The sequence below is a fragment of the Pinus tabuliformis genome, chromosome 6 (assembly GCF_031772625.1).
Source record: "Pinus tabuliformis cultivar Carrire ecotype Pingquan chromosome 6, CPIR1, whole genome shotgun sequence".
NCBI classification, from domain to species: Eukaryota; Viridiplantae; Streptophyta; class Pinopsida; order Pinales; family Pinaceae; genus Pinus; species Pinus tabuliformis.
Window position 1 is genome coordinate 432,012,160 of NC_142292.1, and position 72,089 is coordinate 432,084,248.

Sequence of the window (72,089 nt, forward strand, 5' to 3'; positions counted from 1 at the left end):
ATGTTTACATATCCATACCTAATCTTTAGTTCATTTGTATTATGAGTATGGTAATGACTACCTCAGAGATGATCATATGATATTATTGTACTTTAATTCGTTGATTGTTGTTGGTAGGCTTTTGACTAGTTGATCCCTTGTTTTTATTCCTTTGCATGATAAATAACTTCAATCATCACTAATTTTCTTTCTTCATACTTTAACGGAATGTTGTTACACATTATCTTGTCAAATTTTTGGAAATTGATGTCATTCCCCTATCCTTCCCCATCCAAATCATAATTTCCATTAATCCCTAAAGAATACGAAAGAATAACCCATATATGGAAGATAATATTCTTGTGAAAATACATTAAAAAACCCTAATTTAAAAGGATTTTGTAGGTTGGACAGTGATAAACTATGACATTGTTAGGTTTTTGTAGGTTACACACCTACTAGGCTATGATACTATGACACAATACCGATTCAAAAGACGTGACACGGTTTTAACAAAGTTCAAATTGAAAAATTTAAGAAACTTATAGAATAGAAGCCTCATGGATGGCATCTCCTCCAAGTGGTGTGGATCTTACATGCATACCTACCTTGTTGGATCTTAGCCTCTATCCCTTATCCTCCTCCTATTCTTTCCCAAGCCTACAAATACAACCATCTCTCATTGAGATGGCTAGTTAACAAATCTCAAAAAGGATTTTGGCTTTGGCGAAACACTGCTAAAATATCAAACTTTTGATCTAAATACTTTTGAGGGCAAGGAAATAATTGGAAAGGTACCTACAACATCAAGATAGCTTCAGGTTGTAACCCTTTCTTCATTATAATATGGTTACATGTTTCTTTCCACAAATATTTATTGTCTATTTGTTTGGCAATCCTTGGTATATAATTCCTTGATCGTATATATGGGTTTTATCAAATCATTTTTGCATTGTATGTGCTTTGATTGTTTGTTTGTTTATGTTATTTGCAGGTCTTTTCTTTGGAGCATTGGGGATGAGACTGGAAGCTACAAAAAAAAACCCAATGAGGATAAGCTTCATTAAAATGGTATTAGTTCATCCCACTCTCATTTCCATTGAAAATTTTATTGTAATTAAACTTACGGAAAGTTTCTTGTTATTATATATTTTGTTCTAGATTTGGGTACCATATTTAGGGAGATCACTCTTTCCACAAGAGGGATTTGTCTGTAAACATAGGTCCACCCTTCAATTGATAGGTGTTAGTGAATAGTAATGTGGTTATGGAGGGGAAATTGCTTCATTTCCAAGCTCCATGGTCAAAGGGACAGATTGATGGGGGTGTCCACATCTGGAGGGTATAGATGTGAGGAGGTAGCATTTATCAATGCATTAGATGTTATGTAACCAGCTCACAAAATATAATAAAACATAGATCAACGACTTCAAAATAAGCCTCTTCAAGGGGGAAACCTCCTTTACATTACACAATTGAATAATTCTTGGATGATACAAATGAGAAAACATTCTTTCTATATATAGGAGTCTAAGGGGTCACAATATAATCAAAGCTGACATAACAATAATAATACAAGGGCACAACAATAAAAATAGTGGGATTCTATGGGGCACAAAAATAACAATATAGGGACAATAGGGGCACAACATTAACAATAAGGGCTACAATGACAATAGTAATGGGGGAATCACTAGTATTATAGGGACCTAACATGCCCCTTTCCTTCAAAAAATTATTGTCCTCAATGCTTGAGTAGTTCTGGATGCTTCTATATAAAATTTTGTTGGGATGGGGTCCCTTGGGTCAGTCTTGGGGTTAAAATAACCCAAGTTTTGATGTAATTTTTGTAAAACATGTAAAGTATCCGCGATTTGTGGATGCGGAGCACATATATGGTTAGGAGTCAAAGGGGTTTTAGCCCTTTGTTTATGTAAAAGTTGAGTCAGTTTTAAGATCCACCCATGGTCCGCAAACCATGGGATTTTATGTAAAATGCTATAAATAGGTGTGTCTTAGAGAGTCTAAGGCATAAGATGTTGATGCATATCATGTTAGTAATGGGTGAATAGAAGATAGCATAGAGAAGTGGGTCAGATAGGAGGGAAATTCTCTGCAGCTGAGTGCATAGAGGCCTAGATAGAGTCTGTAGCTGAGTGTGCAAAGCCCTTCAACTGAGTGCGCAGGGTAGTTTTGAGTATGTAAATCCTAACTGAAGAACAATAAAGAAGATTATCGAAGAATTACTATGTTTATCTCTTTACTTCTATTTATTTATGATTGTGATATATGTTGTGGATGAATAATGTATTTATGAAATGTTGATCTAATGAAGCACGACTCTATGAAATAAGTCTTATTAAATGTACGCACTACATGTTAAGTACTTTCGTGAAGATTGTGATACATTATGTTATGTTTATTAAATACTTAAATAGATCCGTGAGAGCACATATCTAAGGTTATTTTCTGATGTTCGTAAGTGGATGATTCAACTGTTAAGGGTTCACAAAGACTAATCGTAGACCCCTGCGAAGGTCAGGAAGCCATTTAAAGGGAGTTGCATTATCAAGCCCTAAAGGCTTATAGATCTATGCAAAGGTATATCTAGGTCAATAAAAGACATCACACTAACCTCTGGATGTGAAAACTTGGTTCCATCACCCCCCCATGCTACTTCGGGTGAGACTGAAGCCTGCGCTACGCGGGTTGTTGCCGAAAGGGACAATAGTGTACGGTTTGTTTTTGGTGCAATTAACTTTTAACTTGGGTTAGTACCCCCTAAGACAAAAAATTCTCACCCCCTGATGTGGAATCTTTAGCAGGGAAGTTCTTCCACATGATGAGATACTCCGAAATTGATCGATTTAATAGCTGTCGAGTTCTTGTTTTTGTTACTGCTTCAGGTTCCAATATGATTTTTCCTTCCTCATCAAGTTCTAGCAATATTTTTTGAACTGGGAGTTTGTCTCCTATAACCTTCTTTAAGCATGAAACATGGAAAACTGGGTGCATTCGGGAAGCTGCAGGAAGCTCCAATTTGTATGCCATAGTACTAATCTTTTGCAACACCTTGTACAGACCATAATACTTTGGTTGTAATTTATTATCCTTCTTAGCTTTCTTGAGGGACATTTGTTTATATGGTTATAGCCGTAGGAATACCTATTCATCTACATCAAAACTTCTTTCAATGCGATGTTGATATTCCTGTTGTTTCATTCTATTTTGCGCCAAAGTGAGTTTACCCTTTAAGAGTTGGATAACTTGTTATTGATGCTCGATGTGATCTTCAACTGCTTGAACCTTAGAATTTTCTCTTAAATATGATGTGATGGATGGTGGATGATATCTATAAAGTGCCATAAATGGGGTCATTTTTGTTGCAGTATGGAAGGAAGTGTTATACCACCCTTCAGCAAGGGGCAACCATTTGACCCATTGTGTCTGTTTATCATTTACAAAACAACGAAGATATCCTTCCAAACATTTTTTTACTATCTCAGTTTTCCCATCAGATTAAGGATGATAAGATGAGTTATGAGCTAATTGAGTACCAAGAAAAGAAAATAATTATGTCCAAAAATTTCCAGTGAAAATGGGATCTCTGTCACTTACAGTGATCTTTGGGCCATGTAGCTTTTGAATTGTTTCCATAAATGCAGTAGAAACTGTACTAGCTTTAAATAGATGTGATAATGCACAAAAGTGTGCATACTTGGTAAGTTTGTCAACTACCACCATGATGATACTCTTTCCTTCGTACTTGGGTAAGCTTGTGATAAAATCCATTGAAACCTCCTCCCAACATTGGCTTGGAATGGATAAAGGTTGTAATAGACCTGGAGTCTTAATTGTTTCAACTTTATTTTGTTGGAAAACCAAGCATTCCGCCACAAATTTTTGAATATCCGATTTAAGGCCATCCCAAAAAAATTCTTTCTTAATACTATGGTAAGTTTTTAAAAATCCTAAGTTCTCTCCTAAGGGAGAGGTGTGCAATTCCATAAGAATCTTTTGTTTGAGTTGGGAATTATTGCATAGGTATATGTGATATTTGTACCATAACAAATCATTTTTCTAGCTAAATGTATCGGATGTATTGGCATCTTCTTGTAAATTTTGAATGAGTTCCCACACTTCTTCATCATTCTTCCATTCATCACTTGCTTCATTTATTCAATCTGGTTGGATAATAGAAATAGCGCAAACCAATGCTTCCACATCCTCATTCTTTCTTGAGAGTGCATTTGCCACAACATTTTTCTTCCCTTTTTTGTAGATGATTTCAAAGTCATAACCAAACATATTTGTGACCCATTTTTGTTGCTCTTCTGAAGATAATATTTGTTATAAAAAGTATTTAAGACTATCATGATCTGCTTTTACCTTGAAGTGTCTTCCCATTAGGTAGGTTCATCATTTCTTAAGTGCATGTAGTATTTCTAACATTTCCTTCTCATAAATAGATTTGTGTAAATCCTTTCCTTTGATTGGATGAATTTCGAAAGAAATGGGTCTTCCTTCTTGCATTAAAACAACACCTATTCCATTTAATGAGGCATCACATTCCACAGTAAAGGTTTTTGTGAAGTCCAGCATAGCTAAGACCATTTCTTGGCACATTGCCTCTTTAAAATGTTCAAAGGCCTTCGTTTCTTCTAGAGTCCATGAAAATGCATCTTTCTTCAATAATGTTGTTATAGATGCTGCTATTCACCCATCATTCTTAACAAACTTGCAATAATACCCTGTCAACCTGAGAAATCCTTGCATATACTTTATGGATGTCAAAATTTTCCATTCCTTAATGGCTTTAATTTTGCTAGGGTCTACCTTCACACCTTCATGAGATACAATATTGCCCAAATATTCCACCTCTTGTACTCCAAAGAAACATTTGGAGCTTTTTGCATATAATTGTTTCTCCTCCAATAATTTGAGCACCCTGTCAACATGTTGAACATGATCCTTCCAAGACTTGTTGTAGATTAGTATATCATCAAAAAATACTAACAAAAAAATTCTAAGGAAGGGTTTGAAAATGGAATTCATCAAACCTTGAAATGTAGAAGGTGCACTGGTAAGGCCAAAAGACATGACCAAAAATTCATAATGACACTCATGAGTTATAAATGTTGTTTTTGGAATGTCTTTAATCTTCATTCTGATTTGGTGATATCATGAACAAAGATCCAACTTGGTGAAGTAAATTGATCCATGCAATTCATCCAATAATTCATCAATGACAAGAATGGGAAATTTATATTTAATAGTGATCTTTTTGAGCTCCCTATAATTTGGACACATGCGCCATGACCCATCCTTCTTGTGCACCAATACTACTAGGACAATGAAATAACTTTGACTACATTGAATTATAGTAGCCTCTAGCATTTTTGCAACCATACATTCAATTTCACTCTTTTGGGCATAAGGATATCTGTAAGGCCTGATGTTTGGAGGAATAGTTCCTAGAATCAAATGAATAACATGATCATGATCACAAATAGGTGAGAGGCCTTTAGGAGTCGCAAATACCTTGGAATGATTGTCCAAGGCTTTTTGGAGATTTGGAGAAATAGATTATTTCAATGTGGGAACCTCTAGCGAACATAATTGTGCAATTACGCCTCATTTTTCTTTCTTTAGAAGCTTTTTCACTCCATTAGAGTTGATTATCTTTCCTGATTTCCCTTTGATACCCCTTAATTCAACTTCCTTTCCTTTCGAATAAAATTTCATGAAAAGTTCTTGAAAACTAAAAGTTATTGTACCAAAGGATTGTAGCCATGGGACTCCTAGTACAACATCAACACCACCCATTGGAATGGAAAGCATTGGGCTATTCAATACATATTCTCCCATGGATAGCTTGATATTATGGCACTTACTAGAGAAATTTATTGTTCCTCCACTCGCAACCATCACTTGACACTCTAGTGCTAGATATAGGAAGCAATTCAATTCCTTAGCTATCTTACAATGAATAAAATTATGGGTACTCCCCGAATCAATCAACACTATTACCTTTTTCTTCTAGATATGTCCTTCTATCTTGATAGTTTGAGGAGTGGTAATTCCAGCCAATGCATTACAAGATATGGTCAGATTCGTTTCTTCTTTCTCTAGGGTTTGTTCTTGATGTATATCCTCTTCTTTTGACATTTCTTGTTCCTTTTTCTCCTCCTCTTCAAAATCTATGTAAAATAATTTCTTCTCAGCACACTTATGACCTTTAGTGTATTTTCTATCACAGCTATAACAAAGTCCTTTTTCTCTTTTTTCTTCCAATTGTTGTGGTGTTGACCTCGTAGGTTGTGGAAGGCTAGGGGAAATAACACTTTCATCTTTATAGTTGTGAGTGGTAGGATTCCTTGTTGACATAATGTTTCATTCCATTTTTCTTGCCAACCTGAATGCCTTCTCCAATGAATCAGGTTCCCAAAGGAGAACCTCATGTTGGATATTATCCTTTAAAGTCCCTATGAACACATCAATCCTATGCTCCTCTGGAATATCTTTGGAAGTACTCAATGTACTCCATTGAACCCTTTTGTTTTAGATTTATCAATTGGCTAAAAAAACTGTTGCTTTTTGTATCCTCATAATGTGTTATCATTTATTTTGTAAAAATTGCCCAAGTAACAATTTGTTTATGAGAGCAAATCCATCGATACCATACAAACTGATTTGGTTCCAAATATAAAGTTGCAATGCGTACCTTTTGTGTGTTTTGCACATTATGGAGATCGAAATATTGCTCCATCTGTAGTATCCATGTTACGTGATCCTTTCCATCAAGCTTCCTCGTATCGATCTTTGGAACATGGTGGGTCTTCAATCCACTGTTAGAGTCTATGAAATCATGATTAACATTTCCTTTGTTCTCCTCATGAGTTTCCTTTACTACCCTTTCGCCATTAGTAAGCATTTCTTGTAGAAAATTCGTCAAATTTGTCTACAAATCTTCCATGTTGCCTTTAAGTCTTTCTTCTATACCATCCATCTTAGCTTCCACACCTTTCTTTAAACCATCCATATTATCTACCATGCCATCCATATTATGTTCCATGCCATCCATATTAGCTTCCATGCCTTTCTTTAAACTATCCATCTTAGCTTCTGTTACTTTTTGTGAGAGTGAATTTTGTTGCACTTGGTCTCGTAATTTTGATATATCATGTTACATTTCTTCCTCTTCTTCATGAGTCATGTTAGAGATTTTAGGTTGCTTACTAGGCGTTTCCATTTTCTTTCTTCGGGGCATCAATTAATGATAATAATTCTTCACTATTCCCTTTTAATTCCTTCAAACTAATTTTTCAAACCAAACTTATGCAAAAAAAAAGAAAGAAAAAACTACACACCTTTTTTCACTTTGTAGGAGCTCGATATTGAATCTATTGTATCTCTATAATTTCGGATCTCCAAGGTTTAAAATTGCGTCCTGCGGTAGCCCTATGAGTCCTTTTTCCAACCCCACAAGTCTGATCAAGATTGGATTCTCCAAGGAAGAGTTATGCCAAATATCCCATGATGACCTAATTATAGACTAGCTCAGTAGAGCGAACTTGTACGAAGTGCCACGTGTCACTATTTATACCTTAGGACTTGGAATCAATACAAAAAAATTACAGGTCGTCCTCTTTTTGTAAATTTTTACGAAATTTCAATATGATACTTAGAGAGAAAGTTATGACGATTTTTCAGGTTACCTGTTTGGGATGTAATTCGAGAGCCTGCAAAAACCCTAAATGTCTTGGACCATATCTCCGAAAATATAGAGAAACAAGATTTGCAATTTAGACCTGAGGTTCAAAATTATTTCTGATAAAATGATTTTTTTCCTTAGCTTCTGAAACTTTGTAGAGAAAAATTTCAAGTGAAAATGCTATGCTAACCTGTTTGGAGCAACGAAACCTTAGAATCCAAAGCTCTGATATGAAATGTTATGTAACCAACTCACAAAATAGAAGAAAAGATATATCAACGACTTCAAAATAAGCCTCTTCAAGGGGGAAAGCTCCTTTACATTACATAAATGAATAAATCTTAGATGATACAAATGAAAAATCCTTCTTTCTATATATAGGAGTCTAAGGGGTCACAATATAATCACAATCGACATAACACTAATAATATAAGGGCACAATAATAACAATAATGGGCTTCTATGAGGCACAATAATAACAATATGGGGACAATAGGGGCATAACAATAACAATATGGGCTACAATGACAATAGTAATGGGGGAATCACTAGTATTATAGGGAGCTAACATTAGATACCTTCATGGCCTTGGTTTTTCCACCCATATGGTGTGCATTTTACTTCTTGGTTTTTCCTTATATTACCACTTACAAATCAAGGGTTAAAGTTGTTAGACTAAACAAAGCGCAGCTGAAATAAATATAGACATACACAACACAAACAAACAAACAAAAAAACTCATAAAACCATAACACAAAGATTTAACGTGGTTCACCCAACCAATCTGGGCTACGTCCACCAGAACAGAGGCATCAGTAATCTTATTATTCAAAGGAGATTACAAATCTAATAATTCACACATGCTCTCAGCTCTCCCCTATTTTCTCTATTTTCTCTACACACTCTTACAAATCCTCTACGGGATTACATTTCTATATAGCTGGAGCATAAAACTGAATCATAAATTCCCTCACAACAAATATAGGATGCATTAACTCCTCCTCAAAAAATACTGGAGCTAATATAACAACTAATCCTATTATTGTCACATACATGAGATTTTTCCCAAATTTAATAAAACCAAAAATCTCAACAATCTCCACCTTGACAACAATTAGCCTGATGCCTTGTTCATTTATTATTTTTATCTTTTCTGCAAGCCAAGAGAAGCCAGACACCAACGCAGCTTCTCTAACAAAACTGGTTTCGTGAACATGTCTGCACAGTTTTTCTTTGTATGCACCTTTTCAAGAGAAACACCCCTTTCAGTGATAACCTGTCTTACAAAATGGTACTTGATTGGTATATGCTTTGATTTACTATGATAGGTTGGATTCTTAGCCAAGTGAATTTCACTTTGACTATCACAAAATAGCTTGATTTTGTCCTGTAACCTACCAAACGCACTAATCAAATCTTTCAGCCAAACCGCTTCTTTGCAAGCATGCGAAGCAGCTATGTATTCTACTTCAGTAGTGGATAAAGCCACAATATTCTGTATCTTTGACATCCAGCTAATAGCTCCACTTGAAAGACCAAAGACATACCCTGAAGTTGACCTTCTCTTATCCAAATCACCTGCAAAATCGGAATCAACATATCCACACACAAATTCACTACCTTTATTATAAGTGATACAATAATCACTTGTGCCTCTCAAATACCGAAGCACCCATTTCACTGCTGAGCAGTGTTCTTTTCCTGGATTTTCCATATACCTGCTAACAACTCCAACTGCATGCGAAACATCTGGTTGAGTACAAACCATCGCAGACATCAAACATCCTACTACATTGGCATATGGAATTCGAGACATATATTCCTTTTCTTCATCTGTATTAGGACATAAACTGGAAGAAAGCTTAAAATGGGAAGCTAAAGGGACTGACACAGGCTTCACATTGTTCATACCAAACCTCAAGAGTATTTTCTCAATATACTTCTGTTGTGATAGCCACAACTTACCATTGCTCCTGTCTCTGAAAATCTCCATGCCCAAAATCTGTCTTGTTGCTCCCAGATCTTTCATATCAAACGTCATTGCCATCTGAGCCTTTAACGTGTTGATCTCCACTATGCTTTTGCTTGCTAAAAGAATATCGTCAACATATAACACTAAGATAATGAACATGCCATCATTTAATTTCTTAAAATAAACACAATGATCATATTCACTTCTTATATATTTCTGACTCAACATGAAAGAATCAAACTTCTTGTACCATTGCTGAGGCGACTGCTTCAGGCCATACAATGATTTCCTGAGCCTGCAGACAAATTTCTTATTGCGATGCTGAACAAACCCTTCCGTTTGTTCCATATAAATTTCCTCATCTAAGTCTCCATGTAAAAATGCAGTCTTAACATCTAGTTGCTACAATTCTAAATCAAGCAAAGTGACTAATGCTAACACAATTCTAATTGAAACTATTTTAACAACTAGTGAAAAAATCTCATGAAAGTCAATGCCTGCTTTCTGAGAAAAACCTTTTGCGACCAGCCTCGCTTTGTACCTGTCCTCAGTATCATTCACACCCCGTTTCAACTTGAAAACCCATTTACATCCCACAGTTTTCCTGTCTTTCAGAAGTTCAACCAGATCCCATGTGCCATTCTTGTGTAATGCCATCATCTCGTCCTTCATAGCTTCTTTCCACTTTTCACTTTTTGAACCTTCTACATCTTCCTGATAACATAGAGGTTCATCGTCATTAGTGGTTAAAGCAACTGAAGTAACATAATCATCATACCTTCTAGGAGGACGTTTAATTCTCATAGGACCTCCTTAAAGATGTTTCTGGTGCTTCCACAATTGGCTAACTACCATCTGTAGGAACTGCTTCATGATCAGCATCTAAGACATGTTCATGATCTACATCTGAACCCTGTTCATGATCTGATTCTGAAACCTGTTCATGACTAGTATCTGAACTATGGTCATCATGACTATCATTAGAAGTGCTTTCAAAATGAATGTGTTGAAAATCAAATACATCATCCTGTTTCAATCTATTATCTACATCTAACTGTACAAGAGAGGATTCATTAAACTTTACATCTCTATTGATGATGATCTTGCAGGTAGTAGGACCCCACAATCTATATCCCTTTGTTCCATCACCATATCCAACAATGATATACCTTTTTGACTTTGGATCTAATTTAGTTTAGGCACTAGAGCATATGCATCACAACCAAACACTCTGAGTTTAGAATAATCACAAGGGTGACCTTTCCATACCTCTTGAGGAATCTTGCAACCTATCCCCGTGGATGGTGATCGATTTATCACATAACAAGCTGTAGCCACCGCTTCTGTCCACAATTCCTTTTGCAAACCGGCGTTACTCAGCATACTCCTTGCTCTCTCTAAAAGAGTCCTATTCATGCGTTCACCAACTCCATTTTGCTGAAGAGTATAAACAGTGGTCTCATGTCTCTCGATCCCTGCATCCTTGCAATAGTTTTCAAACTCCTTGGAAGTAAACTCACCACCATTGTTAGTTCTTAAAATTTTTATAGTTCTACCAATGATGTTTTCTACCAATGCTCTAAACTGCTTGAAAACTGTAAAAACATCAGACTTCATTTTCAACATGTAGACCCACACTTTCCTAGAGAAATCATCAATAAATGATACAAAATATGACGAGCCACCATATGAAGTTGTAGGGGCTGGACCCCAAACATCTGAATGGATATAATCAAGTATTCCTTTACTAGTATGTTTGCATGTTTTAAACTTTTTCTTACTTTGTTTTCCAAACAGACAATGTTTACAGAAATCTAACTTTCCAAACTTTAGATTAGGAAGTAACTTGTGATCAGCCAAAATTTTTAACCCTCTTTCGCTCATATGGCCCAACCTTTGATGCCATAAGCGAATGGAACTACTGTCATGTTCAAACACCGTAGACACATGATCTGACCCTATTCTTCCTTCTAACTGAAATAGATTTCCTACCCTCTTAGCTTTCATTACTAGTAAAATACCTTTGTAAATTTTCATTACTCCACCTTGAATTACAGTTTTATATCCATTTGTGTCAAGTGCTCCTAGTGAAATTAGATTTTTCCTTAAATCTGGTACATGTCTTACATCAGTTAACATTTTGGTTGTCCCATCAAACATTTGCAGTTGTATACTCCCTATTCCCACAATATTACATGTGGCATCATTACCCATGTACACGACTCCATCATTAATTGATCTATATGTCTTAAACCATTCTTTATGAATACACATGTGGTTTGATGTACCAGAATCTAACAGCCAATGTTGATCATGATTTGACAAATTAACTGATAACACTTCATCACTCATACCTGAACCAGATGTCGAACCTGTATCTGTCATGTTTGCTTCCTGCTTTGCTGTCGAAGAGTCTTCTTTGGATGCTTGTTGTCTCTTCCAACTGTCCTTCTTCAAATGTCTCGATTTGCCACAAAACCAGCACTTTACCTTACTCTTCTTCCCTTTCAATTTTGATCGTGAGTCGATGTGCTTACGAGAGCGTCTTTCTCTCGAACGACCTCTAGCCATCATTGCTTCTGATGTAGAGGTTCTGAATTTGACCTCTTCCTTGTCTCTTCGGACAACAAAGCTCCAACAACGTCATCAAATTCAATGGTTTCTGATGAACTAAGACTTATAGAAATAACAAAATGATCCCATGACTCGGGCAACGAGCACAATAAAGTTATAGCTTTATCTTCTATTTCAAATGTTACTTCTATACTTTCTAATTGCACCAAGAGAGTATTAAAGACATTTAAATGATCAGAAATAGTTGTACCTTCCTTCATGCACAGACTGTACAATTTTTGCTTCAGAAGAATCCTATTGGTCAAGGATTTTGTCATGTATAGCTTCTCTAGCTTTGTCCACAAACCAGCAGCAGTTTTCTCTGACACGATGTTAAACAAAACATCATCCGCCAAACACAATCAATACCGCTCAGAGCTCTTCCATCCATTTCATTCCATTCATCATCTGTCATGGGGTAAGGTTGTTTGGCTCTTCCCAATAGCGCCTTCGCCACGCCTTTTTGCACAAGCAAATCGTGCATCTTCACTTTCCAGGTCTCGAAATTATTTTTGCCATTAAACTTCTCAATCTCAAAACGAGCACTTAGAGTTTTTTCTATGTTGTATCAAACAAACAATCTCCAATTCTAAATTACAAAACGCCTCTGTCGTACTGTGTAATCACAATTTTAAAAGAAAAAACCAAAAATTTGCAAGTTTACCAGAGGGAAAATCTGTCAGGCGCTCCTGGACAGTGAAAAAATCATGCCTAAAACACATCCACTGTCTGGCGCTCCGTTGACAGCCGATCAACCGCACCAGAGCAAAATCTATTTAAGTGTCGCAAAATTGGCGTGCTTAATCCCGTCGATTCCACGCCAATCTGAAAATTGGTTCTCTGGCGCGAGTATCAGCCTCGGATCCACGCCAATTGGCGCGTTTGTTCCAAAATAAACTGCGCCAACCCGTTCTGTTGGAAATTGGCGCGACTGTCTCTGCTAAAACCGTACCAATCACTGAAACTCCACCTTCAGCCGATCTCTCACGCGCACCAGCTCCACAACCAGAGACTTGTAGGTTATGGGCCCTCCACGCTCCATTGCGCCGCTCTGATACCACTTGTTAGACTAAACAAAGTGCAGCTGAAATAAATATAGACATACACATCACAAACAAAAAAAAAATACTCATAAAACCATAACACAGAGATTTAACGTGGTTCACCCAACCAATCTGGGCTACGTCCACCAGAACAGAGGCATCGGTAATCTTATTATTTAAAGGAGATTACAAATCTAATAATTCACACATGCTCTCAGCTCTCCCCTATTTTCTCTACTTTCTCTACACACTCTTACAAATCCTCTACGGGATTACATTTCTATATAGCTGGAGCATAAAACTGAATCATAAATTCCCTTACAACAAATATAGGATGCATTAAATCCTCCTCAAAAAATACTGGAGCTAATATAGCAACTAATCCTATTGTTGTCACATACATGAGATTTTTCCCAAATTTAATAAAACCGAAAATCTCAACAAAAGTCTGCTTTGTATGATGTAGAAGTTTTATTACCCCTTTAAGATGAGTCAATTTATCACTCATTAGGGTTGGGAAATCCAAGGTTTCCTTCTTTTGATGTAATGGAGCAACATGTGATCAGGAACGAGGTGATGTCCACATGAGTGAGGTAGAGCTCATGCCAGGCTTTTTCCCACGTGCTAATCTTCATGTCCTTGGCCATATTTTGAATTTTTATTTTGTTTTATTGTAACCATTATTTTATCTATCCTTTTATTTTAGCTCCATCAACCTCCTTGGGAAAATTTCAAAGCCCTACTCAAGGTATGTGAACATGTGAGTGTCAGATCCCCAATAAGCAATGACAAGTTGTACTCAAAGAATGGAGGTGTCATATAGGGATAATAATGAAATATGGAAGGTATTAATTATGATATATGGGAAGATGGAACTATGTTATGTCAATCAATGCTTTCTGAGTAGTGCCCCTCATGTTCCAAAAAGGGCCTTCAGGGGGGGTCCCACTAGACTAGGACCAAATATTTACCCCCCAAGTAAAGAGGAGAGAAGGGGCTTCCTTTTGAAGATAGGAGAGGGTTCACAATGCTCAATAAATTATCCTCCATGTCTCTTTTGTAGATCGTTTCTACTTCAATCAATTATAAGTGAAATATTTTTTCTTCTAATCACTCCTTGTCTCCATTGTGTTTTTATTTATTTTGTCAATTCTCTCATGGTAGTATCTAGAAGGTTATTTTTATTTTTTAATGTTTCATTCTAACAATTTAATTTTACGTTGTGTAGGTTTCAACTCTTGTAGAACAAAGGGGATTTTGGACACCCATGCTAGTAATTCCAAACTAGAATTTTTGAACTAGATGGAAGCCCTTGATACCTTAACCCTACTCATTGATATTTTGTAGGTTAACTAGGAAATTAGCTTATCTTAGTCCAACACATTTAAAAATAACTTATTTTCCTTTTCTATGTGGAGGGTCATCACATTTGTATATTATAGGATCTAGCTTAATTATTAGTTTAGGGATTTCAAGAGAATCTCATTTCTTCTAGTATGTTCTTGCCATTATTCTCATAAACAATTTGGGGAAATTAGAAAGAAAATTGATCCCTATTTATCTCCCTTGTTAGAATTGATTTTATATAGTTTAAGGTAGAGGAAGTAAATTCCCACACATGCAGACATATTTTCTTTTATGCAAGGAACAGTCTCACATAATTTATGTAAGTAAAGTAAGGACCCTACAATATCCAAATCTTTATCAATTATGGCATATGTGAATGGCACATGACACTTGCACCAAATTCACTCACACACAACAAACTTCCTTTAGATCACTCTTTCCACAAAGTATGCTCTTTCCCTTGCACTGAAACTCAATCTAGGCAAATCATAAAGTCAAGTATTATCTTTAAGGAGTTCAAAAACATGAGACGCTTATTTAACAAGTTGGGTCATCCTCCCAGCTCACAAACCCTTTTAAAATAAAATTTAGCTTAACTAAATAAGTTCCTTCATCACAAGGTCACAAAATAAAGTTGGTGGCTTAAGTTAGGACTCTAGGGGTAGATATCCAAATAATCCCCATTAGTTATTCATATTTGAAAGTTACATAGAAAATGGAATTAGGGTACCTTAAATCCTGCACAATGAAATGTCACAAAGATATTGGTGAGAAGAAACTTGTAAAGGGGCTAATTCTTAGATCTATGATTTATTGGACCCCCTTGAGCCGCAAAACACTTGGTATGGGTTCCAAATCAGTGGTTGATATCCAAAAGCTAATATTCTCTCACCCACACTAGATGGAGGTAGCTCAATGGCCAAATTAGATGTAATCCTCCCACAGTGTTGACTATGGGATGCAAATGCACCTAGAGGTAATTTTGAATGACATAAGAAGAATTTCTAGCCACTCTAAAACATGCCCCAAAAACCTCTCATTATAACTCTCCCTTTAAACTTCACTAGTTTTGTTCTAGTTGATGCCTCCCCACTATAAAAAACTTTCAAAAGGGCCAATTACTCTTTGAGTGGAAGGATTTTAGGTCTTATAGGGATTTAATTTTTCATGTTTTTCACCATCATTGAAAATATTGTTTTTTTATTAATACATTTAAACATCATAATAATTCATAATTCAAATCATCACTTTTTTATTTATATTGTTTTATTAAAATAGTTTATGCATCAAAACAACTTGAAACCCACCCCTTTGAGTGCATATACATTGCTAAAAAGCATACGATGTTGAAAATAGCAACAAGAAATGCTAAAAATAACATTCAAAATATTCCAATTTTGATTTGTCCTTGAATTAGAATTGAGAATTCAAATTCAAATTTAGTCTCACCAGCTGCTTGAAAAATAATTAATTAATTCACTGTGGATTAATTATTCAGAGAAATTCAAACATGAAGTCTTTGTGAATTCATGCAATGGTTATCCCTTTGATTGAGGAAGTTATCCCTTAATTAAGGAGATAAGGATGAGTTGTATTTGAGTTGTAATTAGTTAGCTCAGTTAATTGAGTTAAGTCCAGTTAAATTAGTTCCAAACATTTGGAGGAACTAATTGTGTGTTCAGTTAGTTAATGCATGCATGCATGAAACTAGTATACTCCAGATAACTGAATATTCTCTCATAAATAATTCATGCATGTCAATTCAGACAAAGGTCCAGTTGAGATTAAAGGTAGGGACAATGTACTATCAGTTGCAAGAATTTTCCTATAAGAAAATCTCTCACATGCAGAAGGAATTATTCCTTGAGATTTGTGCAGTTTTATAGCATGTTGGAGCAGTGTGTGAGATCAGTGTCACACAAGGTTACAACTAGAGCACCTATGGAAAACTGCGAAAGGAAATAGGAGGCTTGGAGGACAGAGGGAAAGGCATATGTGTTGTTTATTCTGTCTATGAGTAGTGAGGGATTGTAATGAGAGATGGATAGTTGTGTGAGAGCTGAATTTGAGTGAAATCTCTGAGATATTTCTATTGAATGACAATACATATAGCGGGTTTTTTAGCTGAGGCTTTCCCTAGAGTATTATTATGTGGTTCATGTGTGATTGATTCTTCTTCTCTGTTATATATGTTCAATTTGATCTTGCTCAAATCGATTAATCTTCCGCAAGTTTGATTGTATAAGTAGATTAAGTATTTTGCTTTAGTATATTTCATAATCAGGCTAATCTATAGTGAGAATTTCTACATAGGGGGCCAAATTGCACCTCATTGTTCACATTTCCTTCAATGACTCCAACCATTAGTAGGAAATGTTCCTGATCTTATGGATTTTCTAGCTTGATCCTCACCACAAAATTCACCACCTAACCCCAGTTTGTTAGGCTCATCTATTTAAGAGCAACTCTTCTTGGTAACCCCCCACCTAGTAGTAACCCTTTTTGCATAGTTTCCAAATCCATGCCATGGAGACCACACAATTGGACTCCCATCTATGGCTTCACTCTATCTTCTAGATTTAACCAAGTTGATAACATTTCTCATGATGCTAGATGGCCTCAAATGCCTACAAATATGCCTTCGAAATCCAAAAAATTCAAAGGAAAGCCGAGGGGAAGACCCCACTATGAATGTCATGGATTTTTCATTTATGGTGCTTCGTAATGTGTATATTTTTTTTTCTTATTGTTTGTGTACACTCGTATTACACAATCATCAACAAAATATCAAATCAAAGTCATATGTGAGTAAGGAACCCAATGTTGTACACATAGAAAGAGGAAATTTCTTTAACTAAACGAACTTCCAGGAAATCTAATCTATTTGGCATATAAAGTAAAATAATTGATTCCATTCATAAATCTAATCAAAATATAAACAAAGAAATCAACAATTGTGTTGAAATATAGCCTAATTGGTGGCACCTCACATGATAAACTCCATTTAGTCCATTTACTAAGCAATACCGGGAATAGTGTGATTCCATTGGACCTTAATTTTGTAGCATAACCCACATGAAACTTAAAACATAAAATATATCACATAAAGAGTGAAATAAAATGATAACATACTAAATGAATTAATAAAGGAGAGAATTAAAATCACACATAAATATGTGAAGTTACAAACAACACCATCCCTTACCTCGAGTGGGCTCATCAAGGTTTTTCTTGTGCAACCTCTTATAGAATCACCAAAGTATTGTTATATCATGATCTAGACATAGACTTTAATCTTCAATAGATACATAATTAATTAATTGTAATATCAATCCTACAAAATAAGAGTTGCGAGTCCCCTTGAAACTTGATATACAATTTTAAAACAAACATACAAAATAAAATTGATTACAATATTTTAATTGGCCATGTAACTCAATTGGTTTTAACATCCAACCATTGGTTCATTTTTCAACCGACCAAACCATTAATTTCCCTTATTCCATGTTGAATCCCAAAATTGTCTCTTTTTTAACACCTTCTTAGATTCCATCCTCCATTTTGATTCTAATAAATCTAATTGAGCATCAGTCCACAAAGTTGATCACAATAGAAGGTACTAAACATATTTTATTTCATAAGTCTCATTGTTTTTTATTATTTAACTTAATATTTGCATGAGCTACTGAATTGCACCAATTTTGTAGCTAATGACTGATTCTGCAACAAAGTCAAAGGTTTGATAGGTTTCAAAATTCCAGTCGAGGAATGGAACATATGGGCAGGTGGCTAATATCTGGCACAATGATATTTATCTATCTCCACGGTCTAGATTGATGATGAGAACACCACATAGGCCCAGTCAACGCGAAAGTCAAACAATGAAGAAGGAGCTGAAGGCAAACGAGGCGAGTGAGGAAATTAATTGAAACAAATATTTAGCCTCATGATTTTCTTCTTCGATAGAAAATCATGAGAAAATCATGATATATTATCTTTTTATGATATTTTTAGTCTCTTTCAAGTAGGATAAGCTCATAAATATCTAAATAGTTATTTCATGGAGGTTATAAATCTACCTCTCGGCATGACAAACACAGTCTTGCATATATTATTTGAAAAACTCTGTTTTATAGTTATAAAACCCTGTTTTATTTGATATCTGTGTTGTGCGATTACCTTGATGCGTATATAGTCCATTTGAAGAGTCGTGCTATTGCCTACATCTCGCAGGAGGCCCCCTTTGAGTTGTAATATTTTACTATTTTCAAAATAACATTTCAATTCCGCATGTTATACTGTGTTTAATTCATTTATTTTACTGATAGTTTGATTGTTAATGAATACTCTTAACAATGATCACATAATTGATAACAAAGTACATTTTTCTTAATCATTTTGTTGTATGATGGATGAGTGAAGTCTAGATCTCTTGTGCACATGATAAGTAGTATAGTAGAGTGTGGATTGAGTTATGATTTATAGTACAGATTGAGTTTGGTGAAAAGGATTTCAATTTTCAATTAGTATTAATTTTCTCTTTTTCTATTAGAGTGATTTAAATTTAGTTTCATCAATTGGTTGAATAAGTGTGATATTTACTTTTGCAAAGTGTGATCTTACTTTCAAGAAAGTGTAATTTTTCCTTCAATCAAAGTGTGATATTTCATTTAAGAAAGTGAAATAATTTTGATTTCATGTTTAAAAGTGACATATTTAATTTCATGTAAGAGAAATGAAAACATGTTCATCTCAATATGTAAATTTAATCTAGGAATTTCTTGAATAATCAGGACTTCTAGTACGCACAGTACACATACACTTCATCAGTATACTATCCATGGTAGATAATTTATGTAGTAATCTACAGGGAAAAATTTAAGAACCACTCTAAATTTATATGTATAATAAATGGGTGAATCCCCATGATACATAGGAAAAATGGGAGGCGATTTTATCAATAATATAATATGTATATATAATTATTTTGGCGAATCTCTCACCGGATTATATTATCGTGTAAAGTCATGGCGAATCTACCACTGAATTATAAAATCATGTAAGATCTTGGCAAATCTTTCATTGAATAATAAAAAGTGAAGTTTTGGCGAATGTTTTGTTAAAGTATGAAACCATATATGATAATAGGAAAACATATTCATTAAATTGTAATATACTAACATACATGTTTGGAAAAAAGAAACATAATTTTCTCTTCCTACAAACAATGTTGCAAGTTTTAGTGGCCATGTTTGTCAAGTTTCTCACTGTACACTCTTTCATATCCTTCTATTAGTTTTGATAATATTCCACAACAAAGTTCTTGTAGGTGTTGATCTTAACCACCAGTTCTGTCAAAGTAGGAGAGATTAATCTTTTCTCTACCACTTTTGTCAAGCTACCAAATTTCTTTCTTATTCCATAGAGTCCAACTACAAGATAAAAATATATATATATATATTTTGTACCACTTTTTTCAAGCTATCAAATTTCTTTCTTATTCCATAGACTCCAACTACGAGATAAAAAAAACACATTTTGTTTACCCTAACACGCCAACAAGTAGCAAGCCCCAACTATATAATATAAGAAAGTAGTAGGTATCCCAAAGGCCTGAAGGGGATCTAATGGAAAGAAGTGACCATTGTCAGAAGCCTTCCAATCAATATATTAATATATACATATAGATTTATTATTATTTTAATTGGAAATCTTCAATTAAATAATAAAATTTAATTACATCTCTCCCAATCTAAATTGATTATTAGCATAATTCACTACCTTCATACGTCTTGCATTTTTTAACAACGTTGTAACATGTGGATTAATTTCCTTTTTGGTGCACAATCTCCGCCTTTTAGGACAATATGGTGCACTGGCCCAACCCCTACAGATCATTACGACAAATTAAGAAAAACAGAGAAGATGAAAGGTTGTACAAACCAACATATTTTTCAAGCACTGGCCCAACCCCTACAGATCATTACGACAAATTAAGAATAATAGAGAAGATGAAAGGTTGTACAAACCAACATATTTTTCAAACAACTAATCCAACATCAGTACCTTAACTTTTTCATGAAGATATCATATTGACAACGTTTGAAAAATGGTGGGAAATCTGGGCACTGACTATCTCTCTTCTACGAGGGTGATGCGGAAAGAGTGATAAGATTTCACTATTTTGATTTTTTTTTGTTAAATCGGAAAAACCAATATTAATGGAGATATTGGTATTTTTTACTAAATTTTGTGAAGTGACTAAATGTAGCTTTAACCGTTAAGATGTTTTTTATAATATAATCTCCTAAGTCTATTTAATATCTTCATTATCATAAAAGCCAACCTATATCCATATTAACTCCACTTCTACCACTCTTGGAGGGATGAAATTTATTTATCCCTCTCAACACTTGGTAGACCCAGAATTAAGATGGATTAAGCTGATAGAATTTCCCCTTTAAATAGTCTATGCTCACATGAATTCCATGATATTACCATGGGTCAATACCATGGGTTATCATAAACCTGGAGCTTAAAAACTACTATTAGTAATTTATAAAAATTAATAAAATTCATAATTGATTTTTATTTTAACCAAATTAAAATGTTTAAGTGACATTAAATTACAAGATCCATTTTTACCCTTGATCTAGCAAGCCGGAGGATCAAATATTTTTTCACTCTATGCTAGTTTGCATATATCACGATATTTGATCCCCCGGGGCTTAGTAGATCCAGAGTAAAGATGGATCTATGCTGGTTTAATTCCCCCCTTTAAATACCCTACATTCCACGTGAATACCATGGGTCAATACCATGTGCCATATTTTTTTTTATTAATACTAATATTAGGGTTAATAATGTTTTTTTTGCATGGTATTAATAATAATTTGGCCCATGGTATTTGGCCCATAGGCTTCACCTAAATATAACACATTTTTTAGTGCTCTTAAATATAATGTGACTTCTGGAGTAAATATAAAAAAAAATGATTTATTTATTTACCATACCTCTTGTTTATTTATATTTTTATTAATTTACCATACCTCTTTTATAAATATGGTATTTGGCCCATAGGATTCACTTAAATAAAACCTCTTTTTTGAGCCTTCTTAAATAGAAAGAGGGTTATGGACTAAATATAAAAAGAGGTTTTATTTATTTACCATACCTCTAGTTTATTTATATTTATATTTATTTACCATACCTTTGGAGTAAGTATAAAAAAAAGGTTTTATTTATTTACCATACTCCACTTTATTTATATTTTTATTTATTTACACGTAAATATAAGGTGACTTATGGAGTAAATATAAAAAAATGTTTTCCATTATTCTTTATATGATTATGACTAAACAGATGCAAACTTGGAATATGGCAAGAACATTATTCAATCTTTAAATAAACATGAAAATAAGAGACTTGAATTTTTAAATAAAAGGAATTATTCTTTTGTGACCATTTGTTCCAAAAAAAAAGGTCATTTTCTCGAAATTAACCCCAATACCATGAAATATGGGAAAATGAAGGAAATTTTTTTTAACTTGGAATATGGAAAGAACATTATTCAATCTTTAAATAAACATGAAAATAAGAGACTTGAATTTTTAAATAAAATGAATTTTTCTTTTGTGACCATTTGTTCCAAAAACTAAGGTCATTTTCTCGAAATTAACCCCAATGCCATGAAATACTGGAAAATGAAGGAAAAAAACTTTTTTACACCGAATGTGGAGGGTGACATAACTATCATAAATACATATTCTTGAAAATTAGGGTGAATGGAAGGTTGTAACTCCTAATCTCAAGGGCTAAATTTACTTTTTTTACTCTCTCCCTTAAAATAAGGTGGGCTAACCTCCATACCTAATTTTTTATAAAAAAAAATTGAGGCGATTTGTAACAATGCACTGTGATACAAAATAAAATATTTGCCCAATAAAAATATAAAACCCCTTAATTTCGCCCAAGGGCGAAAATTCACCCCTAAAATTTTCCATGGTAATTTAGCATCAATTAAATTACCAAACATTTTGGCGTCATTGTCGGGGAAGTGTATATAGGAGTCTTTTTCTTTTCATTTAAAAAAAAATCGATTTGCATAGGGAAAGAGATTCTAGAGGTAGATTTGTAGGTACAGGTAGAAGTTTGATTCCAACATCATCACTCACCCCACCATGACCTTATAGTGCCACACCATCCAGCCAAACTCATATTCCATCAATTGCAAGCGAACATAGACTTCCTGAAGTACTTAGATCTAAAATCCAATATAAATATTCACCAACTTCCTCTACTAAAACCGTAGTAGAAGAATAAGATCCTACATCCCCAACTGAAGGAATGATTTTTCTATCTTCAACTCGAGAACAAATTCTAGGAAAATAACTATAAATCCCTAGTGAAGAAGACGAAGAAGAAACCTATTTTAACATTCCATTGATAGAAGAACTAGAGGAGCTAGATGAGGAACTAGAAATCCCAATATTGGAACCATACATTAGCTTTGAGATATCTACAATGGTAGGAGAAGAGGAAGGATAAGTACATAACGTGAATGGGAAAAACCTAGGACTGGAGGTGGAAGAGGAGGAAATAGAGGAGGTGGAAGAGGTGGGGGAAGAGGAAGAGGAGGTGATAGAGGAGATCTAGAACCTTTTGGATTTCCCATCTTTGATGAAGATACCACAACCACAATGAAAAATATTTCACCCTCCATCCTTCCTAATTTTCATGGATTAAGAAATGAGGATCTTGAAACATTTATCTTTGAGCTTGAAGTTTTGTGTAGATCCTATGACTACTTGCTTGATACTCAAAAGTTGAAATTGTTTCCATCCATTCTTAAGGTTGCAACATTAAAATGTTTTATGGGAATAAATTAAAACTGCATTCTTAGAAAAATACAAGGACTATTGTATGCCCCATAACCTTAAAGATGAATCATTTAAATGAAGCAAAAAGAATATGGAAATCTTGAAGATTTGGTTGAAATATTTGCTTATAATGTAAAAAGGGCTAAAATGCATAATCTAGATGAAGAAACTTTGAAAGATCTCTTACTAAAATCTATCAAAGATGAGTGGATAGATCTTCTAAATTTGATGGGTAAAGGAGATATTTCTCAGTTATCATTTGGAGATATTTGTGAGTTATGCATACACATTTCAAGAGGAAAGGCAAGAACTGGGAAAAATCTAAGAGATCATGTTATGTCTAGGATTAAGAAATATTCAGCTGGGATAGTAAGTAGGGCTGAAATAGGTAATTTTCTTGACAAATTTAAAACTAATATTTTGGGGAGTCTTAGTGAACAAATAGATACCCTTAAAATAAAAAATAAGAAAAAGGCTGAAAATGTTGCATTATCTATCTTTTGTCCAAAATGTAGAAAGAATCATGCCTTGAGAGAATGCCCTCTTGACTTAAAAAGTGTGGAAACTTGTGTTATATGTGCAGAAAATCATGATACAAAGGAATGTCCTTCAATACCGGGTCTTAAAGTTGTCTATAAAGAGGAAGTAATTCCAAATCAAGTAGAACCTCTTTGTTTTATTGCCAATATACCATGGTAAAATCCACAATCGAATATGACTCAAGGTTTCAACACTCAAACATATGTACGACCATCACAAAGTAATTGGAAAACACCTATGCCTTGGAAACCTTGGCCTCAACCTTGGGCACAAGGATGGAAATATCCTTTGGGAAAGTATCCTCAATATACTCAACCTTACCATGTTTTTCCACCATAATATTTTCCTTAGCCTGTTCAACCCTCTCAACCTCAAAATCCAAACCTACAACTTTCACTACCATTTCCACAAAATCCAAATCAACAGCCTTCTTAGCCACTTCCAAATCCAAATAATAAAAATTCACAGTCTGTTTACAAAATGGAAGGACAAAGTTTCAAACTTACATGATAACTCCATTAGATCTAAATAATGTCCAACTTAGATCTGGTAGAGTATAGGAAAATAAGTCAACATCTGTTGTTATCCATGAGTCTGAAAAGGATAACCTCTCTGAGAAAGAGGCATCTCTTCATCAAGAGGAAAATATTAAAAAAAACAACCCTTATACATTTTCATGATGCTCTAATAGACTCAACTCCCATTATAGAACAACCTTCAGTTTCTATTCAAAATCCACCTTTTCTTGAAAGATTGAAAATTGACAAAGGGGTAGAAAAATAGATTGTGTTGCCTCATTATGACATGATAGATGAACTAAATAATGTTTGTATAAAAATTCATTTGTTACAAGCTATCAAATAAATACCAATATTTGGAAAGACGATCAGGCAGTTAAATATAAAAAAAATAGGAAGACAAAGGAAAGAAGTTAAAAGAATCCAGTTAGTTGGAAAAATTGCAGATATCATGATTGGAAAGACAACAATTAAAAAATATCTAGATCCAGGAAGTCCCATTGTGAAAACACACATTAATGGTGTTGATATTCCAAATACATTGATTGATTTAGGAGTAGCCATAAATATCATGAGTAAACAAACTATGAATCAATTGAAACTTCCTAATCTTCAATATACACCTACATTATTACAATTAGCAGATAGATATGTTATTAAACCTGATGGTGTGTTAGAAGATGTATTCGTATCTTTAGATTCTTGGGAATATCCTATTGGCTTCATGATATTGACACCCAAGAATAATCTAGGATTACACCTAACTATAGGTAGATCACGACTAGTTACATCTTATGCTTTCATAAGTTGTAGATCTAGTGATATGTTTATCTCTAATGGAAGTGAAAAAAAAAATGCACACTATATACTCCTATAAAAACAATGATATAAGTAGAAAGTGAAGCATGGATAGATGATGATAGTGAAAATTTTGATATACAATCAATTTTTTCCACTTCACAAATAGATGAAGAAGATCATATTTTGAATTTAATGGAAAATAATGAATCTTCTTCATATTGTCAATAAAATCAAAGTTTTCAAGAACAATGTAATATTGAATATCTAACATCTTGTCAAATGGATTTACATTCTATGGAGAAATTTGGAAATTATTTAATAGAAAATTTTCTAGGGAAAACTTTAAATATTAATGATAATCGGGAAGAATCTCAAATGACAGAATTAGTAAAGACGTTACAAGAAAATTCCTCTTCTTATGCATGGGAATACACTGATATGAAATGAATTGGTCCTAACACTTGTATGCATCATATATATAAAAGAAAACTTCAGACCAATCTGGAAATCTCAGAGGGGGATGAATCCAAATCTAAGGGAGATTGTTAAAGAGGAATTACAAAAAAACATTTAATGCAAATTTCATTTATCTAATATTAGATAATGAGTGGGTTTCACCATTGGTAATTGTTCTGTAAAATAATGGAAAATGGAGAGTATGAATTGATTATAGGTAATTGAATAAAGTTACTTTAAAATATCATTTTACACTTCCTTTTATAGATCAAGTCCTTGATACATTGGCAGGGAAAAATTATTTTTCATTCTTGGATGGTTTTAATGGATATAGCCAATTAGCTCTAGAAGATCAAGATAAAATAACTTTTACCTGTCCATGGGGAACTTATTATTATCGAATACTTCCTTTTGGATTATGTAATGCACCTACAACATTCGAAAGGGAAGTTTTTGGAATTTTTTCTGATCTAATTCATGATTGTGTAGAAGTTTAACATGGATGATTTTACTATCTATGGAAACTCTTTTGAATAAGCTCTTAAAAATTTGGAAAATTTTCTCATTATATGTAAAGAAAAAAATATGTCCTTAAGACATGAAAAATGTTTTATGATGTTCACTGAGGGAATTGTTTTAGGACACCATATTTCAAGAAATGGAATTAAAGTGGATGCATCTAAGGTAGAAGTCATTTCTAAATTATTAGTTCCAACTTGTCAAAGAGATGCTAACATTTTTCTTTGTTTGACTGGCTATTAAAGAAGATTTATAGAAAACTTTACAAAGATAACCTCTCCACTTTTCAAATTTCTTATAAAATATTGTGAATTCATTTGCAACTCTGACTACCAAAAGTATTTTCAAACATTGAAAGAAAATATGTACGAAGCACCCATCTTGAGAGGACCAAACTGGAAATTACCTTTTCACATTTTGACTGATGTATTAGATACAACTTTAGGAGTTGTATTAGGACATAAATATTTAACTCCTTATACCATTTAATACACAAGTAAAAATTCGACTCCTGGAGAGTTAAATTACACTGTAACAGACAATGAGTTTTTATCCATTATACATGCCATCAATAAATTCAGACATTATATCACTGGTTATGAAATCTTCATTCACACAAATAATTCTACAACTAGATATTTAATGAATAAATCAATTACTAATGACATTATTATTATATGGCTATTGTTATTAAAAGAATTCAATATTACTATTTTGGATAGACCTATAAGACAAAACACAGTTGATAATTTTCTATCTATAATCCAAAATGATAATAATGATGTTCCTGTAGAAGATCATTTTCCTGATGGATATATTTTTGTAATATCTATTAACTCTTCTTGGTTTGCAGATATTTCTAATTATTTGTCTACAGGGAAGTTACTTTCATACTTGTCTCCTTGAGAAAAAAAGAAGGTTATTCAAACTCATGCACCTTATTCATGGATAAATGAAGAATTTTACAAGACACATCATGGCTTAATCACTGAAATATGTGTTAGAGAGGATGAAATACCAGAGATATTAAAATCTTGTCATGATGAACCATGTGGAGGATATTTCGCTGATAAAAGAACTACCTCTAAAATCCTTCTCTTATGATATTATTGGCCTTCTCTTTTTTAGGATGTGAAGGAATATGTTAATAGATGTGACAATTTTCAAAGAATGGGGAAACTTGTTCCTTCAGATGAAATTCCTCTACAACCCCGGGTACTTATTGAACCTTTTGAGAAATGGGATTTGGATTTTGTTGGTCTAGTAAATCCACCATCAAGACATAAAAGGTATATTATTGTTTGTATATATTATGTCACAAAATGGGTAGAAGCTAAATCACTTCCTTTTTCTACTGAAAATGCTATAGTTTCATTTCCTTTTAAGGATATTTTTACTCATTTTGATGTCCCAAGGGAAATTGTGACAAATCAAGGCACTCAATTTACATCCAATTTGGTACAAAAGATAATGGAGGAGTACAAAATCAAACGTTGGAAGTCAACTCCATATCGTCCAAAATCCAATGGACAAGTTGAATCTACTAATAAATTAATTGAAACAATTCTTACCAAGACTGTGCATCTACATAGAAGAGATTGGGTAGAAAAGCTTCCAGAAGCTTTATGGGCATATTATACCACATGGAGAAGCACAACAAGACACACTCCTTATGGACTTGTTTATGGAAAGAAAGGAATGTTTCTTATTTAGTTCTAGATAAAGACTTTTAAAACAGCAACCTAGTTGGGTCTTGATCTATCATAATCCCAAAGACAAAGAATAGAGAAATTGAATGAACTTGATGAGATACGACAAGATGTTATTCATAGAACCAATATAGTCCAACAACAAAGATCCAAGTGGCATGATAATTTTATCAAAGAAAGAAAATTTTAGCTTGGCGATTGGGCATTACTTCTCAAAGTTTAAATATTTTCAAGGAAAATTTCAAACTCATTGGCCTGTTCCTTATGAGATTGAAACTATCTTTGATAATGGAGCAGTTAGAATCAAAACCATTGATGAAGAAAAAGTAAATTTCCTTGTAAATGGTCATAGATTACGAATATATCATAAACCATTAACAAGGGAAGAATTCATAAGAAATATGCAAGATAATCTTGATTTGAAGTTGGTCAAGGAAGATTCTTCTTCCTCTCCAACTTAGCCTTCTACTTTCTTTTTCAAAATAATAATAATAATAATAATGAATGAAAATAAAATTTTGTATAAACATGAAAACCAACATTGTTGGCATGTTTATACAGAAAATCTAAGTTGAAAACCAAGAACCCTTGGCAACATAGATTTTCTTTTTAATTCCCTATTCTTGTCCCATTTCTTTTTATTCCTCTTTTGAAAAATAAGATAGCTATAGAATTGTCAAAAATTTGCAGCTGTCATGGAATTCTATAGCTGACTTGACAGATTGCAACTAGGGAAAATGAAGATCATGGAAAAAATAAATTGGATGAAGATTATAGCTAAGAAACCTTAGTACAACCTACAAAAAGGAAAAATCAAAATTAGTAAGGTAAAACAATAGGTATGTAAATATTAATTAAATAATAAAGAGAAAAAAAACATTGAATTATGAATTAAACAGATGTATGACTATTGCTACCGCCATTTTGTGTAATGATTACTTTTATTATGATATAACTTCGGTTCTAACGAAAATATATTTTCAAAAGATATAACTCCAATATGAACCTTGATATCATTTAAATTCACTCCCTTTATTCCATATTAAATTCCACTTCCTTTGCATACCATTCAATTTCTTGGATCATTCCACTTGACCCTGTTCCATTGCCGAAAACACCTCACTTATTACCCCAAATTCCATCCTCCATAATTGAATTCCTTCCATAACCCTGTCAAAGAGAGCAATTAAGGGATACAAATTCGTCATCATGGGATTCATTGTACACTCAGAGCCAAATGGGGCTGAATTCCTTGAAGGATACCCGCAGGTGAAACAACAGTTGCAGCAAGCGCAATGATTAGAGTTTATGGAAAATTTTGATGGGCATGAGAACGAAGTGATACAATCATTTGCTAGAGCATATGATGTTTTAGAGGCAGAAATTGGAAACATTAGGCTAGTTTTGACAGAGTCATTTGTAGCAGAAGGTACAAGATTACCGAGAATCAGGGAAGTCTGGTTCAAAAATAGAAAAATCAAAGAAAAAGAATGGGAAGTCTTCCTCAAAAACCCAGGTATGGATATCTATGTTCTTAAGAAATTAATTCTAGTCACATCCTTAAAGAATAAATGGAGGAATTTATTGTTGATTATTCAAAAATTCATGAAGTGAGGAAAAATTTTAAGAGCTTTAGTTAACGGGGGGGCGATAGCGGGAATGAAGTAGGAAGACAACCAGGGTTTCGAACTGTCACAGAGGCAGTCCTCAATGAAAGGATGCACAGGAGGGAGCTCCACTCTCTCATACAAGCAGGTTGTGGCTAGCAAGGGAAAAAAACCAATGGAAAAGGATAGAGAGCCTTCAGATGGAAAGGATAGAATCAATGAAGAAGAACAGGAGGGAACTAAGTAAAGGGAACACAATGATGCATTGGAAAATGAGGAAGAAATCAAGGAACAAAGCACACATGGGACCATGCAAACCCAAGGCGGCGGTAACTCCAAGAGTCATTTTAAATGATCCAGCGCTGCAGGTGCACAGGGATCACATGAAAACATATGCAATCATTTTTAAATTCATGGGGTTGTGGCCCACTAAAAAAGCATTACAAACATGGATTAAATACCACTGGAAACCAAAAGGCAGCATTGACCTACATCTTGGGTCCAAGGGATTTTTCACTGTAGTATTTGCAAATATTGAAGATAAGGACAGAGTGTTTGAAGGAGGGCCATACTTTTATGCTACAGCAAGCCTCTATATGTGACCTTGGATTATGAACTTTGTTCCGGAATGTGAAACTTTTACTTCAGTCCCAGTCTGGGTAAGGCTCTATTCTCTACCTCTTGATTACTGGCAAACAGAATCTCTATCAGCCATAGGAAATAAGTTAGGGCATTTTGTCAAAGTTTTTGAGGCTACTAGAAGGGGAAAGTATACTTCCTTTGCCATAATATGTGTGGAGATGGATCTCTCTGGAGCTTTGTCGGATGAGGTTATTCTGGAAGTTTTTGATGAGAAATGGATACAAACAGTAGATTATGAACATATTCCTTTCAGATGTCGCAAATGTCACGAGCATGGACATCTATTTAGAGCACAAAGGAAAAGGGGGCAAAAGAGGACTAAGAACACGCAAAGCTGTAGGGCAGCAAGTTAACCAGAACACATTCCAAGTCATCGAAGTAAACGAAGGTCCAATAGATACTGCTAAAGCAAAGGAAGGAAGCCTAGTGGAGGAGGAGAAAGAAGAAGAAAGTGAACAAATACAAGAAAACAACAAACAAAAATAATTTATGCTAAGTACTGCAGAACAGGCAATGGATCTTGAAATGACCCAAAGTGAGATGGATATGGAGGACCATGAACTCCAGGAAATTCTTGAGAAAGAGAACCTAAATTTAGAAGGTTTCTTAAATCAAGGAACCAAAGAAGGGTTAGACTCGTTACCTACAGAGGATTTCAATAGGGTTCAGTAGCTATTTTTATGGAAGACCCAAACTACAGGGTTGGACAGACTAAAACACAAAGATAGACAAGTCAACGAAGGAGTGAAAACGATGAAAAATATAGTAGGACTAGCACCCAGAATCCCAGGAAAGAAGAGGGGCAGAAAAAAGAAGAACGAATTGTTGATGGAATGCGGGAAGCTAATGATATATTCAGGTAAGATGAAAGACCTATCCAATTACTCCTTTACTAATATTTAATTATGAATTTCACTTCTTGGAATATCAGGGGTCTAGGTAGTAAAAGGAAACAAAGGTTACTGAGTAATAGAATGAAACAAGCATCTCTAGATGTGATTTTCATTCAGGAAACTAAGTGTTCCATTCAGAAGATAAGAGATATCCACAGTAAATGGCTCAATAAATTTGAGTTTCTGGAAGTCAAAGCAGAGAATACAGGAGGAGGTATTCTCACTCTCTGGAATCCACAAAAAATCGACTTAATATATGTGGAGGCATCTAGGGATTATTGATCTATAGTAATCCACCTAGTAGGAGAAAAGGAAACCTATCTGGTTACAAATGTCTATGGACCACAAAAAATGGATGACAAAATTAGGCTTCTAAACTCTCTGGAGATTCTCAGAAATAGACATGTAGGAATACCCTCGATCTTAGGGGGTTATTTCAACATGATTAAATCACTCACGGAAAAAAAAAAGGGGGGGAACTAGAGTTCTTAGCAAAGACTCTTTGGCTTTTCAAACCTTTATTGATAAGATGAAGCTGGTGGATATTGAAATGAATAACGGAATCTTCACCTGGAACAATAAAAGAGGAGGAGAGTCTCAAGTAGCTTCCAAATTAGACAGATTCATAATCTCAGAGGATCTTATGCTCAATGACAAGGAAATGGTAGCAAGAGTGCTACCCTTTGGTAGTTCAGATCACTAGTCGGTACAACTGGAGGTTCAGGGCATTGGTAACCCTAGGAACAAACCTTTTAGATTTGAGAACATTTGGCTTTCCCACCCAAATTTCATCAGCAATGTAACCAAATGGTGGGCAGAGGATTTAAACATTCAGGGAACCAGAATGTTCCTCCTACAGAAAAGATTAAAACACATCAAGCTCTGGCTTAAAGATTGGAACAAGAATGAATTTGGTAATATCTTTGAAGAGAAAAAATGATTGAAGGCAGACTGCAAGAAATTAACGAAACCCTTATCAAAGAGGGCCATGACAAAGTCCGAAGTGTTCAAGCCACCAAATATCAGCAACAATGGGAGAATATATGCAAACAAGAGGAAATATTTTGGAGACAAAAATCTAGAGTCCAATGGCTAAAAGAAGGTGAACGTAATACCAGATTTTTTCACAAATCCACCATGGCAAACAGAGCACATAATAGAATTTCTTTGATTAAGGATAAAAGAGGAAATAATCTCAAATCTCATGAAGATATAGAGGTAGTTCTAGTCCAGTACTTTAGAAACATAGCACAGGAAACCTGCTATGAAAGAGATCACTACATCCAGGATTTCACTAAGCACATACCCACGTTAGTTTCTAGAGAGGATAATGTTAACCTTTACAGGCTTGTGACCGAAGAGGAGGTAAGTGGGGTTCTCAAAGAAATGCAAAATGGTAAGGTTCCTGACCCGGATGGCTTGAATGTCGATTTCTTCAAAGCTTGCTGGAATATTGTCAAACAGGACATTTTGCAGGTAGTGGAAGATTCCATGAGGCATAGAACCATTTTGAAAGATCTAAATTCCTCTTTTATAGCCCTGATCCCTAAACAGGATCTGGCTCAAACCCCTGATAGATTCAGACCTATAGCTCTATGCAATGTGATTTACAAGATAATATCAAAGGTGGTTGCAAACAGACTCAAACCCCTCCTGCCTTCACTAGTTTCAGGGGAACAATCTGGATATGTGGAAGGAAGGAAAATTCTTAATAACATCATCTAAGCTCATGAAGTGGTGCACTCTCTTACCAGTAAGAGAAAAGCTGGAATGATCATGCAACTGGACATAGCCAAAGCTTATGATAAACTAAATTGGAACTATATCAGGAAGGTTCTTATTGCTTTTGGGTTTGATCACAATTGGGTAAGATGGATCCTGGCTTTGATTAATTCTTCTAGTTTTTCAATTCGAATCAGTGGCTCTCCTTCAGAGACTTTTAACCCTTCCAGGGGCCTTAGGTAGGGTGACCCTCTCTCTCCCTTTCTCTTCATCCTCATGATGGAAGGACTGGGTAGGGCTATCAAGCATGCAAAAGTAGTTGGTAACATCAAGGGGATACAACTCTCCGACAATGGACAAGCCTTAACTCATAAACAACTTGTGGATGATACCGTGTTGCAGGGAATACCCACAGTCAAAGAAGCTCTTGCTTACAAACAAATCCTCAATGATTTTGCCATGGCCTCTAGTATGGAAGTTAATCTTTCCAAATCTAAGATTTTTTTCTTCAATACTAACATTGCTATTTAGAGGAACATATCTAGAATTCTAGGCTTCCAAAGAGACTCTCTCCCCTCAAAATACCTGGGGGTTCCATTAACTGCAAAACTGTTACACAAGAGTATTTGGGAGATGATGATTAGCAAGCTACAAGACAAGACCAAGAAATGGACAATCAGATCATTAAACCTGGCTCGCAGGTTGGTCCTCACAAAGGCTGTGCTTCAATCAATCCCAATCTTTATTCTTTCAACTATCCCTGCCCCTAAAGGAATTCTGCATCAATGAGAAACATTCAAAGAGACTTTCTTTGGGGCAAGGGGGAAGAAAAGAAGAAATGGCCTTAGTTGCCTGGGAAAAAGTTTGCAAACCCAAGAATCACGGAGGTCTAGGATTGGATGATCCTGACATGCTTCAGGTCAGGACAGAGAGGCCGAGAAGGGTCAGATCAGCCACAGAAGGATCAAATCAACCATCTATGGACAACCCCTTGCTTGACAAGGGTAGCCGCAGATGAAAGGAGGGTTTCTAGGTCAATTGGATGGAACAAGGGTGAACTGTAAGAAACCCTCACTTTCCACTGTTGACATAATGATATCATTACAGTTTTGAGTTGCTCACTAGTTCAATGGCATTCATTTTGGATCCTCAAATTGGCAAGGAATTTTGTCTCTAATCATTGTACTTTCTCTCTCTGCTGAACATTTGATATTAATAATAAGATGAATTGATCAAGGGTTTTCCCCGTCGTGGGGTTTTTCCCTAGCTTGAGCCATATTTTGTGTCCTCTTGTCTTCGCTTGTCGTATACACCTTTTTCTCACATTCTTTATTCAGTTATGATCATAATAATAATGTCTATTGTGATTGCTAATGAAAATTGGTTTCGCTGAATTATCTCTCCTATGCAAAGAACATGTTATAAAAAATTAACAGCATCATTTTTCCTCATAGAAATGTTTTCCAAGTTGACAAATGATACACCTGATATTTCATTTATTTACTAGTTTTCTCAAAATAAAGTGGCATCAACATGTTTGCATTTAGATTCTGGATGCCAAATCTTATATGTTCGTGATTAATAAGAGAGATTACAAAATCTCAAATTGGAAGCAATGACGAGAACCAATGAAAGTAAAATTACATTGCAACTTCTATTGCTCTAGACCCATTATCACAGATTCAAGGCTTAGTCATTTTTTAAAGGAATGGAGAATAAGATCCTTCACTTAGAACAAATTAGAGAAAAATACCCAGTTCTTATGTAATAATTCAAGTATCAAATAAGTATGCTTCATCTGAACTAAAAATTTGGATGTCAGGATAGAGCAATGCTTAAAACCTAAGCCACGACCAAGGATGTTTTCCCCCATCATGGTTTGAGCGAATCTTGTGCTAGTCTTTTCAGTGTTGATAAAGTTCTTTTCTTGAACTAGTGGCAATGTCAATAAGGGTAAACAATAATAACTACTTTAGAAGACTACAAATGCACATTGACAACTCTGCCTTCTGCCTTGCACTAAATCTCATCGGTCTTAATATAGTGCCTCATAAGAAATAGAGAACTAAAACATTTGTCAAATCAGAAAGACAGTAAAGATTCATGATCTCAGTCATTCATGTGTCTATCAACTGGCATTACCATTAACCAAATTTTTACCTAACTTGAGAGTAGATAAGTGCTAAATTTTATCCTTAGATATTTTAATAAAATAAAGCATGGTAAAATTAGAAGGAATAAAAGATCATCATAAAAAAAGAAACAAAAACAGGTTAGGTAGAATGCTAAAACCAATTTAACTATATAGAGAAACTTCATTGCTACATCTAATAAAAGAAATCAAATATAAACCAAGCATTTTGTTTAAAGTAGTTTTTTGTTTGGAAGTGTTTTGAAAAACATGCCCTGCAGAGCTGCACCATAAAGAGCAGATTTGCTTTGCCTTAAGTGCCAGGCTTGGGGCTTATGTAGTCACCCCACTCCCAAGATTTTAACCCAGTCTCTTCCTTTTGATTTTCACACAATTCAGGTTGGGCAGACCACAGCGAGAATGGAATCATAATGGATGTCCCTATTGAGCTCAGCAGTGAACCAATGGATCATTGGCATTTATGGTAGTTGTCAAGGAAATAAATTTCAAAGGATAAAGTTGTTAATAAAACACAGAGTTTAAGATGAAAAAATATGATGATGCCTATTTAGATTTCAAGCTATAGTACTTGAACTTCTATATCATGAAGTATGTCTTAAATGTTAAAAGAAAAACAAGTCACAAATCAATCTAGTTGGTACAGTAATTGTCACCATCCCTATTAGAATGAGGTTCATAAATTAGTAAGTACTTATTCTTGTAGCCTTCCAGACGAAACCTCGAAACCCTGTTTTGTGCATGAGCTCACGTGCATGCATATAGCATGCATATAGTAGCTCATAATATCAGAGGAAAAGGTGATGGCTTAAGGGATAAACCTTGACGGGTGTAGCTATCACCATGGCTAGATAGTCACTATCCGAACCACAACACAGGGAGTAAAAGCTATTTTTTAAAATTGGAAGATGGCATTCACCCATATATTCTACAATTCCATATGATATATTTTACTAGTAATAGAGTCTTTGAGGGGAGGTTTACACACTTTAGTTGATTAAGCCCTACTACCTCAAACTATAATTTTCTTCTGGTTAAATATGAAATAGAAAGACACATATAAAGAATAAGAACTTTATAGATATAAAGATGTAATGCATATGGATAAAATTGTAGCTGTCCATCAAATCTTTTTATGTTAGAGGCCTTATCAAATCTCTAGTTACATGATAATAACATAAACAAACTAAGTGGGTAAGAACCCAAAAACAAATATACATGGAGGATCTCATTGATTATCATCATATCAGTCAAAAACCTAAATAATTGTTGATATCATTATCGAGGGATCTACAACTAAAAGACAAGAATGGTAAAACCATTGGAGATATTTCCTTGTTGATTTGTTTAAAATGTGGCGTAGAAATATTTCTTTCTCTTATGCCTTCACTATGCAAACTGTAGCCCCAACAGAGCCCTCCCATGTATCAAAACCTTCAGGAGATTATTCTTCACTAACTAGAGCTTGGTCCATCTCAAAGGTTTAAATTTCAACCATAGTTTACTATCGGTCAGACCTTCAATCACTGGGTACGCACAAAGTATTATCCAATTGAAAATCAATGGAAAGCAGGAAAGGAAAAAAAATCATGGAAACAAACAACAATGAAAGAGGAATAATGGAAATAGGCCCACGATTCTAAAGTTGTCCTCTCATTATATACAATATGAGATTGTACTCTCAAGTAGGGTCAAAAGTGATGGCCACTTTGATACCTTCGAGATTAATTCTTCCCCATCCCCAATCATATCAACATAAATTAGCTTTCCCTTATGGGTAAATTAGCAATTAAGCACATGTGAGCTACTACATGTACAAAGAGGGAAATGTGAGGAGAACAACCACAAGACAACAATGTTGTAAAGTCTCCAAGGTGACAAAATATCACAATCAAAAGGGACATGCATGACCTGGGTGTTTTCTACAATTAGATCAACCTCACCATGGGGAAAAGGTAGTGGATTGATAGAGACACCAACAATTGAGAAAAAAACACCTAGTCGAGAATCAGAGTTTGATCTACGGTAAATAGAATGATGACTTATGAATAGATTCTTGTTTCAAACTTTCATCGTATTGTCTTATGTAGAACTTTTGTCAAATAAAGATATCTACTCCGAAGGACATGGCTATTAGAGTGTATGTGACTAGAATTTTACTTGAATTTTATTTTCATTGTCATCGAAATAGATATGATATTCATAGAATTTCCAATTCCTTCAATGCATCTTCTAAGTGTATTTATGTTTTCTTGTCACTACAATAAAACAAAATCAAGGAAGACATGTCCACCATATCGTGTATTATTGCACAATGACAATTATAAAAAATAGGAATATGATGTGCAAGTTTTGATGGAGGTTATTCCAGGAAATACCCTTGATATTGTTGTTAATATCCTACAAAAATCCCACTAAAATGACCTTGCATTCATAATTATTGTTGCTTAGGTTGATGCTGAAGAACATTGCATAGAGCTTCAAGGAAATACCTTAGCTCCATTGAGCTTGCTAATGATGGTTGCAGAATATTTCAGTCATATTGACTTGTCACGAGCACTACATACTATGATTAGGGTAGAGTTATAGGTATGCACATCAATGTTAGTCATATAAGTACAATATGTAAAATTAACTATAGGAATCCTATAATACAGTCCCTTGAAAATGGAATGCTAATACTAGTATAATTTCGAATGCACATTTGTAGCTCTCTGTAAATGAAATGAACCAAAGCAAAGAGATCATGCTACTTGTGGTAGTTCATGAACTTGTATTATAAAGGAAATGATAGAGAGTATTTTCTGTCTTCTTTCGGTTTAAATGGCTAAATTTTTTGTACTGCATATCCTTATCTGCAATTCATGGAAACTTGTCTTTAGATGTATTTTCTAAATTGAAAAGATAATTCTTTGCCCTTGCAGATCATTTTGGTGACTTGGTCAAGTGCCTCTGAAGAAATCTTACTTCTATGATTCTATCTAGTCAATCATTCTGCATATTTATGTTGCTTTGCACCTTTGATGAGGTTGAAGAGGCAAATAGAATCTGAAAATCTAGGTAAGAAAGACATATATATTTTGTATGAATTTTTTCTTGTTTTGATGATTTGATATGCATGTTTTTTTTGTTGTAGATTCTATTATCTATCGCCCGAAGAATACTTAGGTTAATTGAGAGGTAGCATCACATGATTTTGAGGGGTTAAATGTCTTAACACATTTCATAGATTTGTCAAAGTGGACATGCCACTGTGGTAATAGCTGCAATTATCTTGGACATCACAAAGATGACAACTGTGAACCAAAGAGGCCCACAATGCACAACACAAGGTATGACACTGAAGTCGCTAAGGATGTTAATTCTAGACTGAGGAAAGATACGATCACATCCACCTAGGGCTATGCACCTTGAAGCCAACTTCCAAATTTGCAAGGTTCTAGCAAAAGACATTAATTCCTAGTTGTAAGACCCCCTAACTGATATCTAAGTATCTTAGAGCCTATTGTTTGCAATGCTCGAAAATAAAACACACAAAATATTCATGAGTACTGCATGAGTTAGACAATGAGGATAAATGAATGACTTTTGCAATCATTTAAGGCATATGTCATAAAATGTTTCTAATAAGAAATTTTTGATAAGTGTCCACAACCCAAGGCATGTAAACTAAGTTTTTGCTCGAAACTAGTATAATTGCATAAAAGCCTCACCCATCTGTCAATATCCAATCAAAAAGTAATAATAGATTTTATGCCAACCGATCCCAATAACGAGTTGCATGCCACACTATTCGACCTAGGTGGGATAGTTCAGTTTGGACCAGTTGGTTAAAATAATTAATTTGCACAAATTCAAGAATTCATTTTGGTAACAGTTCGAAAGTGAGTTTACCTGGAATTAGTAGATTCCGCAGCAGCTTAAGCAGTAGGTCTAGTTCCAGGTGCAATTGATCCAGAGCCATTGAATGATCCAACAACTTACTTAGAAACAAAGGTAGAAAATCCAATCCAAGAAGCCTTGAGTAATATCTAAGTGAAACAATTGAGTTTGGGATTTGTAGAGATCATATAGTCCCCTAGTCCCCTGAAAGTGGATATCTCGCCAACTATGAGTGGGTTGTAATTCTAGTTTGATAGCCATAGAAATGAGTTTCAGTTGGCCCAGTGAAAACAGGGGCATCACCATCCATAACACCCAATATCACAGGCCAACATTATAAGCACCCTCATTTTGAGCTTCCATTTAGCTAGTTATAGCCTCATGCATAGTCCCACACACAAAAATATGAGCAAGGATATTTCCTGAAGGCGTGAACGCTGAGATTTTTTTTTTCCTTCCTGAAAGCCGAATGGGAATGTCAAGTTTAAGAAGGTGTCAGATGAAGAGCTCAACGAAATGTGCTTGACCATGGATGGTGGGCTCAACTAAATGTGCTTAATCAGATAACATTGAAATGCAATAAAAAAATGGAGACCCCATAATTCAATGTAAAATTACAAACCACTAAACCAAAAAGACAGATATTTTGGGAGTACTTTGCATGCAAGCCTCATAATCATTTATCCCACTTCACCGTGAAGTCCAATGCTATCAAGTTCCGCATTTGTTGCTGCAAGGTTTTCTTCAAGATTAAATGAGCATAGCTTACAGCTTTTGGTGAGAAGCGGTTGGGAAACATCAGTAGGAGGCAATTATAGTTTTAAATCACTAGAAATGCTAAAATATAAATCTATTAATCTTTCTTTGTTGCTGGAGAATCTTAAAAATAACAAGACAAACAGATAGAAATTTTCTGATATTTCTAAATATGAGATAGTTTCCAGGGTAATTCAATCTAAGATATAAGGCATTTACTGATAAGGATATACACTATGAATAACTGGTTTTTGTGTTTGTGATCTTACAGACAAATTTTGTCAATGAATATTATCCTTCTTTGAAGTGGAAGTGAAAATTTCAACACTTGTATTGTACCTCTCTTGCTTAACCAAGAGTTTTTAGATAAGATGCCATGCAATTGTCTTCATAAACATCTGCTCTGGTATTTTATGTGAGTGCTTTTGCAAGGACTAGAGAAAGGTGGAATTCATCTATCACTGGTTGAAAGAGAAGTATGTATTTTCATTCCAGTTACAAGTCTTTGAGCTTATAAGATATGGCAGCTTGAATTCTTGCTAAGGAAAAAGGTTTCCCTAGCAGTATCGACATTTTTCAACATTTTTCCAGCAAATGGCATTAGGTTGGATTCTGCCTTTTGGACCTGCACCAATAAATGGCATATCCATTTTAGTGTTGCTGATGCCTTTCAGATTTAGTTGGCCTCATGTTGGAATTATAAACTAAAGATGGAAACTATCCATTGAAAATTGAAAAGGCAACAAATAATTAAATAAACTAAACCATCACTAGAATACAACTCAGATCTTTAGGGGGGTAGTAGACCACTCTTCTCCAGGGGTTATATGATATGTTGGGATACTTGGGTCCTATAAGGCATATGCCTATTATTGTGTTTAGGATTGCTCGTTTTGGAATCTTGGGTATTTATCTCTTTTACATTGAGATTGAATAATGTTAAATATGTGATCAATACCATTGAAATCACTTCATTAACTCGCTCCTTGTTTCAGGGGAGTAGTTAGTAATTGTTGGTTGTTAGTTAGGATTTGGTGTATAAAATTTTAAATGTGAACAATTCCTACCGAGACTGGAATAGAACTCTTCTGGTTCTTGCAATCTGGTGAATGTGTAACCATTATATCTTCTTGATATAAATGAGTTGTATGGATAACAAAGGTTAAGGACATTTCCTCAATCCATGAACACTGATACAATACCTTCGATCACTATCGTGGCTTGGTTTTCACCAGGTGAGTAGAGTACCAACAGAATACCATCGTGTCAAAGAAATATTCTAATAGGCATTCCACAGAATATAATTTATTAATGGAAAGAGGACTTGGCACCATAGTTTGATTTGCCACCAAGAAAATGCAAGACGAACTGTCTAACTGTTTAACCTACAAATTTTAAATGAACCCTTGTTCTAGCCCAAAATGGTAAAATATGTCTCAATGTATTCTCGATTTCTTGAATCTCAAAAACAAATGTAGGTTCAAATAATGCGAATATACTATATGTTTCCATCTCATAATAACTCTCTAAGACACAATAATTTCAACAAAAGGTATATTTTCAGATCTTCAAGAAATCTTCCACAAGAGAACGAACGAATAATTGGATTACTTGATAGGGAAAAAGGAGAAATATGTATTGTGTTTGAGCATTTTGAGGAGAGCAAGAGAAGAAATGTAGACCTTGTCAAATGAATCGAGCATAGGACCATCGGTAACAGGCGGTCCCATGCCCCCTGCCCCTGGAAATATTCTTTGCAATCTCTCCATTGCTACTTCTACTTCTTCTTATACTACTGAAATGAACCTGCTGCCAAAATCCCAAAACCTCTCTCTGCACAAATTATACGGAAATGAATAGGGCCATCCGTAGCAGGCGGTCCCATGCACCCTGCCCCTAAAAATATCCTTTGCAATCTCTCCATTGCTGCTTCTGCTACTGAAATGAACCTGCTGCTAAAATCCCAAAACTTCTCTTTGTGCAAATTGTACGGAAATGAATAGGGTCATCTGTAGTAGGTGGACCCATGCACCCTACCCCTGAAAATATCCTTTGCAATATCTCCATTGCTACTTCTGCTTCTTCTTATGCTACTGAAATGAACCTGCTGCAAAAATCCCAAAACCTCTCTCTGCTTAAGCGCAAACTATAAGGAAATGAAAGAAGGGACCACATGACAGAAAAATATGTGATTGTAGAGAATTCTTAGGGGAATTAAATTTCATTAAATAAAATGTTGAGTCTTTTCTTTTGTTTAATAGGGGTATTTCTGATTATAAATAATTGTTAATGGTATGAAAATTGTTAGGTATTTGTGTCACCAAATATTATTTGAGGGGATCTTGGTGGATTTATCAAAAGTGAATTAGGGTGATATCAAACCAAGTTTTCTGTGGTTAACAAGTGTATAAAAATAGTAATGTTACAGTCATTATTTTTAATTAATTGTTTGGTTTAATAAGTATAATTAATTTATTGAGATTTTTAATGGTGTTTAATAGAGGGAGTCAACATGAGAAAGGTAATATTTTAGCTCTCGTATGTTTTAGAAAATTGATATATTTTTGTCCATAAACATTAGGGGTGGAAAAATAACATAGGTTCTAGAGCTAAGTTTGTTCCAACTTAGTTATATCTTGAACCATAAATTGGTGTTGACCTCATGGATATGATAGAGATTTGGTTGCTTGTAGGGTAGTCTTGTCATGAAATAAGAAGGGCAGACATCAAAATAAGCTTTGTGGTCAAAAAGTATAGTGAAGTAGTAATGTCATAGGATTAATGATCATTTCTAGTGAAATGTTTGTTTTAGTAAGGATAACTAATCTATGGAGATTTTCCATGATGTTCAATAGAGGGAGTCAACATGGGAAAGGTGATAGTTTGGCTCCCACATGCTTTAGAAATTGATCTCTTTGTCCATAAACATTAGAGGTGGAAAAAAATCCTAGGCTTTAGAGCTAAGTTTGCTCCAAATTAGCTATATCTTGAACCACAAATTGTTGTTGACCTCATGGATATGATAGAAATTTGGTGGCTTGTAGGGTAGTCTTGTCATGAAATAATTTTGTCAGTTATTATCTAGTCATATTTTTTAATCCTAGACTAAATTAGTCATTTAAGTTAGTCACTTTTGGTTTAGTCACTTGTTATCTAGTCGTATATTTTATCCCTAGACTAAATTAGTCATTTAAGTTAGTCATTTTTAGTTCGGTCACTTAAAATTGCTCAAATTTAGTAGTAATTCACTTGAAATAATTGTGGTGACTAACTTTTTTAGTCACCTAGTCATTAATTTCATCATTTTATAAAAGTGAGAGCAGGAGATCCCACAAACACAGAAAATGCATAAAACAAGAGAGAGACACATATATGCGTGGTTCACCCATTTTGGCCTACGTTCATGGAGAAACAACCAGTCCTTCCTTTTATATTATCTAGCAAAGTGAAGAGATACAACCTACAGTCGATCCGCTGTAATTTCCTCTTTGCTTTCAAACAACCTCCTCTCTTTCTTGCTCGGAATACACATATATTTAGCTGCAATATAATTCCCTCATATATAGTGAGGGGCTTCTTTCTAGGGAAAACAACCCTAAATTAAACGTAACTTCTACCATCAGATCATCTGCCTCATGAATGGGCCAGATTGACTACGAAATTATAATATTTTACACAACAATTTTACATCTATTTATAGCTTCGAGGGAAGCAGCATCCAAAGCCCTTTAGACGCATGAATACCCATATCAAGGGAGTGTATGAGAGTTTAATGGTCAAAAAACGCAATGGTACCCAATGGTTGGTTACCTAATTGGTGGGGATGGTTTCTAGAAGTATTGTTGTTGATGTGGAAGGTCTATATTGTGTGTTTCCATTAGTTCCACTTCCTTAAGGTTACTTAGGTTGTTGAATCATATCATAACAACTTCTCGTCGCATATTTACTAATGAGCCTCATCATTGGGTAACTATATGGACCTTAATACACCTCCAAGATTACTAAAATCAACTCTTCTCATAATTCCTTACATGTTTTAATTATATTTTGCTTAATGAGATGAGTAAAAGTAAGATGTTATGTCCAGTGGTCTAATGTGCATTGATTACAAGTTTTTGGGAGAAAATCATGGTAATTTGGCTAATTAAGGTGCAGGAACTCGAACGAGACAACAAGGAGAGATTATGAGAGATGGATATTCCTCATTAAATCCTCACTCATTCGAATATCCCTCAATCAAATCACACTAGCTCGGAGTTGCAAGAAGCCGAGTCATGGAGATCATGGGCAGTCGAGCCAGTGACAGTTAAGAACCAGTTCATCTTGATTTTGGGAGCCAAGCCTCCCTAGATTTAAGGAAGTTGTTGGAGACTTCAATTGTATAAATAAGGAGGCCTAGAGCCTCATTAGGATTCATATTTTTTATGTAAGAGCACTAAGCATTTTCGAGTTAAAGGATTATGGAAAAACACTATTATGTAAAAAATTTTATATGATAATGAGAATGAGAATTTCCTTGATCTAGCACTGAGTTGACTCAGAGGGATGAAGCTCTTGGGTTAGGGCCCAACCCTAGCAGTAGAGGTTCCTCTTATTGTACTTGTATGCTTAGGTTATTTCATAGATTAATTGTTGAATTGATTTTAGCATTGTTTCATTGCAAGTAGTGGTGAATTTGATTAGTTTTCTTCCATTTGTGCATAGCTTTAGCAGTAGATTTAGAGAGATAAAGGAATACAAAAAAGGTTGATAGCAGGTGGATTTTGCCTCACTCCTCCCTTCATGGGCCCTGTTTTGAGTAAAAAGTCCTATTCAGCCCCAAAAAGATAGAATTCTGATTTCTTATCGAATTTAGGCTTTTTAGCTAATTAGGCCAGCATCTTTTCAGTTTCAAGAATAGGTTTCAGTTTTTATCTCTGATATTTCTAGCCTTGTATTAGATCTCATGGTGTTTCACAAAATTCTGCAAATATTTCCATGCATGAACTAGGCAATTAAATAATGGAATTTTGTTTTCTTATGTTGATTGGAAATCTTTCTTGTTTGACATGATTCATGGGTAAATGCCAGTGATATGCGTATTGTAGGAGTTTCAACAGTGCAGGAAGATCTCATGTCAATAGTCCCAGTCTAACCTCATCCATCCATGATCACCAAGAGCTACTAAATCCATCAACCAATTTATCATTCCACAAGAATAACTGTCCATGTTTGTTGAGCAAATCCAAACATATTACAAACTTTGGTTTAAGTTCTGAGGATGTCCTAACCACTCCCTTGCCTTATTTCTTCCATAATTCACCTTCCCTAATCCCTATACCACCTTACAAATCACTCTTATTGCTTTCGTTCGGATCTTGTAGGAATATAGGGGATCCTGTAGGAGCATTAGGACATCCTATAGGTGCATTAGGACATCCTGTAGGACAACCTGTAGTGGCCTGTTTTGAGGATGATTTGTGGAAAAAGCATACAAAAGGATAGGAGAAGACCCCTACTTGCCTCCCAAGCCATATGACCTTTCACAACCATCTCTAACCCACCTGCCATACCATGAAGAATTAACATTCATATTTTCACCAAAAAGGACAAAAAGGAAAAAAAAAGGGTTATTGTGTTCATTCATATGCATAGTAGTAAAGTGTTTGATTATCTCAGATTGCATGCCTACCATAGTTAGGATTACACACATGTTAGCTTAGGATTCTTTTAAAGCAAGATCTCTTAACAAGTAGTTATATGAGTGGTGTGTTTAAAGCATTTATTCCAGTATTTCATTACTGTAGTAGACAGTATTTCAATTCTCTCAATTAGGGTAAAATCCCCCTTTCTCCATTGGCAATCAAACTTCTTCTAAATCAATAGAAGGCTGGTTTGAGAAACCCTACTGGTTTATTGCCAGCTCAGCAATGATTCTCCATTGGCAATTGAACTTCTTCTAAATCAATAGAAGGCTGGTTTGAGAAGCCCTAGTGGTTTTCGCTAGCTCAATAGTGACAAAGAGTGGACCCATTGCATCTACTTGTGTATACAGCACTATCACCTCCAAGTTTGTACAAACCCTGGGTTGATAAAGTAAAGTTGGTAGTAGGATTTGCAACATTCTTGCTGCAATACTGGTGCTCATCACTTTTTGGTGTTGTTGTCGGGGAGGTGTCTAAGTAGATGTGATTTCTACTTTCTTTCTTCCATTTCTTATCTCTTTCATTCTACTATTAGCTTCATTTTTTTTGAAAAAGTAATTGTAAGGTGGTTTTATTTCCTTTCCATTCTGTGAGCAAGATTTCATTCAACAGTTAGTTTCCATTCAATTTTTTATTTCAATTCTGCATTTAGTCTTAAATCTTTAAAAACAAAAACTCTTATTTCATGCCTTGTAGGAATAGGGATAACTTAGGAAAATTTCTACCAAATACCCGCAACACTTCAAACAACCAACCTTCCCTCCTCTTCAGTGGCTGTGAATTAGAGAATCCCTTAGGCAAACAACCAGAGATTCTTGAAGAGCCTACAGGGGGAGAAGAAGAAATAGAACCCATTCCAACTGAACTAATGGCTTAAAAAATAAATGACAAAGGAGATAGAAAAAGAATTGAGGGTGCTTTTGCCATCAGAGAAACCAATGGGGATGCTAAGATGAAAAACATAAGCCCATCTTCTCTTCCTCACTTCCATGGCCTAACCTCAGAAGATCCAAATACTTTCTTGTTTGAGTTCGTTTTCATATGCAGAACTTATGATTACACCATTGATGATCATAAGTTGAAATTATTCCCATCCACTCATAAGGATGCAACTTTGTGTGGTTCATGCGATTACCTAGGGATAACATCACCACCTAGGCTCAGATGCAGCAAGACTTTAGCAACAAGTATCGGGACTATTGTATGTCCAAAGATACTGAAGAGGAAATTTTTAGAATGACCTTAGGGCATTATGAGTCCTTAGAGGATTATGAGGAAATATTCTAGCTTAGCTACAAACGGGCTAGGTGCACACTTGTTCCTGAGTCATTGAAGCTAGTCCTACTCAAGTGGGTCAGGGAAGATCATATGGATACCCTAAACCTGATAGCTGGAGGCGGAATCTACCAGCTACCCTATGAAGATATCAATACTATCTTTAAGAACCATTCTTGGGCAGCTAGGAAAAAGGGTAGGGGTAGTCAACTAATGGCCAAATCATTCTCTTCCAGGACATTCATAAAAGGTCAAACTAGAAATATGGTGGAAGATTTCAAGAGTGAAATGTCACAAACTCTTTCCCTACATATGAACACTACGCACATCAAGAGAAAGCAGGAGGAAGCAGAGAGAGCATTACCCATATTCTACCCCAAATGCACAAGGAGACACCCTAGGAATGAATGTCCATTAAATCTAATACAAATTTGCTCGGTCTGTGAAGAAAACCACTCCACAAATAAGTGCCTTTCTCTACCTACATAAATCAAAGAAGGCCTCATGGGCCTTGACGGTACCAATAGGGCATGCAAGGGTCATCCTATGCATATTACAACCCTAACCAAAACACATCCATTCCCTCTTGGGGGGGCCTTACTCATCCCTCCTAGTCTACACCTCCTCCTTGGTCGTTTGCACCTCAGTACCATTCCTAGCTAACCAACCATCCATTTCATTCATATACTCCTCCACAACCTCAGTGGAATGCACCACCCCAGGGGTGGAGGCCCCATAAACAATGCTCCAGTTTTATTTCCTTCACCTCCTACTCAACCATAGCTTTTACACCCTACTCCACCTGAACCACCTCATATGCCTGCCCAACCAAATCCAAATCTGAACAACAGACATGCACAACAAGTATACAACGGAGAGACATCCTACCTTGCTTATGCTATGGAAATTTAGGAAATCAACCTGACGTCTGGGAGAGTACTCCTAGACATCTAACCTCCACCTCCAGCAAGGGAGAGCGAGGGGGAAAGAGAGGAAAGTATGCCTAGAGTAAATCCACCACCCTTTCCTGAAATATTAACTCATCCAGTCGAGCCTACCCTAGAAGAGAATGAACTTCTGGGTGAACTAAAAAATCTATGTGTCAAAATTACACTTCTTCAAGCCATTAAAGATGTACCTATTTACAACAAACTGATTAAAGAGAAGTGTTTCAAACATCCAGGGAGGCGAAAAAGAGACACCCTTACCATTAATTTCATTGGACAACTATCTGACTTAATTCTAGGGCAGGTAATTTTCCCAAAGTATTTAGACCCTGGAAACCCTGTAGTATATGTGCACATTCATGGCACCATTGTCCTACACACCTTAATTGATCTTGGGGTTGCCATTAATGTAATGACTACGGAAACAATGCTCAAGATAAATCTTTAGGGTTCATTAAGAAACACCACAACAGTCTTGTAGCTTGCAGACCATTCCGCAGTAGCCCCTAAGGGGATTGTTGAGGATGTGATGGTCTGCATTGCCTCCTAGGATTAACCTGCCGACTTCATAGTTCTCCAGTCTAATGCCAAGCTTAATGGTTATCCTCTCATACTTGGGAGGCCTTGGCTAGCCACTATCAATGCCTACATCAACTGCAGGGTTGGAAACATGACTATCAAAAATGGGCATCTATCCAAGCAGTTGATCTTGTACCCTCTTGCTCAACCATCTTTAGAACATGATTTACCTTTATGGCTGGAAGAGGAGGAAGAAGATGAAGTTTACTCAACCCAACTCTATACCCTAGAAACTGCCATGGGAGGAGGACAGCCTGATGAAGATGATTTGATTGAACACATCCTCCAAAATCCAACTCCCAACACCTTTTCCTTAGAGGAAGTTGTAAAGGAAACCAAGAGCAACCATCAAATTGATCTATGCTTAGCTGATTCAAACCCTACTCATGTCAAGACAATAGAATTTGGCCCTGAAAGAACTTTGAAAATCAACCCCTCTTTCTATACACCAAGAAGAAGAGTTGTACAACATGCTAAGGGAACATTTGGATGTGTTTGCTTGGAGTTACAAAGAAATGAAGGGAGTGCACCCCTCGGTGTGTACTCACCACATTTATATCAAAGAAGGTTGCAAACCAGTCCAACAACCTGAAAGGAGAATGAATCCAGCTCTCAAGGATATAGTGAAAGAAGAATTGCAAAAGTTGCTAGACGCGGGATTGATTTACCCTATCTTAGACAGTGAGTTGGTTTCTTCTTTGGTGTTGTTTCCAAAGAAAAATGGGAAGTGGAGGATTTGTGTTGATTATAGAGAATTAAACAAATCAACAAAGAAGGACCATTTCCCTCTACCTTTCATTGACCAAGTGTTAGATGGCCTAGAAAGGAAAAGTTCTTCTCTTTCCTAGATGGGTTCAGTGGATACAATCAAATCCATATTAGTCCAGAGGACCAGGATAAAACCACCTTCACCCATCCTTGGGCCAATTTCACTTATAGGGTCCTTCCTTTTGGCCTATGCAAAGCCCTTTCCACTTTCCAGAGGGTAGTCCTAAGTATCTTCGCTAAGCTAGTCCATGATGCAGTGGAAATTTTTATGGATGACTTTACACCCTATGGGTGTGATTACCAGGAAGCTCTCTCGAACTTGGGTAAGGTGTTGAACAAATGCATTGAAATGAACCTATCCCTTATTCCTAAAAAATATGAGTTCTTGATGACTGTAGGGACTGTTCTAGGTCACTCAATATTGCAGAAAGGACTGCAGGTAGACCCAAATAAGATAGCCATCATCCAATGGATCCCAGCTCCGCAAAAGCAGAGAGATGTCAAATTTTTTCTAGGTTTAGCCGGATACTAAAATACTTAAGAAAGTTAGCTTCCAGATATTTATAAAATACTTCAGAAAGTTAGCTTCTCCTTTATTTGGGTTATTGGCCAAGGACTCTGAATTTTTATGGTCAGAAAGCTATCAAGAAGCCTTGGGCACCCTAAAGGACAGGTTGACTACTGCACCTATTCTCCGAGGCCCAAATTGGACTCTTCCTTTCCATATCCATGCTGATGCCTCTCACAAATCCCTATGAGTAGCTCTAGGCCATCTATATGACAAGGTACCTTATGCCATTTACTTCATCAGTAAGAATATGTTAAAATCCGAGTTGAACTACATAGTGACTGAAAAAGAGCTCCTAGTTGTTGTGCATTCATTGAATAAATTTAGACATTACATTACTGGTTACCAGACATTTGTACATATTGACCATGCTACAATTAAATACTTATTGAATAAACCTGGCGTAAATGCTCAGATTATTAGATGGTTACTTTTATTGCAACAGTTTGATTTAACTATTATTGATAGGCCTGGCAAGGAGAATGTTGTTGCAGATTTTTTATCCAGGTTGACTTTGCCTGCAGGGGAGGAAGGAATGGTTGATGATTAGTTACCAGATGAACACTTATTTTCCATTTCAGTTCTCTCTCCATGGTTTGCTGAAATAGAAAATTACTTGGTTTCTGCACAATTTCCACCAAATTTACATTTATTTCATTGTTAAAAGTATGATCCTTACTAATCTACATCTATATTGTTAGAATGAAAGTCTATGCATCGGTGGGGGTATGATTTTCTTTTGGAATCGCACAATTATTTATAAGATTTTTATAATACCTCTCTCATGGTATAGTTTGGGACTTTGATTACTAATGGATTATTCTATATTTTGCATGCGAGTTTGCTGGAACATTCTCTATGTCTAGCTGTTGAATTTCAGATGTGACAAATGTATTATGGTCCTTGGACTATGCATTGGTTGATCCAATGGCATAAGATATAGGGCTTAGATCCAATGGTGTTGGCGAGAGGAGGAGTTATGAAGGTAACTACCTCCTTCCATTTTTCACCGCCCTAGCTCATTTGCAACTTTGCTTTCAAGAGGAAAATCACTTTGCAACTATGAGTATGCCCTCCCAACTAGTTCTCAGTCTTTACACTGCTAGGTGCGATTTTTACCATTACGTTGTTCTTTTATCTCTAGCACTACTGCATGTGCTTATGAGTTCTTTTACTGTTGTAGATTGAAACCCTTACCAGGTTCTCTATTCAAAGTATTATTTTGTCTAGAGGGTAACCAATTCTAAACCTCAGCATAGGTATGGAACTACGACATAACTAGTCGTAAGTTCAAATCTCTATGAATATTTCTCGTGACGAATACTAACAATATTTATACCTTCCTTCTTTTTTCATTTTAATGTCAAATTGAATTTTTTATGCACAGGGTTCTGAAGGGATGATGACCATTCATCACCGCTCACGGGTAATTCTACAACCTTGTTTTGACTTATTGTAGCTATATAATTCTCCCTAAGTTTGACTCTATTGTCAATAGAAGGTTTGCATCCTCCTCGAAAGCGTTATTCTAGGGTTGGGAATGTGTAGAGCTTATAGCTTCATCCTCATCTCTTATTTTTGCAGTTTGGTGCTATAAAAACCAATCACTACAAAAAAACATGCAATTTATGTAAGATTTAGCACCAAATTTTAGTGCATTTTTTTTACAATTGGGATGCGAAACCTGATGCTAAATCTAGCTCTATTGTACAATTTTTAAAGCGTCCTTTTGTGCACCTAATTTTGCATCCTCTTTCATGCTAGATTTTGCAACCTTTTTTACACTAGATTATGCATCATTTTTTGTGTCAAATTTTGCACCAAGATTTGCATCTGATTTTATGACAGGTTTTGCTTCTAGTTTTTTTCCTTTTTTGCATCTTTTTTTCATCGTTTTTTATTCCTATTTTGCGCCATTCTTTGCTTCCATTTGTTAGCCATCATTTTCATCAAGTTTACGACATCTTTTACATCCAATTGATGACCTTCTTTTGCATCCATTTTGTGTTGATTTTTGAATCTAGTCTTACACCAAGTTTTGCATCTTGTCTTGCACTAGATTTTGCTTCTAAATTTGCACCTAATTTTACATCTAGTTTTGTACCAACTTTAGTGCCTATATTTGCACCATATGTTGAATTTGATTTAGAATCAAATTTTGCATGCATTTTTGCGCTCATTTTTGCATTTTTTTGGACCACTTTTACGTCCACTTTTGCATTTGATTTTCCTCCCTTTTCCACATCCCATATTACACCATATTTTTCACCATTTTCTACATCCAGTTTTGCATAATTTTTAACATAATTTCCAGCATCCAATTTCACACCCTTTTGAGCATCCAAATTTTCATCTATATTTACATCCTATGTTAATTGATGTGTTGTGTCAACCTTTGCATTCCATTTTTTGTCTAATGTTACATTCATTTTTGAGTCATTTGTTACGTCCACTTTTGCATTTGTTTTTACAGCAATTTTTGCATCACTTTTTGCATCCACCATTACATCCAATTTTGAGCTATTTTTATACCCGTTTTCTCATGCTTTTTTGTGTCTACTTATATGTCCAATGTTGCACCATTATTTATGTCCACTTTTTCATTCAATTTTACATCCTTTTTGGTTTCTAATTTTAAATCATTTTTGTCATCCAAAGTTGTATCATTTTTCTACCTCATTTTGTGTCCGCATTTGCCTCTCATTTTGTTTCTAAGTTTGAGTCTAAATCTTCATCTGATTATGCATAATTTTTGGCATCAGATATGGCATTCTTGGTTTCACCCATTTGTTAGCCTCATTGTACCATGTTTTTTTTTTGTGCCCAAGTCTTCATCCCAAACTTACACCATTCTTTGCATCATCATTCGACATCTTAATTTGCATCATTTTTTGTTTATTTTTAGTGTAACAACCCTGGTGAAAATTCAATGTAATAAAAGTTAATAAAGGAAAAATAAGACCACACGTAAGGGACACATATTCTAAGTTGAATGTGGGGAAAATATATCCTAGTGGGCATCATTGGATGTGTTTATGGCTAAGGGAAATTAGAAAAGGAAATGGCTAAGGCATTAAAAAGGAAAAAATATATTTTCACGCATTTATTTATGAAAATAATGGAAATTAGGAGAAAAGTAAGGTGAAAGGTCACAAGTTGCATGTGAGGAGGAAAACGAAGGAAAATAATGGAATATGAAGAAAATAAAGGCCTCATTGATGAAAATGCTTCCGAGGATCAGTGGGCAGGCTTGATCAGTATAAGCTTGGTCTGTTCAGTTTTGGTGGAGCTCTCTTATAATCTCTATCTCACATACTCTTGGACACTTAGAGTTTTCTTGGAACACTCTTAGAGAGTGTGGCATACTTGGAGCTTTGGAGAAAGAATGAAAACGAAGGGAAAGAAAGCACAAGAGGACATCAAGATCAGCAACTACAATGGGTTTTGCTTGCAGGTACCGAGTTGCATGTATGTTTTCCTCACTAGTTTTTTCATGCATGGCACATGCATGTAGTTTCTTAGTTATGATCTGTCATTGGCATGGAGGATTCACTAGATTGACAGTGGATTTTCCTAGCCTTGCCTTTTCCTAGATAGCCATGGTATTGTGGGTTTATTTATTTATTTCTAGTTGGTTATCATGTTTCCTTTAGCCTGGGTTGAGTTATTAGTTCCTAGAGCCTTGGTTGGACAAATGCTTTGGAATCCCTGTAACAGATTGGGTTGAGTTACTAGTCCTCGAAGCCTTGGTTGGAAAAACACTCTGGGAGCCCTATAATAGATTGTATTGAGTTACTAGTCCTGGAAGAATTGTTTGAACAAACACTCTAGAATCCCTTGGTGGGTCGATTTACTAGTCCTGGAAGCTCTGGATGGACAAACACTCTCGAATCCCTGAAAAATTTGTGGGTTGAGTTACTATTCTTGGAAGCCCTGGTTGGAAAAATTCTATGGAAGCCCAAAATAATTTGTGGGTTGCGTTAGTAGTCCTAGAAGCCTTGGATAGAACTTACACTCTAGAGCCTTGGAAGACTTGGTTAGAGACCAATTTGATGATGGTTTTGTGATGTCCGATCATGAGGTGGAATCATTGTTTGATGGGTTGAGGTGGATGGCCTCTGGAAGCCCTGGATGGTTTTGGATTAACATGTTCTATGAGATCCCACATTCATGCTTAAAATATGGCACAGGGGTGAATGACTGAAGATATATTTGACTCGGCCATTCTACAGTCGGGTGGAACATGGTAGTACCATATCGGGTTGGATTTTGCATCATTAAGATGATTTTATTTCTGTCTCTTATCTCATTAGTATTATACTGGTTTATATGTGGATTCTATGGAAATTGTATCCTTGGTATTTTTATTTCTATTATGTTGGTTATGAATATGTATTATGACAATGGCTATGTATGGATCCCATCATGTTTTTACTTGTATATGAATGAACAATGTAACTATGGATTAATGGATGAAACTGCAACTAAAGCGATAAGGAAACAATGCCTCATAGAAAATCTCATATAAGAATGAGACCCCTATGCTTAGAACTATCATTTGCACCTATAGATTACATTGATGCCAAGTGTTTTACATAATGTCAGTCCCAGTTGAGGATGGTCAGGCCTAGTCCTGTAGTTATTTTTTAGTTTATTAGTCTTGTCATCATGTGTTTAATGGATTCCAAAAGTTACAACAAGTTCTGGGCAGTGGCCATAATTCTAAGCTTGAAAAGTTCCTTAAATTCCTCGCACTCTAGCATAGGTCTGTTGGAAATTGTGCCTAGACGCAGGCATGTAGGCTTGTGGAAGTGTTCAATACTCTTTGGATGCTAGCGTTCCCATATCATGGCAGTGTCCAGAGGTTTAATATCTGAAATACTTAGTGGAACCCAGGGGCTGATTAGCAGAAAGGCCGGGATGGTTCCTAGGGGTCCTATTGTTGATGTTGAAGGTTTGTATGGTGTGTTTCTATAGGCTACACTTCCTTAATGTGACTTAGGAGGTTGAATCATATCATAGTAACTTCTCATCACATGTTTACCCCAGTTTGTCGGTTACTTGGGTAGATGTGGGAGGAGGGCATTACAAATTAGTATCAAAGCCATGGTTCACCCCTCAAACTAGATGGGTGGTGTGTTTTTCATGCATTCATGTCAGTTGCATATGTGTTTCTTATGACTTAAGTCCATGTGCTTGTTGCATTTGCATGGTGTTGATCATGGTTGTAGTGATGTCGCCATGTGAAAGTTGATGGGGTTGTTGTGGGATGTCTTGTCATGAGTGTATGGTTGTATATGCACTTGTTGTGCATGTCGGTGTCTATATGTTGTTATGTATGCATTTTCATGGTGTTATGCATGTATGGTAGGTCAGACATCCATTTTGAGGTCATTGTATTCAATTAGGTCATCATGATGCTATTAGTATTTTATGATGCTAATGTCTTGGCAAAGATAGTGCAAGAGATCCCACAAACACATAAAATGCATAAAACAAGAGAGAGACACATATATACGTGGTTCACCCAATTTGGGTTATGTCCATGGAGAAACAGTCAGTCCTTCCTTCTATATTATCTAGAAAAATGAAGAGATACAACCTACAGTCAATCTTTTGTAATTTCCTCTTCGCTTTCACACAAACTCCTCTCTCTTTCTCACTCAGAATACACATATATTTAGCCGCAATACAATTCCCTCATATATAGTGAGGGGCTTCTTTCTAGGGAAAAAAATAAATTAAGCATAACTTCTAGTGTCATATCATCCGCCTAATGAATGGCCCAAATTGACTGCAAAATTACAATATTTTACAAAGCAATTTTACATCTATTTATAGCTTTAGGGGAAGCGGCATCTAGAGCCCTTTAGATGCATGCATGACCATATCAAGGGAGCGTTTGGGAGTTTAATGGTCAAAAAATGCAATGGCACCCAGGGGTTGGTTACCTAATTGGTGGGGATGGTTTCTAGGAGTCTTGTTGTTGATGTCGAAGGTATGTATTGTGTATTTTCATCGGTGCCACTTCCTTAAGGTGACTTAGGTTGTTGAATCATATCATAGCAACTTCGCGTCACATATTTACTGATGAGCCTCATCATTGGGTAACTATACGGACCTTAATACACCTACGAGCTTACTAAAATCAACTCTTCTCATAATTCCTTACATGTTTTAATTATATTTTGCTTAATGAGATGAGTAAAAGTAAGATGTTATGTCTAGTGGTCTAATGTGCATTGATTACAGGTTTTTGGGAGAAAATCATGGAAATTTTGGCAAATTAAGGTGCATGAACTCGACTGAGACAAGCAGGAGAGATTATAGGAGATGGATCTTCCTCATTAAATCCTCACTCATTCGAATATCCCTCAATCAAATCACACTAGCTCGAAGTTGCAAGCAGTCGAGTCATGGAGATCATGGGCAGCCGAGTTAGTGACAGTTAAGAACCAGTTCATTTTGAGTTTGGGAGCCAAGCCTCCCTTGATTTAAGGAAGTTGTTGGAGACTTTAGATGTATAAATAAGGAGGGCTAGAGCCCCATTAGGATTCAGATTTTTTATGTAAGAGTACTAAGCATTTTCGAGTTAAAGGATTGTGGCAAAACACTATCATGTAATTTTTTTATATCATAATGAGAATGAGCATTTCCTTGATATAACACTAATTTGACTCAGAGGGATGAATCTCTTGGGTTAGGGCCCAACCCTAGTAGTAGAGGTTCCTCTTATTGTACTTGTATGCTTAATTGTTGAATTGATTTTAGCATTGTTTCATTGCAAGTAGTGGTGAATTTGTGCATAGCTTTAGCAGTAGATTTAGAGAGATAAAGGAATACCAAAAAGGTTGATAGCAGGTGGATTTGGCCTCACTCCTCCCTTCATGGACCATGGTTTGAGGAAAAACTCCTATTCAGCCCCAAAAAGACAAAATTCTGATTTCTTATGGAATTTATGGTTTTTTGCTAATTAGGCCAACGTATTTTCAGTTTCAAGAATAGGTTTCAGTTTTTATCTCTCATATCTCCATCCTTGCATTAGATCTCATGGTGTTTCACAAAATCTCGCAAATATTTCCATGCATGAACTAGGCAATTAAATAATGGAATTTTGTTTTCTTATGTTGATTGGAAATCTTTCTTGTTTGACATGATTCATGGGTAAATGCCAGTGATGTGTGTATCGTAGGAATTTCAGTAGTGCAAGAAGATCCCATGTCAGTGGTCCTAGCCTAACCTCATCCATCCATGATCACCAAGAGCCACTAAGTCCATCAACCAATTTATCATTCCACAAGAACAACTTTCCATGTTTTTTGATCAAATACAACCATCTTACAAACGTTGGTTTGAGTTCTGAGGAAGTCCTAGCCACTCCCTTATCTTATTTATTCCATCATTCACCTTCCCTAAGACCTAAACCACCTTCCAAATCACTCCTATTTCTTTCGGTTGGATCTTGTAGGAGTATAGGGGATCTTGTAGGAGCATTAGGACATCTTGTAGGTGCGCTAGGACATCCTGTAGGATGACTTGTAGTGGCCTGTTTTGAGTCCAATTTATGGAAAAAGAATCTAGAAATATAGGAGAAGACCCTACCTGCCTCCCAAGCCATTTTACCTTTCACAACCATCTCTAACCCACCTTCCATACTACCAAGAAGAATTAGCATCCATATTTTCACCAAAAAGGACAAAAATGAAAAAAAATAAATTATTGTGTTCATCCATATGCACAACAGTAAAGTGTTTGATTATCTTAGATTGCATGCCTAGGATAGTTAGGATTACACACATGTTAGCTTAGGATTCTTCTAAAGCAAGATCTCTTAACAAGTAGTTAGACGACAGGTGTGTTTAGCATTTATTCCAGTCTTTCATTACTGCGGTAGACAATATTTCAATTCTCTCAATTAAGGTAAAATCCCCCTTTCTCCATTGGTAATCAAACTTCTTATAAATCAATAGAAGGTTGGTTTAAGAGACCCTAGTGATTTATCGCTAGCTCAATAGTGACAAAGAGTTGACCCATTGCATCTACTTGTGTATACAACACTGTAACCTCCAAGTTTGTATGAACCCCGGGTTGATAAAGTAAAGTTGGTAGCCCATGAGTTGTAGAATTCTTGTTGCAATACAGGTGCTCATAAGTTTTTGGTGTCATTGTCGGGGAGGTGTCTAAGTAGATGTGATTTCTACTTTCTTTCTTCCATTTCTTATCTCTTTCGTTCTGCTATTAGCTTCGTTTTTTTTGCAAAAGTAATTGTAAGTTGGTTTTCTTTCCTTTCCATTATGCAAGTAAGATTTCATTCAACAGTTAGTTTCCATTCAGTTTGTTATTTCAATTTCTCAATTAGTCTTAAAGCTTGAAAAACAAAAACACTCCTTTCATGCCTCGTAGGAATAGGGATAACTTAGGAAAATTTATACCAAATACCCCCACCACTTCAAAGAGCCAGCCTTCCCTCTTCTTCAGTGGTTGTGAATTGGAGGACCCCTTCGGCGAGCAACTAGAGATTTTGAAGAGCCTACAGGGGGAGAAGAAGAAAGAGAACCCATTCCAACTGATATAATGGCTGAAAACAGAAATGACAGAGGAGATAGAGAAATAATTGAGGGTGTGTTTTCCATCAGAGAAACCAATCGGGATTGCAATATGAAAAACATAATCCCCTCTGCTCTTCCTCACTTCCATGGCCTGACCTCAGAAGATCCAAATACTTTCTTTTCTTAGTTCGTTGTCATATGCAGAACTTATGATTACACCACTTATGATTAGAAGTTGAAATTATTCCCATCCACTCTCAAGGATGTAGCTCAGTGCTAGTTCATGGGTTTACCTAGGGATAGCATCACCACCTGGGCTCATATGCAGCAAGCCTTCAATAACAAGTATCAGGATTGTTAGAGCCTAGATCAACCTCAAGCTAAAGGGAGGCAATCTTAGGATAACCACAAACCACGCTTAACCTGGTAGCTAACCCTACCAGGTCAGGATAGGGCTCTCTCCTTGTCAATCTCTGTCGAGATGACTAAATCAAATATGGATTTTAGGCTAGGTATAGTAGCTCTAGGGTTTTTAGTTGATTTTAAAGGTTTTGCTAGATCAAATGGAGCACACAGTTTTGGGTTCGCGAAATCAACTCAGAAATGTAGGATGTTTTGTGGGGCAAGGTAGGTAGGTGTTTAAGCACTTGAAATCTAGTGAGATGGTAGATCTAAGATTGTTGAGGGGTTGAAGAGGGCAAGCAAAGATCGGCAATCCTCTTCAAGCAGCTGAAAACATCAAAAAACTAAATGTAATCCCAAGGCAGAGCATTGTTACCAATGTATTCTACCTATCTATCTTGATTCATTTAGTTAAGAAGAATGAAATAGATTTTGGCACATATAACACATGAGAGAAACTAATGACAGAAGGAGAAACAATGCAAAGACACATTACCACAATAATCCCACAAAAATTGCTGCAAACCCTAGTTTATTTCCTTGCCAAACTGTTGTAGAGATGTACAATGTAGCTCAAAGCATCCACAAGAGTCCAACCTTTACAAATGACTAAGAAAGTACATAATATAGGCATCAAAACCACCTGTGCTAGTCATCAGGGGTCGAATCCATAAGAAAAGGGGTGGTTTCAACCATATCTAAACTAAGAACAAGAATATAGGCAGTGGAACAGCTTGCCTCTAAAACCAAGGAAACTGATACATTCAGTTTTAAACCACTTTTCATTGATGTATCTACCCCTTCAAGTCATTTTTCATCAAATTTACATCACATTACATCATTTACCATCACAAATTTAACAAGGAGAAGAGAAAAAGTCAATTGGTAGTCGAACTAGGAGAAATTTTGAGTTTTGAGCAAAATTGACGCGCAGCACCATCAACCCAATGCGCAACGCCGCTTTAAGCATACTTTTGGAGGCCTTCCACTCCACCAAATGATGCCCAAGGTAACTTTTTGGAAAGCTCTATCTGTCTAGTTTCTGAAACATCTTGAATTTTCTGATTTGGAGATCATTTTCCCCTTCAAAAATGAATTCTGCCAAGACTACTTCCTGTGGGTACAAAAAGTGGCAGAGAGGGCATTTGTTGAGTGTTTTTTGCCCTTTAGGTGACCTAGTTTTGCTCCAAATGAGATGAATTTTTCAGGGATTAATGTCCTCTTGATTCTAAATCCAAATCTATAAACCATTTCTCCCAAGGATGCACCAATCAAATGCGCAACGCCAGTGGTGTTGCGCATCCACCAGAATTTCCTGTTTTGCAAAATTTAAAAAAATTGAAATTGACAAAATTTCTTCAAAACTTGCCCAGTTTTGGCTCATAGGTGCTTCATTGGTTACTTTGTTGGGCTAGTGTAACATCAGCCAAGATATTAAGCTTATCCTCCCTCTTTTTTCTTTTTAAGGCCCTCCTTAATCTTGCCTTAAGTTGCTTAATCCTCATGTTGCATATCCTATTCCGGGTCAAATAATGGTAAGCCATATGGCAAAGCATTTTCTTCTCTTTATTGGCCTTCTCTAGCAACTTCTCAAGGTGGATGTTCACCCTCTCTAACCAATTTTCTCGGTCATTCTCAATTTCTTTCTCAATGGAGGTCATCTTGACCTTTTCCTTATTTTCCTTTTGCTTCTCTTCTCTAATCATTTGCAGCTCCATAATAGCTTGCTTGTTAGTTAATTTCTTGTTTTCCTGCTTAAGGTAATTAATGATCCATTTTTCCCTTCCCAAATTAGTTGACAAGGCTTAAATGTCAGCCTCTTGTTTCTTGATGATGTCCTAAATTATCTGTGTGCTTCGAGTCTCAACATCAATGACATCAATTTCCTGTGCTTCATCATGAACAACTAAGTCAAATTCACTCTCTTGCTCATCATTAGGATCCTCCTCTTGCATTTTCTCTTTGTCTTTACTTTTGTCTTTGCTGTACTACCCAACATGTAGCTGTTTTGCTAAAGAAGAAGGCAAAGCCCCTTCCACTCCTTATGGAGATAGCATTTGCCTGTGGCCTGTAGATGAAGGCGAGACCCCTTCCACTCCTTGTGGAGATAGTACTTGCTTGGAAGATTCAAAGAGCATCCTAGTGCCTCTCTTATAATTCACAAATGTAGGTACCCCCATAGTTTCAGTTTCTTGAACCTTTTGCTGTCCTAAAGGCTCGTTTTCCTTTTGGGGGATTGATAAAAATATTTGAGGACCCTTGAACATCTCATGAGAAATGAAGGTTTCCCATGGCATTCCCAACTGATTGAGATGATGTAAAACAATTATTTTAATAACAGAGAAATGGTAAATATTGTTGAGCTGTTGTGGATATGTTTTCCTCTTTGCAATAACTGTCATTTTCTCTATGTTTTTGCATATAAAATAAGGAATACTCATCATTTTCACCCTAGTGAAATGCATCAACAATATAATATGGCAAGCATATAGTTTGGAGAACCTACCCTCACAAGTAAAATACTTAATGATGAGCTTCTTGAGTGGAGCATACAATCCTCCAAAAGTCTGAAAGGAAACACTCTACTGATTCTACAATGGTATTTAACCTTGATCTAAGGCTCATAATACTCCCTGTTAATATGTTTCCTCCTGTTCCATTTCTCCCCTACATCTAGAATTCTTGTGGCCTCTGCAATGATGGTGGATGATAGAGTAAATGTAACCCCGGTAAGACATACCACATTGTTGTCCAAGTTTGTCACAAACAGTCTTGCTAACTCATGGTGAAATTTAACTCTCTCTACCCTCTCACAAAAATCAAAACATGACTGATGTCTAAAGCATGAGGTGACTAATGGTCAAGTAGGTAGTTCACTCATACTGATGGGCTCCTCCCTGATAATCTTGCCACCTTTGTGAGGTTTTCTCTACTGCAAAATCCTTTCCCTAGAGCTGTCACTTAGGGTGTCCTCCTCAAAATTAGGCTCACTGTCCCTCTCCATGCTTGTCTCTTTGGGATGATGTGATGAATGGTGGATTAGTAGATGGGGGAAAAGATGAGTATGAAGAGATTTGTAAAAGGAAAAATAGTGACGGGGTGAGGTAAGGGAAGGGATCAAGGGGTAGGTTTAGGGCAAATGAAGTTGGGAAAAAGAAGCAAGGAATTATAGTTTGCAGTGGTGTAAAATAGTGTAGAGAGACAAACTAGGGTTTGAATTTTAGGAAGCAAAAAACAATAAGTCATGCATGAAAACCCTATCTAAACTCAAGAAGTGATTATACTTACTTGGTAGGAGATAAATGCAGCAATAGAAGTGATGGAGGATGAGTTTTTATGGTTTAAAGGCTTGACAGTTCAATGCGCAGTGCAACCAACCCAATGCGCAGCGCCTTCCCAATGTGTAGCGCCAATGCAATTTTGTGAAGGAGAAATGGCTCTGATGCGCAGCGCTTGCCCAATGCGCAGTGCCAACAAATTTTCACCAGTTTTTATTGTTCTCTCTCTTTTGCCCAATATTTCTCCAAATCGCAATTTTTTTATCTTCCCTTAAAGTTTTCACAATGAAATGACTTACCAAAAGGATTTAGCATTATATTGCTTTTCACTTTAATTTTTATCCATTCAAAACCCACTTTTATAAAGTTTTGATGACCTTTTTAAATGCTCTATTTTTCTGTTTGAAGTTTGACCCTTTTCCCTGGCAATTTGATGAACTGATGTCTTGATGTTTTGGCTTTTGTCGTGGCAAGAGTTGGCAAAGTGAACAGGAGTAGCTGATGAGTACTTATTACATATAGAAACTATAAAACTACATCAAATTTTACAAGAATGAAAAAATGCTCTGTTTTCACCTCAAACTGAGTTTAAGGTGAAAACTTATTAAATTTACAAATGTTGAGAATTAAAAGTTATCTGAAGATTTATATCTCCCCCACATGTGTGCATGACCACTATTAATCAAACAATTTTAAAATTTGACTTAGATGGAAACCCTAATACCTAATGATATTGAAAACCCTAAGACCTAAGACTTCTTCAAATCAAATGCACAAAATATAAGAATTAACTCTACACCATTTAACTGAATTGTGTCTAAAGGAGGTCAGTAGATCTTATGTGATGAGGAGCAAAAACTGGAAATAAATCTACCATCAGTTGATCCATGACCTAATGGAGTGCAACTCATCAAAATGGGACACCTAATATGAAATGCAAAAGAGAAATTTGATCACTAATGGAAATGTGAAAGAACTGACACTAAAGAGGAAATTTTTAGAATGACCTTAGGGCATGATGAGTCCTTAGAACATTATGAGGAAATTCCAACTTAGCTACAAAAGGGCCAGGTGCACACTTGATCCTGAGTCACTAAAGCTAGTCCTACTCAGGGGGGTTAGGGAAGATCTTCTGGATACCCTAAACCTACACTATGAAGATATAAAGAATGTCTTTAAGAACCATTCTAGGGCAGATAGGAAAAAAGGTAGGGGCAACCAACCAATGGCTAGGTCATTCTCTTACAACACATCCATAAAAGGTGAAATTGGAAATATCTTGGAAGATTTGAAGAGTGAAATGCTACAAACCCTTGCCCTACATATGGACACTATGCACATCAAGAGAAAGCAGGAGGAAGCCGAGAGATCATTAGCCATCTTCTGCCCCAGATGCACAAGGAGGCATCCTAGGAATGAATGTCCATTAAACCTTATAGAAATTTGCTCAGTCTTTGAAGAAAACTACTACACAGACAAGTTCCCTTCTCTACCTGGACTAAAAGATGTGTATCAAGGAACTGTGGGGACGACTAAACAACTCTACTACAGAAATAAAAGGAGGCCTCATGAGCCTTGACCATACCAACAAGGCATGTAAGGGTCATCCTATGCATATTACAACCCCAACCAAACACATCCATTCCTTCTTGGGGGACCCCTGCTCATCCCTCCTGGTCTACATTTCTCCTTGGTCTTTTGCACCTCAATACCATTCGAGGCCAACCAACCAACCATTTTATCCATATACTCCTCCACAACCTCAGTGGAATGCACCACCCCAGGGGTGGAGGCCCCCATACAACAATGCTCCATCTTTATTGCCTTCACCTATTACTCAACCACAGCTTTTACACCTTGCTCCACATAAACAACCTCAGATTCCTGCCCCACAAAATCCGAACCCGAACAACAAATAGGGACAACAAGTATACAGTGGAGAGACTTCCTACCCTGGATATGTTGTGGAAATTCAGGAAATCAACCTGAGGGCTAGGAGAGTACTCCTGGACATCCAACCTCCATTTCCACCAAGGGAGAGCGAGGGGAAAAGAGAGGAAAGTATGCCCAGAGTGAATCCACCACCCTTTCTTGAAATATTAACTCATCCATTTGAGCCTACCCTAAAAGAGAATGAACTTCTGGGTGAACTGAAAAATCTATGTGTCAAAATTCCACTTCTTCAAGCCATTAAGGATGTACCTATTTACAAAAAACTGATTAAAGAGAAGTGTTTCAAACATCCAGGGAGGTGAAAAAGAGACACCCATACCATTAATGTCATTGGACTACTGTCCAACTTAATGCTGGGGCAGGTAATTTTCCCAAAGTATTTGGACCCTGGAAGCCCTATAGTAGATGTGCACATCAATGTCACCATTGTCCCGCACACCTTGATTGATCTTGGGGCTTCCATTAATGTAATGACTATGGGCACCTGCTCAAGATAAATCTCTAGGGTTCATTAAGAAAGACCACAATAGTCTTGCATCTTGCAGACTATTCCACAGTAGCACCTAACAGGATTGTTGAGGATGTGATGGTCTACATTGAGTCCTGGGAGTCCCTTGCCGACTTCCTAGTTCTCCAGTTTAAGGCCAAGCTTAATGGTTATCCTCTCATACTTGGGAGGCCTTGGTTACCCACTGTCGATGCCTACATCAGCTGCAGGGTTGGAAACATGACTATAAAAAATGGGCATTTATCCAAGCAGTTGATCTTGTACCCTCCTTCTCAGCCATCTTTAGAACATGATTTACCTTTATGGCTGGAAGAGGAGGAAGAAGATGAAGTTTACTCAGCGTAACTCTATACCCTAGAAACTGCCATGGGAGGAGGACAACTTGATGAAGATGATTTGATTGAACACATCCTCCAAAATCCAACTCCCAACACCTTGTCCTTAGAGGAAGTTGTAAAGGAAACCAATATCAACCATCAGATTCATCTATTCTTACCTGATTCAAGCCATACTCATGTCAAGACAATAGAATCTGGCCCTAAAATAACTTTGAAAATCAACCCCTCTCTTTCTGTACACCAAGAAGAAGAGTTGTGCAACATGCTAAGGGAACATCTAGATGCCTTTGCTTGGAGTTACAAATAAATGAAGGGAGTGCACCCCTCGGTGTGCACTCACCACATTTATATCAAATAAGGTTTCAAACCAGTCCAACAACCCCAAAGGAGAATGAATCCAGCTCTCAAGGATATAGTGAAAGAATAATTGCAAACACTGCTAGGTGCAGGATTCATTTACCCTATCTCGGATAGTGAGTGGGTTTCTCCTTTGGTGTTGGTTCCAAAGACAAATGGGAAGTGGAGGATTTACGTTGATTACAGAGAATTGAACAAAGCAACAAAGAAGGACCATTACACTCTACCTTTCATTGACCAAGTGTTAGATGGCCTGACAGGGAAAGGGTCCTTCTCTTTCCTAGATGGGTTCAGTGGGTACAATCAAATCCATATTAGCCTAGAGGACCAGGACAAAACCACCTTCACTTGTCCTTGTGGTACTTTCGCTTATAGGGTACTTCATTTTGGCCTATACAATTCCCCTGAAACTTTCCGGAGGGCAATCCTGATTATCTTTGTCGAGCTAGTCAATGATGCAGTGGAAATTTATATGTATGACTTTACACCCTATGGGTTTGATTACCAAGAGGCTCTCTTGGACTTGGGTAAGGTGGTGAACAAATGAATTGAAATGAACCTATCCCTTAGTCCTGAAAAATGTGAGTTTTTGATGACTGCAGGGACTATTCTAGGTCACTAAATATCCCAAAAAGGACTGCAGGTAGACCCAAATAAGATAGCCATCATCCAAAGGGTCCGAGCTCCACAAAAATAGAGAGATTTCAAAATTTTTCTAGGTTTAGCAAGATACTATAGGAGATTTATAAAAGACTTCAAGAAGTTATCTTATCCTTTATTTGGGTTATTGGCCAAGGACTCCGAATTTGTATGGTCAGAAAATTGTCAAGAAGCCTTGGACACCCTAGAGGACAAGTTGACTACTGCACCTATTCTTCGAGCCCCAAATTGGGCTCTTCCTTTCCATATACATTGTGATGCCTCTCACAAAGCCATAGGAGTAGTTCTAGGCCAGCTAGATGACAAGATATCCTATGCCATTTACTTCATCAGTAAGAATCTGTCAAAAGCTGAGCTAAACTACACAGTGACTGAAAAAGAGCTCCTAGCTCTTGTGGATTCATTGAATAAATTTAGACATTACATTAGTGGTTATGAGACATTTGTACATACTGACCATGCTGCAATTAAATACTTGATGAATAAACCTGATGTAAATGCCCATATTATTAGATGGTTACTTTTATTGCAACAGTTTGATTTAACTATTATTGATAAGCCTGACAAGGAGAATGTTGTTGCAGATTTTTTTATCCAGATTAACTTTGCCTGCAGGGGAGGAAGGAATGGTTGATGATCAGTTACCAGATGAACACTTATTCACCATTTCAATTCTCTCTCCATGGTTTACTGACATAGAAAATTACTTGGTATCTGCACAGTTTCAACCAAATTTGTCCTCCAAGGAAAAGAGCATGATTGTAAGGAAGAGCACCCCATTCATTTGGATTGAGGAAACCTATTCAAACTAGGCCAAATCAAATTATGAGAAGATGTGTCAGGGAGGAGGAAGTCTTTGAGATCCTTCTGACCTGTCATGACGGGCCTTGTGGAGGTCACTTTTCGGTGAAAAGAACAACATTCAAGGTACTACAAGTTGGTTATTACTGGCACACTCTTCACCAAGATGTAAGGAGGTATACTAGTCAGTGTGATTGGTGCCAAAGGATGGGGAAACCTACCCCAAGGGGTGAAATTCCTCTACAACCTCAAGTGACTTTTGAGCCATTTGACAAGTGGGGCATGGATTTCATTGGACCCATTGACCCTCCATCTAGGAAAAAATAGTACATCATTGTGTGCACTAACTATTTAACCAAGTAGGCTAAAGTGAAGGCCATTGTTGGTGCACTAAGATGTCCTATTACGAACAATCTCAATACCTACATTCATTTTTTTTTTTTTCTAGTTAAGACTAACCTAAGTACCCACGGGGGATTTGAACTGGTGACCTATCGCAAGGAGTGCCTTAACAGCGCACCCATTCACCATCAATCCAAAGCCCCGTGGGCCTCAATACCTACATTCATTATCAACCTAGGGCAAGTCTTTTTATTTCAAGAGTGTCAACATTATATATGCGATGAATTCATAGGTCAATCTATGTTGGAATCGTTGTGATTACTATTGTCTATTTATCTAAATTCAATCCAAACACTTCTGAAAGGAATTCATAACACACTTTGCAATTCTACTTAACCTATTCTGAAAGCAAACGAATTTGAATACAAATTGAAAGAATCACACTTGGCAGTCTTAACTGGAATTGAAACTAACTTATTTAACATGAAATGGAGCTATGATAACTGAACAAAAAATGATTATTGAACAACAAATGACCATATGAACATCTCACTGAAAGCAAATTCTAGCTTTGAAATCTATGATAACGTTACTTAGAATGAACAGTAATCTAATGTTGGAATTAACATAACCAATTCAATAAATAGCATCACGCATATGTCACTCATAGCTAAATCTTTAGTAAACGTAAATTAGAATCTTCAATCCTCACGGTAATCAAAATGATATTAACTTAACAATAATAAATAGTAAAGAATAAATAGAAATGATTATAACATAGGTGAAGCAGTAGATCTTCTCTTGACTGGGCCCAAAGTCTCCAGAAGTCCCCACTATTAGATACTCAAAATATGATTATGAATTAAACACAATATTCTTCATTAAAATGAGTAACAGAGTTACAGCATCACCAAGACGAAAGTATTATATGTCCAAAGAATAGTTCAAATCTGTGAATTTCTAGACTAGCAATTCAGTTTTCCTTTCGGCCTTTTATAACATTTAGAAAAGTAAATAGATAAAAGTGAATCCTCGCGATCAAGGGATCCTGAGGATTTCACAATACTCGATCTGATTTCATCATAAAATAGCATCAACCTACCCAGTCTTCCACTGTACTGCTTGCCTCAGACATTGTCTTTTTCCTTTACTCATTGTTGTTGTTCTATTGATTGAACAACCATTGTCCAATCTGCGTCTATGCACATAAAGATAGTAAAAGCCAGTTTTCCATGCCCTGATTTATCTAATGTGTTAGTAATCACTTTTACCCAGCTTCATTTGTTGTTACCTCTACTTTGATCCATATAATGAAGATAAACATATGAAGACAAATGATAAATTAAGCTATTTACGAGGAGAAAACATACCTTTTTATCGTCCCAACATAATCCCCAGCTTACCTTATTGCATATCCTCATGCAATCAGATGGTTAAGGTGTAATTGAGTTAAGGAATAGGCTAGGTATACTTCCTCCTTGTACAACCTGAAATCGTTTTTCTTTTTAAGCATGGAAAAAGCCTGGTTCAATTCTTGATCAATCAAGTTATAATTACTACAGTACTTATCTGGGGGATACTAGATAATTGGGCTTCTATATTGGCACCCTATTGTTTCAGGTGAAAGCACCCTAGGGCTTTGGGTTAGAACCCCAACATAGTAGAAGCAAACTACAACAAGAAATACTCAAACAGCTCAGGCAAGATGCTTATATTATCAAACTACATAAGAGTGACCATACCCGGATTTCCTTCGTTTGAGTAGGTCCTGCAGGGTTCATACCCTCTGCAACTTCCGATGTTCTTAAAACCTGAAAATCATTCTATCTGAACATACATAACAGTATAGAAGTAAAGCATATTCACATAATTGACTTTATATCATATAAATAAATTATTGATCATACATCAAAACAACATTCATATATGAGTTAAAACATAATTTGATGCATATAAATAGTTAATTTCGGAAACAAGACAACATTTATTTTATTGCAATAAGCTATAAATAACATGGAGAGAATTCACCTGAGTCTTTCTCTTCCTCCAAGCGGAATCATCCTCCGGATTCGTCCTATCCCAGCCTTCAACAATCTTCTTCCATCACCAACACCATGATATCTCAAGAAAAAGGAAGGATATCTATAATCAAGGAAACAAGGTGTTGGGAATAGAATCCCCCCACATTATGTTTTGGGGCTCAAATCCCAAGTTTTGGTCAAAGGTTTTGTAAGACTCCACAAATTGCAGGCGTGGAGCGCGAAGTCTAAGATGTGTCATAGGGTTGTCAGCCCTAAAATATTGTAATATAATGTAAAGTCATGTCGGCCTACCCATTGTCCGCGGATCATGGCAGTGCATAAATAGAGTGAGTCTCTAAGTGTAAAAAGAGCGAATTAGCGAGAAGAATAGGAATGGTTCAAGCATAGAAGAAGCATCTAAGTGTATTGGGTCGTAGTGGTAGGAAGAGGCTCTGCAGCTAAGTGCGAAGAGGCCTAGTAGAGTCCGCAGTTGAGTGCGCAGACCCCTACGGCTAAGTGAACAGGGTGGTGTCGAGTCTGTAATCTGGATGGGAGAATAATAAAGAGAAGTTAATTCCTATTTCTATATATCTGTTGTGCATTGTCTTGTTTACATTTATATTGCTTTATTTATTGTGCACACTGATATGATCGCTGAATATGTTGTAATAATCATTAACCTTACACAAAAAAAGTTAAGTAACTAGGTAATAACAGATTAAATAGCAAGGAAATTGGGTATTATATAGGTTGCGCCCCGAGTAGGGTTGCGCGGAAGCAACATCATAGGTTGCGAAAGAATAACATGTGCACGTAGCGACGTGTGCACAGGGTCAAACCGTGGACCTCCAGAAGCTCATCAGACATTCCCAGGCTGTGAAAACCTAGTTCTAGCACCCTCCCATACTACTTCGGGTGAGACCTCAGTCCGCGCTCCGCGGACTATTGTCGAAAGGGCCAACTATACTGGGATTTGCTTGGCTAAATCACCTCTGAACCTAGGTCAGGCCCATACAAGCCAACAAATGGTTTCATTGCTAGGACCAGGATTTGCATAAGGGATGTCTAATGTCGTGCCACTGGAACCAAACAAAGAAAGAAATTGAAGAGTGGTTGGACAAGAAGATTCACAAGTTCGCGAAGCAGGAAAACAGAACTACATGAGTATCTAAGGAATAGTGGCTGGAACGCTACTTGTATATGGAAATGCATGAAATTTTCTTTGCATCCTTTCCGTCCGAGCTGTATGAGTGGATCGCAAAGTTAGCAGATAGCTAGGGAAGGTGTAGGCTTGACAAACCAATAGTGTGCACTCTGGAATTAGTGTGCAGACTAGAAGCGTAAGAAGATAAGATCATGCGAGCTGTGGATCATTGGCTTGACCAGATAATAGGAGGATTTATCACTAAGTTTGCAATAGACACAACCATTAGCTACAGTGAGGCAGAGCGACGTTTCCTCAAGGGACCGCGAGGTAAGTATATTAAATCTTTGAACACGTGGATTAAGATGTTATTGTGTGAAAAGCAGGTTATGTGAATAAATTAATGTTTGGGGCTACGCAGAGTGGGAAGATCTACAGAAGCAGAGGTAGCGAAGAATTAGAAACCAGCCCCTTAATTTCACCCTCGCGGGAGAGCAAGGAAGAGCTCACAAATGTTTCTCTGAGAAGCGCAGACAGTTTGATAAAACAATGAATTTCATGTTTACCACCTCCACCCACACGCCACCTGTTTCACCCCCCTCACCTCCATCTCCACCCACTCCACCTCTACCACCGCCATAGTTCAGTATGTGAGTGCGATCAAACTACCGGTATTTAGAGGAGTGGGAATGAAGATCCAAACTAATTATGGTTCGTAGTAAGAACAGTATGGGAAGCACAAGGTGTCGCAGATGACAATATTAAGAAGACTATGTTGGTGAGAACGCTGCAGGATCGTGAATTAACATGGTATATCAAGCATTCTAATGACCACCAAATGTAGGAATCATAGAGATCCAGGCCACGCTGAATCGGGAATTTAGTAGGCCAAAGTCAAAAATACAATCAATCATCGGGTTTAAAGAGATTGTAATGCTCCCAGGTGAGACCCCCCTGGGATCTAGATCAAAGGTTGAAGAGTATGATTCACGAAGCCAATATGACGTTGACGGATGGACAACATTGCACATGGTTTGTAGCATCTCTGACACTGCACTTAAGGACAGCGCTATCATAGCAAAAACTTTCCACCGAGGCTGAAGTGTTGGAAATGGGAATGAGATTATATGAGACCCCTATACAAGAACCTGGGTTGGGAGTCCACAAAAACCATGCACAACTACAAAATCTATGTCTAGAAATGCAGAGTTTGAAATAGGATAGGGCACCTTGACCGGAGGCGGGCGGGGAAGTATGGTGCATAAATTGCAAAGGTCAGGCACACGACAAAGACTATTGTCCAGTGTTCGCAAACTACTTGGCAGAATGAGGGCTGATGTTGTTGAGACTGGAGTCACAGGTAGGTCTGAGCGTGGCACCTACATTATGGTGCGCGATCTATCAAATAGGAGGGAAACACACTACGGATAATTTTCATTTGTTGTAGAAGTATACGTAGACGTCCCAACAATTATTTTGCAATTTCTGTAGATCGGTAGGCCATGATGAACACACCTGCTGAAGTTACAAACTAATGATGGATCGGACCCTTGCCTACAAGAAGCAGACTGAAACACGAGCCCTCGACCCAAATACAGGGATGGCGCGTGCTGGATTTCAGGGACGCGGTTGAGGACGAGGCAGAATGGGACTAGGAAGGGGTTGCGACAACTAATTTGTTACAATTGCGGAGGTCCAGGGCACTATGCCCGTGATTGTACCAACCCGACAAGGATATCATGTTTTTATTGTACTCAGTTTGATCATGAGGTAGAAGACTGCCCTTTGTTGATCACAAGGATGCACGAAAAAGGGGTACGCCAACCCCCTTCGACTTAGAATTTACAAATGACAAGGTTTGAGTCGCGTGAAGAAGACTCGAACATAAACATGATGCTCAGAAGTGGTATGACCATGGGAGATGATAAGAGGAAGAAGCCAAAAAAAAGTTTGTGGATTCATAAGGCTCCTACAAAGGAACCCGAGTTCAATTTAGAATGCGCAAGGGAGACATTCATGGAAGCTAAGAAGAGCTTCACATAGGCCTCCACTTCAGGTAGTAAGGATCAACTAGAACCAGGAATGGATCCTTCAATGCTCACTACCTTTCTGGAGAAATGCATGAAACAGCTGCGTGACAGCAAGGCAATCAAGGGACTATAGGAGCTTATCAC

The 72,089-nt window shown here is 36.3% G+C and overlaps 1 pseudogene; it reads left to right on the forward strand.

Annotated features, from left to right (window-relative positions):
- Positions 1-36,803: 36,803 nt before the first annotated feature.
- Positions 36,804-37,649, forward strand: LOC149259153 (ATP-dependent Clp protease adapter protein CLPS1, chloroplastic pseudogene; annotated as a pseudogene).
- Positions 37,650-72,089: the final 34,440 nt, after the last annotated feature.